This window comes from Xenopus laevis, chromosome 2L (genome assembly GCF_017654675.1).
Source record: "Xenopus laevis strain J_2021 chromosome 2L, Xenopus_laevis_v10.1, whole genome shotgun sequence".
Classification (NCBI taxonomy): Eukaryota; Metazoa; Chordata; class Amphibia; order Anura; family Pipidae; genus Xenopus; species Xenopus laevis.
This window is the reverse complement of record NC_054373.1, coordinates 182,534,083-182,603,551: the sequence shown is the minus strand read 5'-3', so window position 1 is coordinate 182,603,551 and position 69,469 is coordinate 182,534,083. Positions and strand designations below refer to the sequence as shown.

At 37.7% G+C, this 69,469-nt stretch overlaps 6 protein-coding genes across 6 annotated transcripts; all 6 read left to right on the top strand.

Moving 5' to 3' along the window:
* Positions 1-9,801: 9,801 nt before the first annotated feature.
* Positions 9,802-11,002, top strand: LOC108705493 (olfactory receptor 1). The gene has a single exon (XM_018242374.2). It carries the CDS (start codon positions 9,980-9,982, stop codon positions 10,922-10,924), a length of 945 nt encoding a protein of 314 aa, XP_018097863.2. The 5' UTR covers positions 9,802-9,979; the 3' UTR covers positions 10,925-11,002.
* A 13,083-nt stretch (positions 11,003-24,085) lies between these two features.
* LOC108705151 (olfactory receptor 1) lies at positions 24,086-25,215 on the top strand. Its single transcript, XM_018241951.2, has one exon. It carries the CDS (start codon positions 24,202-24,204, stop codon positions 25,174-25,176), a length of 975 nt encoding a protein of 324 aa, XP_018097440.1. The 5' UTR covers positions 24,086-24,201; the 3' UTR covers positions 25,177-25,215.
* An 8,622-nt stretch (positions 25,216-33,837) lies between these two features.
* LOC108705491 (olfactory receptor 52E8) lies at positions 33,838-35,008 on the top strand. Its single transcript, XM_018242372.2, has one exon. The coding sequence runs from the start codon at positions 34,004-34,006 to the stop codon at positions 34,973-34,975; it is 972 nt and encodes a 323-aa protein (XP_018097861.1). The 5' UTR covers positions 33,838-34,003; the 3' UTR covers positions 34,976-35,008.
* Positions 35,009-46,398: 11,390 nt separating this feature from the next.
* On the top strand, positions 46,399-47,367 carry or52d1.S (olfactory receptor family 52 subfamily D member 1 S homeolog). Its single transcript, NM_001172307.1, has one exon. It carries the CDS (start codon positions 46,399-46,401, stop codon positions 47,365-47,367), a length of 969 nt encoding a protein of 322 aa, NP_001165778.1.
* Positions 47,368-58,971: 11,604 nt separating this feature from the next.
* Positions 58,972-59,952, top strand: XB5900543.S (olfactory receptor 6B1-like S homeolog). Its single transcript, NM_001088267.1, is given in 1 exon segment — positions 58,972-59,952. A coding segment is annotated over 1 exon segment (981 nt).
* Positions 59,953-64,655: 4,703 nt separating this feature from the next.
* On the top strand, positions 64,656-65,633 carry LOC121399777 (olfactory receptor 1-like). The gene has a single exon (XM_041581345.1). The coding sequence runs from the start codon at positions 64,665-64,667 to the stop codon at positions 65,631-65,633; it is 969 nt and encodes a 322-aa protein (XP_041437279.1). The 5' UTR covers positions 64,656-64,664.
* The last annotated feature ends 3,836 nt before the right edge of the window (positions 65,634-69,469 follow it).

Sequence of the window (69,469 nt, the reverse complement as noted above, 5' to 3'; positions counted from 1 at the left end):
AACAATATGTACAGTACTTTGTACAGTAACACAATGCCAGTGCTTCTCCTACAGTCTGTCTTAGGTGTGAACAGGTGAAGAATGTGGGCGCTGACAGTTTTAAGGTGGCCATACACGGGCCGATAAAAGCTGCCTACAGACCAAGTCGGCAGATTATTGACACGTGAAAGTCGGCCAGATCTCGATCGAATGGGACTAAAAATCCCGTCGGATCGCGGCCGCATCTGTTCATTGATGCGGTCCCGCGATCCGACCGCCCATTCGTTAGGGCCCACGATTGGATCAGCCCGATATTGCCCACCTCAAGGTGGGCAAATCGGAGAGAGATCCGCTCATTTGGCAACATTGCCAAACGATTGGATCTCTCCGTGTATGGCCACCTTTAGATACAATGCAGGGTTTTATAGGTGCAGACAATACATGGGATTACAAGTGTGAACAATGCAGGACTTTAACAGTCTGGATCTGAGGTGTAAACAATACAGGGGCCAGTTTATCTCAGTTCTGATTCCTTTTTACGATTACACAAAGGTAAGCAATCAAGGTAACCAGACTTCAATGGAGAGACACACAAGGGGGGGCTGCAGGATGGAGAGGGCCTGCCAGTTGGACAGTACTGAGTAGAAGATGTCATGTTCTTCCCAATGATAACCACACGAATTGTGCATTGATAACTCCACCAAGAAGAAACAAATTAAAGTATAAATGATTTTGCCACCTGTGTACCTTTGAACTAAAGCCTCCCCTTTTGTTATCGACCTGCAATCGAATCAGACAACAAGGTACTCAACCAACCAGCAGAGAATGAATGATCAGCAAGATTCCTATCATAACGTTAGCTACACTCTTTATTTGTAATGAGGCTATTTCACTTTTTAACCTTACTACCTGTATTTTTATTTCCACTTGTTTTCTGATACAAAAGCCAAACCTACACACAAGCAACAGCTGATATGTCTAGTGAAGAAAGGGTTTTTACAGGTATGGGACCTGCTATCCAGAATGTTTGGGACCTGTTATCCAGAATGCATGATTTCCGTATATTAAGTCTACTAAAAAATCATTTAAATATTAATTAAACCCAACTGGATTTTTTTGCTTCCAATAAGGATTAATTATATCTTAGTTGGGATCAAGTACAAGCTACTGGTTTATTATTACACAGAAAAGGGAAATCATTTTTAAATATGTTGAATTATGGTTGATCCCCTTCCTGTATATATACAGTGTATTTACATTGATTGCTGCTAATGTGTTTGGTCCATCAGTGATTTATTCACTTGAGATACGAAATAACCATAAAGAATTAATGTTAAGGTTATCTTTTGTCATATGTCGGGAATATCGTTATGTTTATTTTACAGGGAAGCATAACAGAAACTTTCATTCCAAGATGCTCACACTTCTAATTCTGTAATTATTGCGAGAAAATGTTCAAAATGCAGTTTTTTGGTGTCATCAGAATATTCATAAATAAAGGAGTCAGTTAACTTTGTATCATTGGAGACAATCGGATTCTGGTTTATATAGAGGATATGTAAAGCCTCAGACCAAATGAACGTACAATTGCTTTTATTACTACTTTTGCCTTTTATTACTTTTTTCCCCTTTTCAAGACATTGGTAGTTTTTCTAATGCCAATAAAGTGTCATTGACACAACAGCACCGTCTGCTGCTCCGTTTTCAAGAGAAACTTTCAGAAGAAGACGAGGAAAGTCTTCAATTCAGCAGATGGTGGTTTTGTGTCAATTTCATTGAATTAAAGGTGTAAAATCTGCTAAAACCTTGACTATGGAAAACAAAAGTTGAATGCAAAAGTGCTTAGAAGAGCGATCTGAGCAACTTTATATGAATTTGTTTTGATGGTTTATATTTATATATGATAAGACTCATTCCCACTCTACTTAATTCTACTTTACTAAACATTAACTTTACTAATGAGACCAAGAACCAACTCATTTTCACCCATTTATTTTTACCTCCTGCCAGAGGGAGGGACAGCTAATTAAATATAAATAATGTGGGGATATAAAGAATATTAGCGGTAAGTGGTCTAAGAATTAGAATACTTTTCTAAAAATAAGTTTCACTGGATTTCTCTTTTAATGCTTTTCCTGCATTTCTCATATTTTCAAAGCAAAGACAATTGATATGTTCCCTCAGCAAATAGCTTTGAAACTGGTGCCAAAAACCAAAAGCCTCAAGGCTGAACTCATAAAGTCTTTGAACAGAAAATCTAAACTGATTATGGCTACTGTCAACTCCATAGTGAAGAGACACACACCAGGTCAGCATCGTGAATTAGATAGCTTTCTATTGTGAATCAACAGGCACTAATTGCTGCATCATATGGAAAAGAGATTAGTATGGCTTTAAAGGAGTTGTATGCCTTTAGATGAACTTTTTGTATGATGTAGATTGTGATATTCTGAGACAATTTGCAATTGGTTTTCATTTTTTATTATTCGCGGTTTTTGGGTTATTCAGCTTTTTATTCAGCAGCTCTCCAGTTTGCAGTTTCAGTGATGTGGTTGGTACGGTTGAACTTCCCTAGCAACCATGCACTGATTTGAATAAGAGACTGGAATATGAATAGGATAGACCAAAAAAGAAAGATGAGTAATAAAAAGTAGCCATAACAATACATTTGTAGCCTTACAGAGCATTTGTTTTTTAGATGGGGTTAGTGACCCCCATTTAAAGGAGAAGGAAACCTAGTCGGCGCAAAGACCCTCCCCCCCTCCCGTGTGTTGCCCACCCTCCCTCCTCCCCCCTGGCCTACCCGTCCCGCTGGGCAAATGCCCCTAACTTGTTACTTACCCTTCTGCGCAGGTTCAGTCCACAGAGTTCACAGGCACCATCTTCTTCCACGCGATCTTCTTCCTGTTTGAACGGCGTTTTGGCGCATGCGCAGTAGGAGCATTTTGCCGGTACGGATCTACTGCGCATGCGCCAAAAGTCACAAAGTTTTCCAATTTCACTTCGTGACTTTTGACGCATACGCAGTAGATCGTACCGGCGAATTGCTCCTACTGCGCATGCGCCGTTCAAAGCAGGAAGAAGATCGCTTGGAAGAAGATAGCGTCGATGAACTCCGTAGACTGGACCTGCGCAGAAGGGTAAGTAACAAGTTAGGGGCATTTGCCCAGCGGGATGGGTAGGCCAGGGAGGAGGAGGAGGGAGGGTGGGCAACACACGGGGGGGGGGGGGTTTGCGCCGACTAGGTTTCCTTCTCCTTTAAAAGCTGGAAAGAGTCAGAAGAAAAGCTGGGCCACTAAAATACAAGCCAGTTGGATTTATAAACCACCGTAGACCATAAAACTTCAAATTGACTTATACAGGACCGCAACAGGTCAGAGATGCCGGATTTTCAGATTCAACCTTTTTGCAGCATCCGGGTATAATAAATATAAAAAAATTATATATTTTTTTTCCGCAATGAGTTTTTGCCCCAAAAAGCCTGACCAGAACAATCTGAATGCCTATGAATAAGTGCCTGTGAGCACGAAACGCGTAAGGCGGAGCATCAATTGGTCTGTATGGCTACTTTTTAAATATTTATGCTGAGTAAATTTAATTATAAAGAGTACATTTTTTAACTTTGAGAGAATGTTTTGGAATATATTTTTTTGGACTTGACTTATGTGCCCCTTTTGAGCTGGGGGCTATATTCCAGCGTTTTTGGCCCTTTTTTGACAGGCCTTTATAGATTGCAGCAGTTGACAAATAATTTTCAGAACAATCTGAGGTTTAGTAAATAACCCCCTAAGTGTGAAAATCACGAAAACATCTAATAGAAAACTTTGCAAGGTAAAAGTTGTTGAGGTCCTATAGAAGTGAATGGGAGCTGCACTGATCCTATTGAACCATTTAAATCAATGTGAACTTTTGGACTTTTCACTGGTAATTGTCCAAAAAACTTTCATTAATAGAAGTTTTAGAGGTATTGTATTTTATTTTGGATTGTTCAGCTTACTTTTTTAATTTGGATCTTTTAATAAATGTCACGCCATTCGTGGTTTTAGAGAAAGTGAGGTTAGTCATGGTCTCAACAAAATTTGACCTTTAATAAATAGGCCTCCACACTCTTTTACAGGAAGTAATTGAAACATGAAGTAAAAGTGGGGATAGGGGGGTTTGACAGATAGGGAGAAAACGAAAAATTTTCTGGGGGCTGAATTAACGTTATCTTTCGAGCAATGGCACACGGTCATCTTTGTTGTCCATAGGAAATCAAGCTGAAGCTGGAGATACCTTTTCACTTTGAACTGCGGCTCCATATACTATTCTGTTGCGCAACATGTGCTGGATAATAAAGTAGAAAGACGCTTAAGCATTAGACCTTTGTACAAAAATTGGTTTGCTGGGATCAGAGTGAAAGAAGTTGATTGGCCTGCACAGAGCACTGAATTGGAACACTGACTATGAGCCAGGTCTAACATTCGTGCCCAACCTTTCTAATGCTCTTGTGGCTGAATAAAAGGAAATCCCACCAAACACTCTTCCAGTGTCTAGTGGAAGTCCTTCAAGAAAGGTAGTGGTTTATACAGCAGTAAATGAGCTTTGTATTAGTACCCTTGGTTTGGGAATGAGAGGCAAGCAGGTGGTCAGTTTGCATATACATTATAAATGTGTCACACACAAGGTTCCCACAGTAGCCTGAGAGCAAGGTGCATCCAGCACTCGCCAAAGACTGACATTAGGTATACCAGTCAAGCCTGAGTTGGCAGTTTTTTGTCTTGCATACAGGTCCTTCTTGATAGACTGCCCAACTGACTCTAAAGTGCCTCAATATTTGTCAGGCAGGTTAGAAACTCCCATTGGGCATTGACCCATCAATGTGGTTCTCATCTGATCTACATAGACCTGTATAATGATGGTCCCTATTTGGTCCAGTGCATGGGTGGCCAAAGTCAGGTCCGGGCTGAGAATTAAAATAGGCCCTGGCATTTCAGGTACACAGAGGCCCAATCAGCCCACAAAGAGGCCCAAACAGCCCCCACCAACCCACTAAATACTGACTTTCTATGGGACCTTATAGCAGCCCCTCTGGCATTTGCCAGAACCCACAGATTACCAGTCCAGGCCTGGCCAAAGTGGTCAAAGATCCAATTGTTTGGTGACTTCAACAAATGAACAGATCTTTATGCTTATGCCCAGCCTTACCCTCATCTAACTCTGCATTCCATTATGATATACTATAAGCTGCTACCACCAATTAAATGCAGCTCTGCTCCAATCCTCATTTTAGATTGCAAGCTCAAATGATCAGGGACCTCTTTACCTCCTGCATGTCTCAGATTCCATCTAAATACTTGTTAGGGCAGGTATAGGATTATTTATCCAGGAACCTGTTATCCGGATTGCTCCGAATTATGGGAGTGGCATCTCCCATAGACTCCATTTTAAGCAAATAATCAAAAATGATAACGCATATTTCTTTTCTCTCTGTAATAATAAAACAGTAGCTTGTACTTGATCCCAACTAAGATATAATCAACCCTTATTGGAAGCAAAACCAGCTTGTTGGTTTTAAATGATTTTGGAGTTGACTTAAAGTAGGGAGATCCAAATTACGTAAAGATAATAATATTTGTCATAACACTAATTACTCAGTAAAAGACTGTGTAGTTGCTGTTATGACTCATAGTTACAGTAATCTCCAGGGGAAGAGTCCCTCTTGAATATACATTAATTATGGCAACTGAACATTATTAAGCATGTCCCTTGTCTCCTGTAGATATACTGTATATATATAGGTTTTTCAAGTCTTTCCCCCGTCTATTCATACATAAAGCAAGAAAAATCATTAATTCACTCTACCCGGATCCACCACTGAAGGCTGACATTAACCCTGTAAGTATTTCTTTTCTATTGGAAATTTTTCCAGGTCTTAGTTTTTATCTATCTCAGCTTACCTTCCTCTCAGGGTCTCTGATTTAACAGATTCCCATATGCCAATGGGCAATACTGAGGGACAGATTTATTAAGGTTGGAGTTGTGTTTTTCCAGAAAAATTCGAATTTTCGCGTTGTATTTTTTGTCAAAACTCAAATTTTTGGGTTAAACAAAAATAGAATTTTTTTTTAAAAAAAGATCAAATAGCTTGAATCCAAAAATACAGCATCTACATCTTGTTGAGGTCTTGTAGGAGTCAATGGCAGAGGTCCCTGTAACCATTTGAAGATGTTAACAGCCTGCTCGATGTTCGACTTATTTTCAGAGGGTTTTGCCCAAAAAAACTCAGGCGATTCGAGTTTTCTTTCACCGAAAACTTGATCAATTCGAGTTTTCAGGTTGTGGGACTTTCGCAGAACTCACAGAATCAGGTTTTCACATTCAAGTTTTTTCTTAAATAAGATACCATCCGTGTTTCAAGTTTATTGGAGGTAAAAAAAAAACCTCTAACACTCGTCCTTTGATAAATAACCCCCTGAGTGTAGCAAATTTGATTTGTTTTTAAAATAATTCTTGATCATTGTCTAATAAGGAACAAATGCAATGCTAGTTTAATACAATTGCTCTGTTAATTCACAGCCCCATCTATAGCAAACCACTCAAATATACCTTATTGAATCGTTTCATGAACATCATTGTTGTAGATAAAGAATTATGATAAATATGATAGAATTACAAATTGTCAGGAATTAAATCACAAATAATTTGAATATGTCTTAAAATGTAATAAAATTTCACCCGATGTGGGGGAAAAAAAAGCATAAACAAGTCAGTTGCATCAGAGGGTTTGCTAAATACTGTATTTCTCTGCACATTAACACTAGTAAATCTCAAATTAATTATTTAAATTGATGTCTTCAGTCCTTCAAATGTTACGGCACCCTCCAGGTGCAAGCGATGAGAAACAATAAGGGGCCTACTGTATTTACTTACATTCAGATTTTTTTTTTTTTAGCACAAATCATATTTTTTCTCTACAAATGTGTTTTTTTTTATTTCTCTCAGACTCTAAAAAAAAATTAGATTAACAAAGAGGCAGATTTATCAAGGGTCGAATTTAGAAGTGATAAATACTTTGAAATTCGACCATCGAATGGCTTTTTTTCACCGAATTTGATCGTTTTGCAAGTAAAATGGTTCGATCGGACGATTAAATCCTTCACATCGAATGATTTGAAGGATTTCACCCATCGATCGAATGATTTTTCTTCGACTTCAAAAAAAGTAGAAAACTGCTCTATAAGGTCCCCATAGGTTTAATTTGGCGAAGTATTAAAGTCGAAGTTTTTTTAAAGAGACAGTACTTCGATTATCGAATGGTCAAATATTCAAACTATTTTACTTCAAAGTCGAAGTCGTAGTATCCTATTCAATGGTCGAAGTATCCAAAAAATTACTTTGAATTTTCAAATTTTTTAACTTCGAAAATTCCCTCGAATTGACTTCGGCCCTTGATAAACCTGCCCCTATTATAAAAACCACAAACAACTCTAATACAAAACTTCCCCAAGTCTATGTCCTATAGAATTCATGGGAGCTGCGCTGATCGCATTGGACATTTTTATTGCCATTCAGACTTTTAAAGGTTTTCAGACTTTTTTTTTTCAAAAAAACTGGAAGTTTCAAAGCTTTACATATTTTTTAGTGCATTGTTCAGTTTTTTTTTGTTCATGCTTTTTATATTAAAACAGCAATCGGGATTTAGAGAAAATTAGTTTATTTGTGGTTCCTCTGAAACCACAAAATGAGACCCTGAGTAGGATCAATGAAACTTTAATCAACTATTGATTTTGTAGTTTCCAAAGCTTAATTTATACTGTTTATAAAATCAGTTTCTTGGTGGTAAGTAACTGTAAATCAACCAAATCCCAAATCAATATTGTGACTGACTGATAAATGGCATCATTATTTGATATCCTCATTTTCTTTATATCCTTATATCATTATTTTCACATTTCACTGTTTTTAAAGTTCTTTGAAAGTGACCTTTCTATTAAAGCAGTGTCTGTCTGTTTTTATTTGCTGCATTCATGATTCTTATAGAAAAAAATAAAGAAAAACAGCTTTCAATAGCCATCATTTTAACAAATGTAAATTTTAAATTTGGGAATTTAAAAATAGTTCAATAGGAGTAATAATACCGTTATAGAATTTACAATATTTAAAGGGGTGGTTCATCTTTAAGGTAACTTTTATTATGTTATAGAACGGCCAATTCCGAGCAACTTTTCGGTTTGTATTATTTATTTTTTATAGTTTTATAGTTATTTGCAGCTTTTTGCAACTTTCAAATGGGCATCGCTAACCCCATCTAATTGGTCTGTACAATTGCTCTGTAAGGCTACAAATGTATTGTTATTGTTACTTTTTATTACTCGTCTTTCTATTCAGGCCTCTCCTATTCATATGCCAGTATCTTATTCAAATGTATGCATGGTTTGGACCCTAGTTACCAGATTGCTTAAAATGCAAATTGAAGAGCCGATGAATAAAAAGCTAAAAAAATCAAAAACCTTAAATAACAAAAAAATAAAAACCAATTGCAAATTGTCTCAGAATATCCCTCTCTACATCATACTAACAGTTAACTCAAAGGTAAACAACCCCTTTAATAGAGATTTTGAAGATGCTTAGAATTGCATTTTCTTTCATTGTGATTTTTGTATGAGGATCCTCTTTGAAGAAGACATCTATTATGTGTATAACATAGGGGCAGATTTATCAAGGGTCGAATTTCGAAGTAGAAAAAGCTTCGAAATTCGACCATCGAAGTAAAATAGTTCGATCGAACCATTAAATCCTTCAAATCAAACGATTCAAAGTATTTCATCCATCGATCTAAAGATTTTTCTTTGACTTAGAAAAATGCTCTACAAGGTCCCCATAGGCTAACATAGCACTTTGGCAGGTTTAATTTGTCAAAAAAAAGTCAAATTTTTTTAAAGAGACAGTACTTTGATTATCGAATAGTCGAAGTAATTTTACTTCTAATCGAATTTGAATTCAAAGTCGTAGTAGCCTATTCGATGGTCGAAGTATCCAAAAAATTACTTTGAATTTCGAATTTTTGTATTTCGAAAATTCCCTCGAATTCACTTCGACCCTTGATATATCTGCCCCATAATGTATGTAATTCTGTGATCCTTACACAATCATGATTCTGACATATTTTCACAATTTTTACTTTAGAATACTGTCATAAAATCAAACTATTTAGTATCTTTTCATAACAACTCGTGGAAGCTAACTGCCCATAACCACTGATAGGATTCGGCCAGGCAGAAGCATTCAGCCGAATCCTGCTGAAAAAGGCCGAATCCAGAACCGAATCGTGGATTCGGTGCATCCCTAGTTATTTATTTATAAACATATTAACATATTAAAGTTTGCATAAAAAAATCAACATTGAGGGGGGTTATTTATGAAGGTTTGGTTTGTGAAGTTTGTAAGATTTTTTCAACCTCAAATAAACTCAATTTAAACAAACTCGAATGTTTGCTTATTTATGAAAAAATCTGAATGTAAAAAACTCGATTGAATGCAATTGGGGAGAAAACTAGAATACTTCAAATTTATTGAGTTCTTGAGCGCAAACCAGCATAAAACTAATGATGAAAGCTTTACAATATGTTTTTGGTTGCTGGGGTCCACAAGAAGTAGAAGACTTTCCACTGGAGAACTTATTATTATATAAAAAAGATAGTTGGTCTCTTTTTGAGGAGGCTAAACCTTTTAAAATTTCTATTATTCTCTCCCTATACTGGGGCCAGTGACCCTGAAAACCAAACAACATTTTAATTCATAAAACTTTAAGAAGCAAGCTTATTGTTTAGTAACAATAACATGTTAATTAGAAAAATGTAATAATTGCACCAGGTCATGTTACTCATAGCAACAAATCAGCAATCAGTGTTTACTGGTCATTTGTAATAAAGCAGAATCATTTCCAGCATTATCGAGTTATCAAATTTCCCAATTTTTTGTATTTCAGATTAGTTTAGAAGAAGATCCAGATGAGTCAATGGCTAATCAATCTGAAGTTCTTGAGTTTGTGCTCATTGGGTTTCCAAGCCTCCCAAAGAATTTCCATATTGTGGTATCATTGGTGATGTTCCTCGTATATATAACTTCGCTTGTCGCGAACGGCACGGTGATCGGACTCATTGTGGTAAAAGAGCATCTCCACCAACCCATGTACATTGTCATCGGAAACCTGGCCCTCTCCGACCTCTTGTTTGATACAATCACCACCCCCAAAATCATTGCCAAGTATTGGTTTGGGGATGGGAATATCTCTTTCTCTGGGTGTTTGTTTCAGTTGTTCTGTGTCCATAGCTTGGGCTCAGTCGATTCTTTCATCCTCATGCTGATGGCCGCCGACCGCTACATTGCAATTCTCCAACCCCTCAGATATTTTGCAATAATAACTAAAAAACTGACCACAATATTCTGCAGTTGTTTTTGGGTCCTAAGTGTTGTGATTGTATCAGTGATGACTTACATGATCCTTAAATTGCCCTTTTGTGGTCCAAATAATATCACTGGCTGTTTTTGTTCTAGTTCAGTGATATTTCCTTTGGCTTGTACGGATGTCACGTATGTTCGGCAAGTAAGTTTAATCTTTGCGCTGAGTGTTCTCCTAATACCATTGGCTTTCATCATATTGTCCTATGCCCTCATAGTCCTCACCATCCACTCCATGTTACACTCGGACAACTGGCAAAAGCTCTTTTACACCTGTACCACCCACCTATTGGTCATCTGCTTGTATTACATCCCTAGGGTCTTTATGTATTTGGCCAATTATGTCCGCTTGCTTTTCAATGCTGATATAAATGTCTTAATTCTTTACATGTATACGTTTCTGCCACATTTAGCCAACCCCATCATCTACTGCCTCAGGAACAAGGAAATCAAAGTTATCCTTGAAAACATGATGAAAAGGAAGATTAGATTTAAAGTTTAACAGCTAATTGTAGAATGAGCCAGGCATGTTATTTAATTACTGTAATTATAGAATAAAGTTTGTGTAAAATGAACATCTCAGAACCTTTTTGTTATTTGTCCCCCAAAGGATTGACCACAAGTCCTAAGAGTCTTTGGGGCACATTTACGTAGCTCGAGTGAAGGATTAGAAGGAAAAATACTTAGAATTTCGAAGTATTTTTTGGCTACTTCAACCATCGAATTGGCTCCTTCGACTACGACTTCGATTCGAACTAAAAATCGTTCGACCATTCGATAGTCGAAGTACTGTCTCTTTAAAAAAACTTCGACCACCTACTTCGCCACCTAAAACCTACCGAGCACCAATGTTAGCCTATAGGGAAGGTCCCCATAGGCTTTCTAGCCAATTTGTGATCGAAGGAAAATCGTTTGATCAATGGATTAAAATCCTTAGAATCGTTCGATTCGAAGGATTTAATCTTTCGATCGAACGATTTTTCCTTCGATCGATCGAACGAACGAATTGCGGTAAATCCTTCAACTTCGATATTCGAAGTCGAAGGATTTCACTTTGATGGTCTTTTGATTTTCGACCCTTAGTAAATGTGCCCCTTTGTCACTGTAAAGGATTGAAAAAAGGTCCCAAAGTAAATTCACATAACTCACCAAATAGGCCCAGGTGCAACACCCTGAACCTTCACTTAGGGGAGCAGATAAAACCATATTGGTGTTTCACAAACAATCATAGAGCCTATGATTAAGGGGCTGATTTACTAAGCTCGAGTGAATTTTCGAAGTTAAAAAAGTTTGAATTTCGAAGTAATTTATTAATTTAATTTAGTAATTTAAGTAGTTTGAATACTTCGACCATCGAATAGGATACTATGACTTCGAATTTACTTTGACTTCGATTCGAAGTAAAAATCGTTCGAATATTCGACCATGCCATAATCGAAGTACTGTCTCTTTAAAAAAAACTTAGACTTCATACTTTGCTAAAGTAAAGCTACCGAAGTGCAATGTTATTCGATTGATTGTCGGGTGGTCCCTCACTCCAAAGGTATCAGGGCTCTATCCAACAGAGTCAGTGGCACTGTCCAAGCCACACAATATCCAAGGTAAAAGTAAAGTTAACTCTGGAGAGCCAAATGCGATTCAGTGTACTTATATAATAAAATACACTGAATCGAATTTGGCTCTCCAGAGTGAACTTTACTTTTACCTCGAAGTGCAATGTTAGCCTATGGGGACCTTCCACAGCTCTTTTCTAAGGTTTTTTTGATCGAATAGAAATCCTTCGATCGATCGCTAAAAATCGTTCGAATTGTTCGATTGAACGATTTCTATTCGATCGATTGAATATGCTAAAAATCCTTCGACTTCGATATTTGAAGTCGAAGGATTTCAATTCGAGGGTCGAATTTCAATGTTTTTTTAACTTCGAAATTCAACCCTTAGTAAATCTGCCCCTAAGGCTACCTCCATGTGTACCTAAAGAAACTTTTTAAATTTTACACGTTGTTTGGAAAGATTACTCATTGAGAGCCTGCTCTATCCTTGTCACTACTAACAATTTTGCAGAAGGAGACCATCATTAACCATGACCCCAACTCGAGTGCTAGGGCACTAAGGGGTGCCTGCTTGCACTCTGCGCACAACACCAGTTTGGAAATCCAGTCTAGGTGCAGAGTGTGGTCCCAGCAGTAGACCTGTCCTTTCCACCTGCCATAGGGCAGGGCATTAGTGCAGGACTTCATTGCAGTCTGTACCAACTGAATAATTAGGGGTCGGTTGTGGAGGACACCTATATGCTGTTTCCTTGCCCACCTTCATGAATCACAAAATACAGAAAAAATTATGATTTTGACTGGGTTTTTTTTTTCACTTTATACCCTGCCCTGAACATTGAAACTGACCTGGAGAGGCAAATTTACCAAAACGAATTTCCCAGTTTTTTCTAATTCAAAAAAACTTGAAAACCTGGAATTCTGGAATGTGTGCTTATTTATAAAAACTCTCATTTCAAACCCTATTGCATAAAAACATGATAAAACTGAATGCAGTGAAATCACATTCTCTACATGAGCTCTAGGTTTTAGGTGGCAAGTTTTTGTATTTCAGTTTTTAAGTTTTTGTGATTAATGGATTAAGTCTTGAAAACTTACATTTGCAATTTTTGCAGCAAAAACACTGTAGAAAGTTGAATTAAAGTGCCCCTTAGAGTATTTACTTGCAAACAGTTAGGGGCAGATTTATCAAGGGTCGAATTTCGAAGTGGAAAATACTTCGAAATTCGACCGAATATAGAATCGAATGGAATCCTGCGACATTCGAATTCGAAGTCAGAGGATTTTATACATCGTACGATCGTACGATTTTCCTTCGAATATAAAAAACTTAGAAAATTGCTCTGGAAGGTCCCCATAGGCTAACATAGCACGTCGGCAGGTTTAAGTTGGCGATGTATTGAAGTCTAAGTTTTTTTAGAGACAGTACTTAGATTATCGAATGGTCGAATATTCAAACGATTTTTACTTCGAATCGAAGTCGAAGTAAATTCGAAGTCGTAGTATCCTATTCTATGGTCGAAGTATTCAAAAAATTACTTCGAAATTCTAACTTTTTGTACTTCGAAAAGTCACTTGAACCTTAGTAAATCTGCCCCTTAGGGTCTGATTTATTAAAACTTGACAAAGGGACAAAACATCACGACCAAATTGAGCATCAAATCGAATCAAATAATTGATGCTCCGAAAACTTGATTTTATTGAGTTTTCTCTTGGAAAACTTGACCTTTTGTTAATATTGGAAGAAACCCCAGATTTTATTGGATAATCCAGAGCAGATTGCGATGTTAAGAAACAATTTCAGAGACATCTACCGTTGACTTCTACATGACCTCGACAGGTTTATGTATTTTCAGATTCTGATTTTTAGCAGCTTTGGGGTATGTTAAATCTCTAAAAAATTTTAGGTTTTTGTTTCCACAAAAAATTCAAGTTCTACCCCATAAAACCTCAACCAGAAGAAATTGAGGTGTTAGTTAATGGACCCCCTAATGCTACCGAATTATGACAGTACATACAGTATGGATATTGGTGCCTCTCTGTCTTTCTCTAGACCCTTTAGTTGAATGTATCACTCCCCTCTAAGACTCTCTAATTCATCAGGTTGTTTCATTCATGATGGATGCAAATGAATCCCTTTCACTATCACACACTACCACCAGTGCTGAACCCCTAGAATGCCTTGTTGGAGGTTAGGGTGCTCATCTTACACAGTTCTACCTATTACAGAACTTAATTCTGGTCCTCAGTCACTAGGACCCCTACTCTGTCTTAGTCTTTAGTGGGAGCTCTTAAACCAGAACTGACATCCCCACTTTTGATTGTGATAGATAGAAGTTACTGAACAAAGCCCCATCCTTACCTTTTATACTGTTATATTAGTCTCCTAATTTTTTCTGTTACATGAGCTGGTATTACCCAAAGGTATCCTCCAATCTCTACCCTAGAGAAACATCTTGTAGAGTAGAACCCTCACTGCGCCCTTTTCTTCTAGGGTGCAGCAGCCCACAGGGGATTCAAAAGATGCATCTCAAATTAAATGGCACTTATGCAGATCAGTTTCTATAAACATGATTAGAGGTGTAACTACAGAGGAAGCAGACCCTGTGGCTGCAGGGGGTCTAGGAGGTATAGAGGGCCCCATGAAGCCCTAATTAATTAACAATTTCAACATATAGTGGTAAAACAGGACAACCTCTGTATATGTTAGGGGCCTTAAAATCAATTTTCTGTGAAACCCAATAACATCTAGTTACTAGTTAAGGTTCTAGTTTGCCCACAGTATAAAATATGGTGATGATGATAGAAGACCAAAACTAGAAATCATAAGTCATTAATGTAGTGCCCTTCCTCTGACCAATGGACCGTCCTGTTGAAAGGAGAACTAAAGCCTAACTAAAGAAGTTGTTAGGAATATTGTACATGATGTTTTGTGCTTCTGTACCAGCCCAAGGCAACCACAGCCCTTTAGCAGTAAAGATCTGTGTCTCCAAAGATGCCCCAGTAGCTCCCCATCTTCTTTTCTGCTGATTCACTGCACATGCTCTGTGCTGCTGTCACTTACTGAGCTTAGGGACCCACTCACAATATACAGTACACATAGAATAGAAATATCACAATATAAGGCTGATTAGTAATTAATACACATAATTACTACATGGCAGCACAGAAACCAGTGCAATTAGCATCAGAATTGAATAATCAGCAAACCTGTAGCATCAGCTTATATTACAGCCAGGGAAGCTCATTTTCTGCTGGATAATTAGTGACGAGCCCTAAGCTTAGCTTCTCAACAGCCAATCAGAGCCCACTGAGCATGTGAGTGTCACAGACACTTTCCAAGATGGTGACCCCCTGTGACAAGTTTGAAGTCCTGGATCATTGCTGCTATTGACAAGCTCAAACTTTAGCCTCGTGCAATAAGTTCACTTTATAATATATGACATTTTTAGCCACATTCATTTTTAGGGTTTAGTTCTCCTTTAAGGTCTACATCCACCTTAAAGCCTCAACATCAGGATCTCTGCAAATGTGCCAGTATAGGACAATACCTTCATATATAACCAAACTATCATAGAGCATGACTTGCTTATGCCTTTGTGACTATGACTTGTAAATGAGGTTCAAGGCTCAGCTCATTTCTATGTGGAATAATATTTGAATCTGCCATTGATATCCAACATTCTTTTTGTGCTTATATTGGTGCAAAAACCCACAATTTAATTTTTAAATATTTTTACCCACACGCAAACCTTGGGTAATACTAAATCTTCCCTTACTCTGTGCGACTGTGGCTACTGATTGTTGTTGCACCCTGTTGCACAGTTATCACATCCCCAAGGAGAGCAATGTATTTATGACACCATTTTCCACCCTCATTAGTTTGTACTAATTACAGCAGAATTTATTGTCTATAAATACCTGTAAGAACAAGAGCAGAACACAGAGGAGCCCACGCAGGTGCCAGTGTATCTCATACAGTAAGTGGTTTTGTTTTCATATTGTAACACCTTCCGATTCTGATACATATTTCAAATAGACACAAAATCAATTACATTTAACGTAAAATTCAAATATTTTTTCCAATTTATACACAGATGACTTCAGGATTACATATAGCTACTTTTTAAAATTTCTAATTACTTTTTAAATTCTTCAGACAAATTGTAGCAGGATTCTCTATTTTTTTTAAAATTTTGGTTTAAAAAGTTGATTTTTTTTTTGCTTTGGGAGAAATGTTCTTGCAATGGCTAGGAAAGAATATTTAGGGGCCCATTTACTAAACCTTACATTTTTTTGACGTTTTTAAAGGTTAAGGGGCAGATTCACTAAGCTCGAGTGAAGGATTCGAATGAAAAATACTTCGAATTTCTAAGTATTTTTTGGGTACTTCGACCATCGAATTGGTTAAATTTGTTCGAATTCGATCGAAGTCGAACGAAATCGAACGAATTGAACGAAAAATCGTTCGACTATTCGACCATTCGATAGTCGAAGTACTTGCCCTTTAAAAAAAAATTCGACCCCCTACTTCGGCAGCTAAAAGCTACCGAAGTCAATGTTAGCCTATGGGGAAGGTCCCCATAGGCTTGCTAACCTTTTTTTGATCGAAGGATTTTCGTTCGATCGTTGGATTAAAATCCTTCGATCGTTCGATCGAAGGATTAGCGCTAAATCCTTCGACTTCGATATTCGAAGTCGAAGGATTTCAATTCGAGGGTCGAATTTCGAAGTATTTTTTACTTCGAAATTCGACCCTTAGTGAATCTGCCCCTAAATGTAAATTTTTAGAGGAAAAAAACTAAAATTTTTAGAGATTTATTATACCCCAAAGCTGCTAAAAATCGAAATTCAAAAATACTCCAGCTAAAACCTGTTGAGGTCATGTAGAAGCCGATGGCAGATAACGATCGTGATCTGCACTAGTTTTCATCTGATAATCCAATAAATTTGAAACGTTGCAGCGACAATTCCATAAAGCTGAGTTTTCAGAGCGTCAATTGTTCACTGTTTTTGTGCACTGACTTGTTTTTAAATAAAACTATTGGTAAATAAAGAGGATTCGAGTTTGAGAGTTTGGTTAAATATTTTTTTTATTAGAGTGAGAAAAAATTCAGTTTTAGTAGCTGATACCGCCGTTATTTTCATTTGTTTTACCATAGAAAAACAATTTTTCGGTGAAGTGGACCAGGCCGGTAGACGGTATTTCCAGAAGCCGAAACACCCCAAGAAAGTCAGAGGCACAATGATAAATGTATAGGCAGAAAGACACCCATGCTGTATTTTCTATATGTCTGTCTGTCACAAAGTATAATGAGATTTAAAAGAAATATAAAGCTATTTTTTAAAATTCAACCAAGTTTCCTAGCACTGTGATTTATATCTATTAAACATCCTGTAGCCGCTCGCAGGAATGCGCAATCAGTTCTGCAGCTCTTGTCTCCTCATGATCCCCCTTGAAGTTCAGCAAATTCCACCTCTTCTACTCGCTGGGGAACCACAGCTGAACCCATATGTGTGACTTTAAAGGAGTGGTTCACTTTTAGGGTAACTTTTAGTATGTTATAGAATTGCCAGATCTAAGCAACTTTTCAATTGGTCTTCATTATTTTTTTTAATTAATTGCCTTTTTTCTTCTGACCCTTTTCAAATGGGGTTCACTGACCCCATCTAAAAAACAAATGCTCTGTAAGGCTACACATTTATTGTTATTGTTACTTTTTATTACTATTACTTCCTATTCAGGACTCTTCTATTCATATTCCAGTCTCTTATTCAAATCAATGCATGGTTGCTAGGGGACTTAGGACCCTAGCAACCAGATGGCTGAAATTGCAAACTGGAGAGCCGCTGAATAAAAATAACCCAAAAACCACAAATAATAAAAAATGAAAACCAATTGCAAATTGTCTCAGAATATCCCTCTCTACATCATACTAACAGTTAATTTAAAGGTGAACAACCCATTTAACCTCCCTGGACATATATTGAAAAGAGGGGCAGCTCTGGTTTCCCCTCTGACCACCAACAACTAGCGGCTGCCAATTAAAAAGCTTTATTTTAGTGCAAGGAACCTTATCTTGAACAAGAAAAATGACTTTCCCATTTTTATTTCTTATTTTTCACATCTTTTTAATCATCTTGTGGGAAGTGGAGTCTTGCCTGGAGAAGAGTAGACTAATGCTACATTGTTTCAACTCTATGGGGCAGATTTATCAAGGGTTGAATTTCGAAGTTTTTTGAACTCCCACAACTTCCAAATTAGAATAAAAAAAGACCAACCGAAATGTATTTTAAAAAAAAGTTGTTTTTTTTGCGAGTGAATAGGTTGTATTAGATTGTTCAAATTTAATTAAGATGGAATTCAATCGAATTTGATTAAAAGCATTTTCGAAAAAAACATTGATTTTTCAAAGTCCACCGATTGACTCCAAATAGGTTCTAGGAGGTCCCCAATAGGCTAAAACAGCAATTCGGCAGGTTTTAGATGGCAAATGGTCGAAGTTGAATTTTTAAAGAGACAGTACATGATAAATTTCGATATTCGAATTTTCACATTTTTTGACTATTCCTTAGTCGAAGTACACAAATATTGCTTGAAATTCGAATTTTTTTACTTCAAATTTTCACTCTTGATAAACCTGCACCTATATGTAGTCTGGAGCAGCAGTGCAGAGAAGAGGAGGGCTGAGCGATATTGCCTTCAATAACAATTACATTAAATTTTAAGTTTATTTAATTATAGTTATTTTGCCGTTTATTATGAAAAATTATTTGTATTACCATAGCAAGTGTGGGCTGCAGGTTTTCACTCCTCTATCCTTATACAATTATTTGGGGGTAACATTATTTTCCCCTAAAAATGATGTCACACACATGTCAATAGTGGTGGATACGCACTGGGGGCAAAAAACACAGGCTCTTTTTGTATAATGTTTTAGCACATGCAAGTTTGTACCTGGTGTTGCACCCACTGTTAGTAACTGAGACACCTCATGACTAATCGTTTAGTCGAGACAAATGTAACTTCCTCTGTCTGAAACCTTATCTGTTTTGGTTGGGGCAGAGTACTTTGCTCCTATTGATGTCATCAAAACTTAGCAGAAGATTCTGTATCAGCTGGAAACCTTTGCCTTATATTCTTATAAATTTTGGCCGGTAGTATCTATGTGAGGCAGATTTATCAAATGCCGAATTCGAGTAATTTAATGTTTTGTTTCAGAAACATTGAAAATCTCAATTGGGTGCTTATTTACTTCAAAAAACTTTGTAACATGATAACTCAAAATTGTGTAAAAAATAAAACCTGATTTAGAAAAAACTCACATTTTAAAATTGCTTCAACTTGGAAAATACAACTCTTGTTGAATTCTACATAAACTCCCCAGCTGATTTTTTTTTCTGTTCAATTTTATAATTTTTTGCTCCTATTAAATCTTGAACATAGTCAACATAGTTAAGACTGCATTTATTTTGCTGCAAAAACTCAAATTGTGGTTAAGACTCAAATTCATGTGTTGATAAAAGATGATATGGGTTATATAAGGAATTTCACCTAAAGGGGTTGTTCACCTTAAGGGGCAGATTTATCAAGGGACGAATTGAAAATTTGAATTTTTAAATTCTAATTTTGAGCTTATTTTCATGTAATTTGATTAGGGAATAGTCCAAATTCGATTTGAATTAAAAAACAAAACAAATTGTCCCTTTAAGAATTCTAATTTGACTATTCACCATCTAAAACCTGCCAAATTGGTGTTTTAGCCTATGGGGGACCTCCTACAATCAATTTGGAGTTATTTGGTGGACTTTTGAAAAATAAAAAATTTAAGGTTTTTTTTGTGAAAAAATTTGAATCGAATTCGAATCAAATTCGAATCTGATTCAAATTTGTAGGTAAATCCTATTCAACCAAGTCTAAAAAATTCAAATTCTTTAATACAACTCAGTTGGTCTTTTTTTTCAAATTTCAAATTTATGGGAGTTTTTAAAAACTCCAATAAACTCGAAATTCGACCCTTGATAAATCTGCCCTATTAGTATGATGTAGAGAGTGATATTCTGAGACAATTTGCAATTGGTTTTCATTTTTTATTATTTATGGTTTTAGACTTATTTAGCTTTTTATTCAGCAGCTCTCCAGTTTGTCATTTCAGCAGTCTGGTTGCTAGGGGCCAAATTCCCCTAGCAACCATGCATTGATTTAAGAGACTGGAATATGAATAGGAGAGGCCTGAATAGAACGATGAGTAATAAAAGGTAGCGATAAAAATACATTTGTAGCCTTACAGAGCATTTGCTTTTAGATGGGGTCAGTGACCCCCACGTGAAAGCTGGAAATAGTCAGAAGAGGAAGGCACATAATTCAAAAACTATAATACAGAAAAAATGATGACCAATTGAAAAGTTGCTTAGAATTAGCCATTCTATTACATACTAAAGTTAACTTAAAGGTGAAGCACCCCTTTAAAGGGGATCTAATTACTGTTTCTCAGTGTAAACTTGTTGGACTATAAACCCCAGCATTCATCAATGTATTAACAAGGGAGCAGCACAGAAACATCAGTTGCTTTTCTCCAGCTTTTCATGGCCAGTAGCTTCATTTAAATGCATAATAATCCTCCAGTGAGAATTTCACCTAATGTGTAAATCTATTTCAACGTTTCCTCTTCTACTCCCATACTGGTTTCTTTAGATTCAAAAATTCTCTATATCCATGCTTTTTAGTTTAAATAAAGAATTTATTATATCATGTCAACCCTAACGCGTTTCATGCTTACCTAGCACTTAAAAATATGCCTCTAAATCACTCAGTTGTCTTAAAGCTTCATCTCTATAGGTATTTGTATCTAGCACAACCACCAATCCTCCCTTATGTGCATTTTTTATTATTATATTGTAATGATGGGCAAATTTATTCGGCAGGCGCAAATTTCCTCATTTCACCGCCGGCAAATACATTCACGAATTTGCCACGCAAATTCGTCCGCGTCAAAATTCTTCAAAGGTGACAGAATTGACGCTGGTGACAATTTGGACGCCGGTGACGATTAATGGACGCCCATTGACTTCAATGGGCACCGGCGACAACTTTGATGCCTGCGCCCATTTTGATGCCGGCGACAAAATTCCGAACCGTACCGAAACTGGACAAATTTGCCCATCACTATTATAGTGTCGTCCTCTTGTAATTCTTTTAGTGCAGCTCGTTCCAATCCTGTCAAATTAGAGGCCACCTGTGAATTAGTAGTTTCATAATATAATTGCCATAGTGCTTCTTCACCTTTGTGTTGGTATCTACCAGGAGACCTCTAAGTTGAGTGGGATAGAAGTTGCTGCGATTCTTAAATTTAGAAGTGTCTATACCAGCTTCAGTTCTAATTTCACCTGCTGTTGAACTATTTAAATTATCATTTTCCTCTTTTTGTGCAAAATATTTTTTCAAGACTAATTTTCTAATGAATTGATTTACATCCAACATAGTTTCAAAGATATCAAAGTTCCAACTAGGAGAAAATGACAAACCCTTACTTAGCACCTGCACACTTTTAAGCCTTTAAAGGCTGCTATAAGTGTGGCAGAAACAGATGCATTACATGTTCCTTCAGGTCTCTCAAGAATTTAGATCTACAGTCACAGATAAAATATATAGGGGCCGATTCATTAAAGGTCTAAAAAGTAAGTGTTATCTATAGCATGCCTTAAAAATTGTATCACTTCTTAGAATTAACGATCGATTCACTAAAAGTCCACTTGTCTAATTTAGGAAGTGATATTCTTACGTTCATTTTAGCTGAACTGTGTGCGGTATTTTATAGCATGCGTTATTTTGTCAATATTTTGTGCTGTATTCTATAGCATGCATTATTTTGTGCAATATTTTAAAGCATGCGTTATTTTGTGCGTTATTTTGTACTGTATTTTATAGCATGCGTTATTTTGTGCGTTATTTTGTATGGTATTTTATAGCATGCGTTATTTTGTGCTATATTTTATAGCATGCATTATTTTGTACTGTATTTTATAGCATGCATTATTTTGTGCTATATTTTATAGCATGCATTATTTTGTGCATGATTTTGTACGGTATTTTATAGCATGCGTTATTTTGTGCTATATTTTATAGCATGCATTATTTTGTACGGTATTTTATAGCATGCATTATTTTGTGCATTATTTTGTACGGTATTTTATAGCATGCGTTATTTTGTGCAATATTTTGTGCTGTTTTCTATAGCATGCATTATTTTGTGCAATATTTTAAAGCATGCGTTATTTTGTGCGTTATTTTGTACTGTATTTTATAGCATGCATTATTTTGTGCGTTATTTTGTATGGTATTTTATAGCATGCGTTATTTTGTGCTATATTTTCTAGCATGCATTATTTTGTACGGTATTTTATAGCATGCATTATTTTGTGCTATATTTTATAGCATGCATTATTTTGTGCATTATTTTGTACGGTATTTTATAGCATGCGTTATTTTGTGCTATATTTTATAGCATGCATTATTTTGTACGGTATTTTATAGCATGCATTATTTTGTGCATTATTTTGTACGGTATTTTATAGCATGCGTTATTTTGTGCGATATTTTATAGCATGCGTTATTTTGTGCGATATTTTAGGGCATTTGATATTGTCACATGTTATTAGTGCAATATATAGCACCTAAGACATTCGGGATGTCACTGGCAGAGTAGAAGTCTCTTTTTACAGTATTATATTCATTCCTTTCCCTGGGAAACTTAATATAATTCCATGACACAGAACGTAGTGCATTCTGGATCTGGCCAAGGTCTTTAATTGCTGCCCTACAGCTCCTCACTACATCTTCCTCTATGAATCCATATGATGTTGTTTAGTAAGTTGTAACACCTACTCCTGAGAGTTGTTAAATTTCACAATACTGCTGGGCAGAAATGTAGAATTAACGTTTGCGCTATGTCTATTAATGCATGCGAAAATACTTTGATGAATCATTCCTTAAATAACGCGTCTTAAATAATGCACAAAACTGTGCGTTAAGGAATATCGACCTTTTTTTTGTGAAGCTGAAACCTGTCGAAGTCATGTAGAAGTCAAAAGCAAATGTACCTAAAGTTGTTTCTTGACATGTGATCTGCACTGGATAATCAGATAAAGTCTGGGGTTTTGTCTGGGGTTTCTGGGGTTTTGTCCAATAATCTGAAAAAGTTGAGTTTATGCAGCGAAAACTTGAAAAACTTGAGTTTTTGGAGCATCAATCTTAAAATTCGAATTGATGATGATTGATAAAAAAAAATGAGATTAATTCAAGTTTAGTAAATGTGCCCCTGACATAATAGTATTTCTTACTGACTGTCAACTTGTGATTGATGTATCTTAATTATCTCCACAAATTATTTAATAGTACCCTCCAAAAAATTTAATTAATTAAAAGTTTTGAGTGGTCCTCTGATTTCTTTAGCAATTGACATTTAGGTGCCCATTTATGAAATCTCAGATTTTTCTGTTGGAGTTTTTAAAGAGAAAAACTCAAATTTTCTAGAGGAAAAAACTCTCAAATCCTTATCATACCCCACGGCTTCTAAAAATCCAAAAATACTCCATCTCAAACTTGTCGAGGTCATGTAGAAGTCAATGACAGATGTCCCTAAAGTTGCTTCTTGACATTGTGATCTGTGCTGATAAATCTGATGAAGTCAAGTTCTTGAGGTGACAATTTGAGTGGTTTCTGAGATATTGGCAGTTTTGTACAATTTTAGACTGATAGTAGAAAGCACTGCTCTTTGTGGATGTTTTAGTCTTTAAACTAGGGATGAAACAATGCCATTATTTTACTATTTGTTTAAAAAAAGATTACTAACATTAGATAAAAAATAATTAGAAGTTTTAAAATGTAATGATATCTCTTCCTCTCTAGGAATCCTCCAAGATTCCCCAGTGAGAGTTATATAAACATTCTCTGTCTTTGTATATCTATCCATCTAAACAAAAAAATTATATTTTCCTTTCCAGATTCACTTTTGCCTAGTTTCTCCAATCCCAAATAAGAACAGCTTTAAAGAGTCATAAGGAAGACTGCTCTAAAATATTTTTGAGTTGTGTGGTCTGAGTTGTGTGGTTTCCATCCCTGGGCAACACTGAAGAAGCCTGTTTACAGTAAACCATCATCTGTCTTGATCATAATTTCTATATCTACATCTACAGGCCATCTGTCCATATAGAAGACCTGACCATCTCCATGTCTAATCAATCCACTGTCATAGAGTTTGTCCTCCTCTGTTTTCCAGATCTCCAACAGGACTTTCATATTCCAGTCTCCATTACAATGTTTCTTGTCTACTGTGTATCATTGGTGGCAAATAGCATTGTTATCACACTGATCATTCATAGGCGTCAATTACACCAGCCAATGTATATCATCATCAAGAACCTCTCCATTTCTGATCTGCTCTTTGACACAATAACATTACCAAAAATGATTGCCAAATACTGGTTCGGTGCAGGATCTATCTCTTATTATCCATGTATGTTTCAGATGTTCTTTGTCCATTACCTTGGCAGTATTGACTCCCTCATCATTATGCTAATGGCTATTGATCGTTATGTTGCTATCTGCAGACCCCTGCGATATCACTCCATTATCAGCAATAAACTGGTGACTATTATCTGTAACTGCTTCTGGATGTTTGATGCCACTAGAGTATCAATAACTGCCGTCCTTGCTGCAAAACTTCTTTACTGTGGACCTAATAAAATCAAAAGCTGTTTCTGTTCCATTACATTTCTAATGCCTTTGGCCTGTGAGGACCATACATCAGTAAGAACACTGAGCTATATTTTTGCCATGGTGGCACTCCTCCTGCCATTGTCTATAATTATAGTCTCATATATTTTCATAATAAGAGCTGTACATTTAGCAGCCGGCAGTGAGAACTGGCAGAAGGCGTTTTACACTTGTGTAACTCACTTATTTGTTATTGGCTTGTATTATATCCCCAGGGTGTTTGTGTATAGTACAAGTCACATCTCTATGGTTGATGCTAATATAAATGTCTTAATTCTTTGTCTCTACACATATATTCCCCATGTAGCCAACCCTATTATATATTGTCTTAGAACCAAAGAAATCAGAACCATACTCGAACAAATATCCCAGAAAATATTAGACTCAAAAACAAAACACAAGGTGTCCACACTTCAGTTGTCTTCCTAGTATTGCCAGTACCTCATTCAATAGGTTTGTCCTGTTTAAATGTGTCTTCTACAGCCCCTGAAAACTATCTCTTGTTGCCTTTAAAATTGAACCCAAATGAAACATTTGATCCTGGAAGTTGATCAATCCAATCATTATCCTTATCTAGAAAAAGGCTCCACTGATTAGATGGTCTTGATAATAAAGAAAGACATTAAACTAAGCCAACAGGTGAAGTACAACATGGGTGCATCTATGAGGCAACACAAAAGTTGTTGAGTCAACAAAATCAGTTTAGAGCTGTTTGCATAATATTACTCTAAGTGATGTTCTATGTGATGTTTATAGGCTACTGAGGTACATAGGTGCATGGAATCGGGGCTTCTTTATTCAGTGATATCTTTTTTAGAAAACCCTAGGTCTCAAGCATTTTGCATAATATATCATGTACCTGCATTCATGAAATTAAGTTATTCTCTGAAATAAACATGAACAATAATTTTATTTGGCTCATTTGTACTTAAAGCAGGTATTGGGCATGAACATGGTACCTGCTTCCATGCAGTTAATTAATCAAATAATGAAAGTCAGAAAAAGTCAGATCATCTATGGCAAGGGCTTCCAGTTCAAGTTCAACAGTGGGGAATTATTGAAATAGGTTTCATATTTATATTGGAGGCTGGGCAGCCAATTTATAAGTTCATAGAATGTTTGTTTCTTAATTTTTTCATAGTTTATCAAGTGTAAAAACCATAAAATCTACAAACACAAAAGAAAGGCAAGTAAAACCTGTCTAGGTCATGTAGACGTCAGTGGAAGTTCCCTTTTTTTCTTGCAAAGATCAGCTGTTCATTTGTGGTTTAAGTGGTTTTCAGAGATCATTTTTGGATGAATTTTTCACTTGCTTACGAAAAATTTGTGAATTTTGGATTTTTGGATTTTTGTTCATACTTTTTGCATTTGAATATTTCTATCATTTTCATGGCATTTTTAGAGAAATAGTGTTTAATCATTGATTTAAAAACTAACCTAAACCTAAAGTTTGACCTTTGACAACCTTTGGGTTATGGTACAGTGGCCCTGAATGTATTGCAGTAACTGTGCTGTTAACCAGCAGTTCTGAATACATAGTTGACTAAAGAGGTGTGTCTTTGCCCCTAATCCTTAGATGTTTATTCTATTTTATGTAGTTTGTCCTACAGTGCTATGTGTAAAGTAGAGGGCAAGCCTGTTATGATTGGCACCCATGCACCTCTAGAGTAGGCTAGACCCCCATGCAGAAGAGGAGTATTAGTGCCTAGCCTTGTGCACAATTCTATGTAAATAACCCCTCATGAGAGTTGTACTAACTACCCCCTAAATGCTGTGTGGCTAAATCATAAGCTGCTCAACTACTCTGGGCCATCTTGTGGATTTACAGAAACAAACATGACTGTCAAGGCTGCCATCTTCTGCAACATCTTGGTGATGAGTGAAGTCTCAGCATATGACTGGTTTCTCTGCCATTGATTGTTAGGTTGGTTGATGGTTCCATGCTGTGATGAGCCTAAGCACCATTGCTCATTTTCAAACAAGTTTTGCTGCCCAATAAGTGGAGTTTTCCCATTCTCAAATGATATGAATACAGTATCAACTGATACATTGTTGTTCCACTATATCTAATATCTTCAGCACTGGCACTAAAATAAGCAAGACAACAAGACAAAACAAGCACAGTCCTATGTTAGCATATCAAGCCTTATGCACAAGCTACACCATCTCTAGCTTAAAGGGGTTATGTCATGATTCTTATGGTGTAGCTTTTATTCCTAAATTACACTCTTTACACTGCAAATAATTCACTCTCCCATATAAAATATAATTCCTAATCCAACAAGTGTATTTTTTAGTTGTAATATTGGTGTGTAGTTGCATCTCAGGTCATTTTGCCTGGTCATGTGCTTTCAGAAAGAGCCAACACTTTAGGAGAGAAATGCTTTCTGGCAGGCTGTTGTTTCTCCCACTCAATGTAACTGAATGTGTCTCAGTGGAACCTGGATTTTACTATTGAGTGCTGTTCTTAGATCTACCAGGCAGCTGTTATTTTATTTCAAATAAAAGAATGGGTGCGGCTCACCAAAAGTCTTTGTTGGTTTAATTCCATGGGTTATCCTGTGTTCGATATCCCAAATCAATGTATCAATAATGCAGTTAGTTGTGGAACAAACCCAAGGCAGCAAGTTGATTGCAATACTCTTTATTGGGAGGTAGAGTTACACAACATGTTTCGGGCGGAGCCCTTTGTCAAGTGTAAAGGAACATTTGAAAAAGCAAACATTTAAAACCTCATGTGACTCATCCAGTGCATCATGGGTAAACCATTAACCATTTAGTTAACCATTACATATTACATTCAATTAAGGTGCATTATGCTAAAGTGCAACGTGAATAAATACATTTATCTCAAATACATTAATAAGGATGCATCAAATAACCATTGCATCAATTATCATGACCTCAATCCATATATAATACATAATAATATTACGTGTAATTAATCCATTAAAATTCCAATTTATATAGTGAGTACTTATTAATAACCCAATAAATTCCATAAAGATACATTTAAAATCCAGGTAACTGCTTGATCCAGCCTAACATAGCTGTTATTTTATGTTAGGGAGCTGCTATCTGGTTACCTTCCCATTGTTCTGTTGTTAGGCTGCTGGGGGGGGAAGGGAGGGGGGTGATACCAATCCAACTTGCAGTACAGCAGTAAAGTGTGACTGAATTTTATCAAGAGCACAAATCACATGACTGCGGGCAGCTGGGAAACTGACAATATGTCTAGCCCCATGTCAGATTTCAAAATTATAAAAAAAATCAGTTTGCTCTTTTGAAAAACAGGTTTCAGTGCAGAAGTCTGCTGGAGTAGTTCTATTAACTGAGGCGTTATGAAAAAATCATGTTTTCTCATGACAGTATCACTTTAAGATTCTATCTAGCTTAAGTTGCTCTGTAAAGTCAAATAAAAATCAAAACAAGGTCTGGACCCAATGGAAACTGGTAGCAAGAAGTTCACACTACATCCCTCCCTTTAATTGTGGTCTCTAAAACTTTCAAAATGTGTTTTGGTCTGGTCTGTAAGTGGGATAGGAAGGAGTGAACCTGCAAAATCAATGTTTTGCTTTTGGAACCCTCTCATCTATAAAAGCTGATGGCATGGGATATGATCAAGCCCTATGAGGCCAGTGCCTTGGTCAGGAGACACTTATCCCAAGAAATGTACTATACAAGGAGGTGCCAATCTATGAAAAATATCATCAGAGACTAGGGACCACCATATGTAACTAAAAACTCCTGATTTTGAAAATACTCGCACTTGCATACATTACAAATTACTAGTGAAACTGGGGACCAGGGATGTGCATTGATCAATACCCTCTCTTTTTGTATGCTTGTAGTTAATCTGCCAGATCAGTAGCACTTCCATTGTATTTATATATTTTTATATATTGCTTATCGATTCGGGGGAGCCCTCTGCTACTCGGATTCCAAAAGGTCTTAATATGATCGGACCAAGGAGAGAGTTCTGGGCAGACAAGGGCATATATAAAAGGGACGGGGAGCAGGTAGAATAGTCTTGGAACAAGCGCAATACCAAACAGGCAGTACAAAATCAGGAAATGTTAGGGTAGTTGAGGTCACAGGCCATAGTCAATAGCTTGGTACAAAATCAAGATCTGAAGAATGGTCAGTAACAGACAGGGGTCAGTAGGTCAGTACAGGCAGTGGAACAACAAGGTCAAGGCAAGGGTCAAGGACAAAGATCAGACAATATAAGCACACCTATGCACTATGGAAATAGATCTACTGTACATTAGGCAAGGAACAATTGGCCCTTTAAATATTTGAATTTTGCACTGAGTGTGATGACGCCTAACCCTGTTCTGGTATTAAGCCTCATGGCAGTGATCTCCAACCAGAGAACCAACATGTTCCTCACCAACCCCTTGGATGTTGTTCCAAGTGGAATAAAAGCAGGTGCATATTTTTGAATTCCTGGCATCTAGGCACATTTTGTTTGCATAAACAGCAGATATACTGCGAAATAGAGCCTCCTGTAGGCTGCCAGTTCACATAGGGGCTACCAATAGCCAATCACTGCACAATATAGAATGAAAGGAGCTCACCACATCATTAGATCAGACCTGTCCACGGGTATCCTGTGTCCGATAACCCAAATCAATATGTAGAACTGTAGTATGGATGTGGAACAGATCCAAAGCGGCAGTCAAACTGCAAAAAATCCGTTTATTGGGGAGTGTACAACATGTTTCGGGACAAGCCCTTTATCAAGTGTGATAAAGGGCTTGTCCCGAAACATGTTGTACACTCCCCAATAAACGGATTTTTTGCAGTTTGACTGCCGCTTTGGATCTGTTCCACATCCATACTACAGTTCTACAATAGCCAATCACTGCCCATAGTTGTCACCCCCAGGAACATTGTTCATGCTTGTGTTGCTCTCCAACTATTTTCACATCTGAATGTGGCTCATGGGTAAAAAACGATTAGGGAACCTTGACCTACGAGGGACACTACAAACTTTACCACATATATCAGTATCTTCATTATAATTGGAAATAATTGGCTAAATGAAGATGAATCTTGTCCTCTTTATGACATTCTTGTTGTATGGTAATCATTTCATGTTTGGGATATAATAAGGATTCCTAACTACAAAAGCCAGGTTTCGAAACACCACCAAGCAATCAAATCCCGGTGGGATATGACTTATTAATGTAAAATAAATGAATGTGATTTTTTCAGGAGATTGTATTAATTACAGATGAATGAACATGAACAGTATAAATACAAGGGAACAGCACAAGAATACAGAGGAGTCTGTGCAGTTCCCAGTGACTGCGTAACCTGTAAGTGTTTTAATTTCAGTTATAACCTACCTCCTATTTATCATACATATTTCACATAGGGACAGATTTACTGAAACCAATAACCTTAAAATGTAATTTCCTTAAAGTCAAAGATTGTCTCAATTTATAAAAATTTGGTTTGAGGGCATTTTTATTCTGGTTTCCAATGTCGCTATTTATGAATTTTTTTTGTGTTTTTCTGCTTTTTAATAAGTGTTCTTCTAATTTTGGGGAATTTTTGTCAATTGCTCTGAGATGCTAGATTGGGCTAGATCCAATTCATAAAGTTATCTCCTGGTTTATCACGTGAAAACTCATGGACAAGATTCCATTCGAGAAAATCAATCTTTTCTCCAAATGCAATTTCAGTTTTCTCCCAAAGACTTCAAAAGAGTTTTCACGTGATAAACAGTGAGATAACCTTTTCTCAATTGAATTGCATCTCAAATTGAATCTTGACCATGACTTTTCTTGTGATAAACCTTTTTCTCTTTTACCCCGATCCAATTTTTTTTTATTAATTATTTATAGACTCTTGAAAGCCCAGCTTTAATTTTTTTATTATTAGTTATTTTAATGATAAATAAGGCAAAATTTGGGATGGGAGTTTGGTCAAGTTTTATTTTATTGAAACAATGAGATAAAATCAGATTTTAGTAAAATCACAATTTTTATTCAAATAGAGAAACATTTTCTTATAATGGTTGTATATGGCAAAGTCTTACTCAGGAAAGAAAATAATTTTCATTTGTTTTTTTATAGGAAAAAAGTGTCTGTAATAATAGTAAATTGTTGTGGGAAATTAATGTTTTTTTCCAGAATGAATGTTGAGACATTTTACAGATTATAAGATTCCAAAGCAGTAGTCCCAGTAACTGAATGAACAAAAGCACAAAGACAGGTAGATTTACCAAACTATTAGACAAACAAATTAAGGGGACAATGTATTAACATTTCCCTAAATAAAACGTTTTATTACTAATAATAGTGTATTAGATTAAATATTCAAAACCACAAAAAATGTGTTATGTATTAAGGGGCCGATTTACTAACACTAATGATTTACTAATTTTCCACAAATTCATGGTTTTTCTATTTTTTTTAAAAGCACTAAATAATTTAGATCTATTGAGTGTAAAAACCATGAAAAAAAGGTAAAAGTTGTCGAGGTCTTATAAAAGTTAGTCGGAGTTGAGCTGATCCTATTGGACTGTTTTTAATCAATTTGAACTTTTACAGGTTTTCAGATTTTTTTCCCCTAGGAATTGTCTGAATTCAAATTTTTTGAGACTATAGAGGTGTTCGTAAATTTTTTTTCAGGACGTTCAGCGTCAGCGTTCAATTTATTCCACAAATTCATGGTTTTTCTATTCTTTTTTAAAGTTCTAAAAAATTTATCTAGGGGCCCATTCACTAAGTTCAAGTGAAGGAATAGAAGAAAAAATACTTAGAATTTCGAAGTGTTTTTTGGCTACTTCGACCATCAAATGGGCTACTTCGACCTTCGACAATGACTTCGAATGGAAGGATTCGAACTAAAAATCGTTCGACTATTCGACCATTTGATAGTCGTAGTACTGTCTCTTTAAGAAAAAACTTCAACCCCCCAAGTTCGCCACCTAAAAGCTACCGAACTCAATGTTAGCCTATGGAGAAGGTCCCCATAGGCTTGGCTAACTTTTTTTGGTCGAAGGATAATCCTTTGATCGTTGGATTAAAATCCTTCGAATCGTTCGATCGAAGTATTTGCGCAAAATCCTTCGACTTTTCATTCCCCAGTCGAATATCGAGGGTTAATTAACCCTCAATATTCGACCCTTGATGAATTTGCCCCTAAGTGTAAAAACCATGAAAAACTTTAAGGTAAAAGCTGTCAAGGTCTTATACTGTAGAAGTTGGAGTTGAGCTGATCCTATTGGACTTTTTTTAATCAATTTGAACTTTTACAGGTTTTTTAGATTTTTTCCCCTAGGAATTGTTAAAATTTTAATTTTTTGAGACTTTAGAGGTGTTCGTAATTTTTTTTCAGAACGTTCAGCTTGAGGAAGGGGTTGTCCATGAAAGCTAGTACCATATTTCTGCTGTCATAAATGTTTTATAAGGCAGGAGCAAAGTATGGTTGTGTGCTTCATTTCCCTGTTGTAAAGAAATGATCCTGCTTGGCTTGGAAGCGTCCTGTGATTGAATGCACCCTATGAAAACAAGTAAGTGGTGTGCCGAAGATAAAATAATTCACTCGAGCTTAGTAAATTTGCCCCTAATACTTAAAACAATATTTAAAACAACAATAATAATCAATTAGTGACTGGCTAGTCTACTAATTAATAGCAAGTGCGTACAATTAAAAAGTTTCTTAATAAAAATATATTATGACCACGGGTATTGTTGTTTTAATATTTATAATTTGAAATTGGTAATTTTGAATTTCACTTATTTATCTATTTGGTTCACTGCAGGTCCTGACTTCATGTGCAGTAATTCTTCAAACAGTAGTCAGTCCTCCAGAACTCCAATCACCATAATGCCTTTCACACTTCTGTTATTTGAGTTTAAACACAGAACATGCAAGGCATTGTGGGAACTGGAGTTTTAGAAAGAGAAAAGTTCACTGGTGCTCAAGTGTTACAATGGTATGTGTAGTCAAGACCATCAGTGTAGTGCAGTGTAAACTAGAAATCCAGAATACACAATATATTATTTTCCCTTTCAGTGAACAATAACAGAACTATATTTTATATTTATTTAATCATTGTCACCCTGAATCAGTGGTTTTGTTTTTTTGGGTCTAACCCACTTTGGTCAGAGCCTGCGCCAAGGTTACAGAAACAGGTTCATCAGCTATTCAGCAAGTTCTCCAAGACCATATAGGACAAAGTAAATCTGTATATCAAATATCATCCTAACTAACCTCCAAGCTGGGCTTTCAGGTGTATATAACAAAGCAAATAAGCTTTCTCCCCACATATCACCCAAAAAAGTGTTTAACCATCACCCATGAAGTGCCCCAGGGGCTACTTTTCAAGTTCTAATATAGAAGGAAGATGCACAGACTACACAAAAAGTTATTTGCCCCTCTGTATGTCTAAATAGGTAGGTTAATATCTTAGATGTGTCATTACCATATTTTATATATGTATATAAATTAATTTAGTTGCACTTCTCTGTTGGTTCATCACACACAAGATCAACACTGATACTTTATCATCTCCCACTTTGTTGTCTATTGAATGCATCTACATAGCTGTATAATTCTGCTCTGTTGGCCCTGGTGGGATTCCAGATGCTTATAAACCTTAGATAGACCTTACATGGGTCAGTTGGCACCTGATGTCCACTTCATCACATTATAGGTATTGAACTTATTGATTCAGAGCAAGTGAAAGAATATAATCTTAGTGAAACCCTAAACATTATAACATTTTTGCTTTACCGCAGTTACTACAAAGCCCAGCATACAAAGTGGGTTAAAGTATGCTGGGAGCTGTTGTCCAGCAACATCATCTTCATTAAAGCAATAGTGCTCAATAAAACATTCCCAGGTGGCTGGGATATGCGAGACACCAAATTGAATACCTAATGTTCCATATATACAGATGAAGCAGGCTTCGATAATGAATTAGGTTGAGCATGGTCTAAGGTGCCACCACTGTGCCGATTGCCTACTTCATCTGAAAGGTTGGTTGTTGTTTACATGTCCCTGCAATTTAATGCTTGCTAAACATAATGACCTGCAAAATATTCAGCAACTGTTTAATTTTCCAGATTTTGGCAATATTCTTCAAACTGAAATGCAAAGAACCTTAAAGAATCCATCTCTGAAGTATCTAAGAGTTGTCCTTCTCAGCCACATTGACGTTACCCTGCAGATTGTTTCCCGGTGCCTATCTTATGCCAGTATTGCCTTACTTTGCCATTGGTGCTGCAAGTAAAAGATGGTGGACATACCAGTGACTAATCAGACTGCTGTCTCTGAGTTTATCCTGTTGGGTTTTCCAGGTCTCCAGCAGAATTTCCATACGCCGGTCTCCATTATGATGTTTATTGTCTACTGTGTTTCCCTGATTGCAAACAGCACAGTCATCATTCTGATCATTCTGAAAGAAAACCTACACCACCCTATGTATATTGTGATTGGAAACCTTTCTCTTTCTGACCTCCTCTTTGACACAATAACTCTACCCAAAATCATTGCCAAATATTGGTTTGGAGTAGGAACTATCTCCTTTTATGGATGTTTCTTTCAACTCTTCTGCGTCCATTATCTTGGAAGTCTTGACTCCTTCATCATTATGCTGATGGCTATTGATCGTTATGTTGCTATCTGCAAGCCTCTCAGGTATCACTCCATTATCAGCAATAAGCTGGTGACTCTGATCTGTTACTGTTTCTTGGCTCTTGATGCAATTCAGGAAATCATTCTGGTTGTTTATAATGCAAAACTTCCATACTGTGGACCTAATAAAATCAAGAACTGTTTCTGTTCCATTACATTTCTGACAGTTTTGGCCTGTGCTGACCATACATTTGAAATAACGTTAAGCTATAGTTTTGCTATGTTTGTATTACTCTTACCAATGTCTATTATTATACTGTCATACTTCCTTATTATCAGGGTCATACATTCATCAGCCGGCAGTGAGAACTGGCAGAAGGCATTTTCTACCTGTACAACTCACTTGTTTGTCATTGGCTTGTACTATATCCCCAGGGTGTTTGTATACACTACGAGCAAGATCTCTTTCATTCTTGATGCTGATGTAAATGTCTTACTTCTTTGTCTCTACACGTATATTCCCCATTTAGCCAACCCCATTATATACTGTCTTAGAACTGCAGAGATTAGAACCATAGTTGGACAGATGTTCCACAAGACATTTAGAGTGAAGGCACACAATAATAAATAAGGACATATTCTCTACTTTTTAAGAGAAATCCTACAGCAGGCTGAATAAGTTGCCATCTTTAATTATCTGTTGCTCTTCTAGTCTCCTGAAGCATTGCACTTGTTTTCTGTACAGTTTCACATTATAAAGCTGAAGATACATAATTGGCCTTGTTCGAAAGTTGATATAGATATTCAAAATATTATTGTATAAATATGAATGAATAAATCTGATATAAATATGAGTATATGTCTGTAAGAAGATATCGAACCTCTTTCTTTTTTATATCATATATGCATTATTTGTTATTATCAAACTTGTTGTATAAGGTTTTAAGCATCAAATATCATTCTATGGAAGTCATAATATAGGATCCACCTCATTCCAAACAATGGGAAATGGTGGGGAAAGAGAAAGAGAAAACAAGGGAGAGATAAAGGGGGACGATAGATACATTTAACCAGATATTATAATTCTATATATGGTATAGACAAAAGCCAAGCTCGATTACTTGTGAATGTACTTAAATCTGTATATAGTTATATCTTTAATCAAAGTAACAGGACACGTCGAAGTCTGAATTCATACCTTTGGGCAGCCTGGTGTCAAGGGTAAAAATCCAAAAGACTTCCCGTTTGAGTATTTTTTGTAAGATGTCCCCACCTCTATAGGGTACTATAATTCGCTCAATTCCTTGTATTTGGAAATAGTTGGTATTTCCATTTGTGCAGGACAAAAAATTTTTGAAACATTTGTGGGTTTTTTCTTCTGAATGTCAGAGATGTGTTCTCTGATTCTTTCTCTCAAACAATGAGAGGTCTGTCCCACATATTGTATGTTACAATTTTTGCATGTGATAAGGTATATTACATTTTTTGTGCTACAGTTAATGTATTGTCCTATTTTGTAGCTTTTTCTTGTGATGTTAGAGACCTATCACCGCAAAACATATAGGGACATACATTGCACCGTGTAGAGTCACACTTAAACATGCCCTGATAAGACAGCCAGATGGGAGTTTGATCTTTTCCATCACAAACCACACTAGGTGATAGACAACTAACATGGTTTTAAGTTTATCATCTGTCTGTAATATGGGCAGATGTTTGTTATTAATATTTGTAATAATGGAGAGTTGAGGACTGAAAGTAAGTATGCAAAGTGGTGTTCCTGGTTGTTTTGGTTGTGATTGATACACATTTTTTGAGGAATATTTCTGCAACAGGGAGGTTTCTTTGGGTTTCTAGAGCTTTCTCAAATGCTTTGGTGAGTATGGACAGGGGATAACCCCTCGAACGTAATCTGTCCCTCAGGTTGCAAGACTGTTTTACAAATTTCTGAAAATTGGTGCATAAATGTCTGAGGCGTAAAAATTGCCCTGTTGGAATATTTTTGATCAATTGTTTTGAATGGTATGAGGAGGCCTGCAGTGTGGTATTAGCAGCACAACTTTTATGATAAAGAGTGGCCATAACTCCATCATCCTGGCCTTTTAACATGATATCCAAAAAATGTATCTCCTTGGGATGGAATTCAGAGGTAAAACGAAGATTAAGGGCATTGTGATTCAGATATACCACTAAATTTTCGAAGTTCTGTTAATCTCCTGTCCAAATAAATATAAGATCATCTATATAGTGAGTATAGTAATTGTAATATTTTTTGTAAGGATTATCTTCGCTATATATGTGTCTATACTCCCACCAAGTCATATATAGATTCGCATATGATGGGACGAATTTTGCCCCCATAGCAGTGCCCTGTTTCTGAAGGTAACACTTATCGTTAAAGAGAAAGACATTATGTGTTATCAAGAACTCAATTGCCTCATATAAAAAGTTTTTTAGATTGGTATCATAGGTACTATACTTATCAAGATGGTAGAGATTGCCTCTAAGCTCAAATGATGTTGAATACAAGAATATAAAGCTGTGACATCAACAGTGGCCCATTTGAAGTGTGATTGCCAATGAATATGCATCATGGTATTGACTGTCCACTATCTTTAATATAAGATGGGGAATGTAACACTTAAGATTGTAGTTAAAAATCTACTAGTTCTGATAAAGGTTCACCAAGAGAGCCAATGCCTGATATTATAGGTCTTCCCAAGGGGGGTCTGGTTGGTTTGTGGACTTTTGGTAAGTGGTGGAATATTGCTACTGTCGGATGGGTAGTTTTTAAATATTCTTCAACTTGTTTGGTGATTACACCTATGTCAGTATGTTTATTCACCAAAGTGAACAGTAGATTTTGATACATTGTTAGTGGGTTGCTTTTAAGAGATTCATAAGTATCAGAATCACTCAATTGTCTTTCAGCTTCTGACATGTACATAGTCTTGTCCATTACCACAACCAGACCTTGTTAGCAGATTTGATGACAATATTCTTGTCTATTTTTAGATCTTTCAAGGCTTGTCTTTCCTTCATACTTAAATTAGATTTTTTTGAAACGGTAGTATTATGAAGTTCAATAAGGTCACGTTCTATCTGTTTCTGATAAGCATTAACATTCGTATCTCTGAGATAAGTGGGATAGAAGTTAGTTTTTTGCGAAACTTCTCTTTGCTTATGGTTGGTTCAACCCCAACTCTAATATCTGAGTCATCATTCTCGCGTTGGAGAGATTCCGGCATGAGAATAGTACATGTTTCATCAAAGTTTAAACCCTCAGTACCGCTGAATCTATTCATTTTCTAACTGTCTCCATTGTCAGCCCTCCTAGTTTCATTATCACAATCAAAGAAATGTTTCTTAATCAAGATTTTTCTAATGAATCTGTTAACATCCAATATCGTTTCGAATTTTTTGGAGGGACAAAAAGCAAAACCTTTTTAAAAAAGGCTAAGTTCATTATTGTTTAATGTCCTTGATGAAAGATTCAGAACCATTTGTTCTTTTTTCTCAGAGTATACGGCTGTGTTTGAACTGGATCCCCCTCTTCTGATCTTTCGTCTCGTCTCATGAGTGTCATATGTTGTTCCTCCTGGAAACGTGTTCCCATGTTTCTTCGAAAAGGATGTGGGGATTTGTTCCCTGAGAATTTACCAGAAAAAATCTCTAGAGCCATGTTTTCCCTTGAAGAAAAAGAAGAAGAGGGAGAGCCAGCAACAGAATCAAATTCATCAGTGAAGTCAATTTCTTCACCTGAAAAACTGACATGTTTTTGTGTGCCTTCTTTCTTTGAGATAGATTTGTTGGGAGTACTAGTAGACCTATAGTTATTCCTCTGAGCATAAGGGGTTCAAGTAATCTTAAAGGTATTAAAAACTCTATTTGATTCATAACCCCGTTTATCCCTTGTAAATTTTCCTACTTTGATTTCTATTATTTCTTTTTCCAAACCCTTTAGTTTGATCTGCAATTTCTTATTAAGGGAATCAAATTCTGGTTTGTCCATGGTTTCCAATAAATCAGATTTTACTATTTTTAAATTTGCCTCAAAGGAATCATGTGCTGATTTCTATAATTAATACGTTCATAAGTTTCAATGAACAACCTGTCAGGACTTGATTCCAACTTTCCATAAAAGTACTATTATCTGTTAAATATGTAGGAAATTTCTTAATATGCGAGCCACTAGGTATCATTTGTAATTGAATATATTTTTCAAAACTACAAATCTCCCACCAGGTACTCTATTCTTTAAGTGAAAGGTTTTCCAGTTTCTGAAAGAGGTTCTTAGAGTCAGAAGTTAAATTAATGCTAGAATCTGTAAATATGCTATCTAATTTATGTTTATGCTCAGAGTAGATAGTATCTTCACTAACAGTATGTGCCATGGTTATCATAGAAAATAGAATAATCAATATATGGACAAGTAGATCAAAATTTTAAATATAAGAAATTATTAGAAAAAACTATATGAATTACAATGTTTGAAAAGATTTGATAGTATCAATACTAATAGATATTTGAATCCTCCAAAAATTAATTGGTACTTTTTTCAGCCTAATAAATAGTGTTCTAAATATATTAATAGTAAGTCTGATCAATGATTAAAAATCCTTTATATATAAGGTAATTAATGCTCCTCAACTGTTCCCAAAACAATTATACGATAGAACATGCCAAATAATTAAAATACTAAATAGAAAAATAGGACAATAAATACTAAGTTCACGAAGTGATGCAAGTTAAATATTAGTATAATACCGATTAGATGATTATATTAGAAAGTGACAAGAAATTCATTAAGTATTATTTGATGAAATGTAAAGTCAAATGTGCAAAATGTGAAAAAAGTTGATTGGTCAAATATAAAAGGTATAAATAGATATACGTGTATGAGTAATACGTAAAAAAGTTGATAAATAGAATAGATCAATGCAACTAGGACATTTTTATCTTGATAAATATAGCTATAGCTTCATACGTTGTTAATAACCGTCTCATAAAGTGCAAGTGTGCAAAGGAAAAAGAGCTAAATATTGGATGAATATTTAGGAAAATATAGTAAGAAAAAAGAAATGTGCAGTCCTTAATATAAATAAAAAACAAAAAAATACCTAAGAAAACTCACATGGAGTATTCTGGACCCAGGTAGAAAAGTCCTGGGTCAGTCACATGAGGTGCCGATATCACGTGGCAAAGTGGTGGTTAACTGATGGCCTGCCCAACCAATGTGTGACCAAGGAATGGCCAGATACCTATTGGATAGAAAAATCATATTTGGTGAGGACAACATCAGCCTGTTGATACAGTCCAATCCAGATGGGTTTGCATAGGGTCCTATTATGGGCCAATCATTAGTCCAGATTCCAAACAATAAGACTAAACTCATCAAATCAATTCAGATTAGGCTCATAAGGTCCTATTATGGTCCAATCATTGGCCCAGAGGCCAAACAATTAGATTAGGCCCATCAAGTCCTATCCAGATTAAGCCTATCAAGTCAAATCTAGATGGGCCAAACAATTATATTAGACCCATTAAGTTTAAGGCCAACTTCTCTCTGTTGTTAACTTTGTTTGACCTAGAGGGCCAATGTTATGTCTCTACTTGCAAAGCCTCAGCTTTATGTCATTTTTCTGTTCAATTCAGTGATGACTGGAGGCAATTAAACATAGAAAAGATACATGAATTATCTTGTGTGCCCTTAAAGCCTGTACAAGTATGGGATCTCTCATTTGGAAACCTGATATCCAGGAAGCTCTGAAATACAGGAAGACCATTTCCCATAGAGTTACATTTTAAGCAAATAATAAACATTTTTAAAAATAATTTCCTTTTTTAGGTAATAATAACACAGTACCTTGTACTTGATCCTTAGTAAGCTAAGTTCATTTATGTTGGTGGCAAAACAATGGAAAACCCCAGGTTCCAAACATTCCAGATAATAGATCTTGTACCAGTACTGAGAGCATGAGCACTGGACATAATGATATAACTAATGTATTTGAGATGAGGCTGCTACTGTATATTATAATATTAAATAAATAAAATAAAATGTGCTAAATCTCTTGGTTTGATACATTAGGGCTCATTTCTGCTAAAAAGCTGCAGCTGTGGGCACTGGATTAGGAACTCCATGGGCTCCATGTTACTAATGTAACCCGATAATGTGAAAGGAGAATCTAAGAGGTGGTGTCACGGTCGGCACCCAACACCAGAACAAATGCCAAGCAACCTGGTCTCGGCTCGTGCTTCACCTGTAATGTGACCGCCTTTGGCCTCGGGAGGAGCCCTCAGCTACTTGGATGCCACCAGGACTTAAACGAGGTGCAAGGCTAGATGTTCTGGATAGGCAGAGGGGCACGACTGTTAGCGAGAGTCTTTGGGCAGAAGGTCGTAGCACAAGGCGTTTAGCCAATAGAGTAGTCAGATCAGACCGGGTCGGGGCAGGCAGAGAATAAACGTAGTCAGGCAGGCAAGGGTCAAACCAGGAAGTCAATCAGAAGGGTCAAGCAGAAGAGGTAGTCGGTATTCAGGCAAGGGTCAGGATCCAGAGGTCAGAATAGTCAAAAGACAGGCAGGGGTCACAACAGGAATCAAAACAGGTTCAAAACAGGATAGCAAACACTCAGAAAGCACCAGGAACAAACTCCTATAACGGGCAATGTGTAAAAAGAAAATGTACCTTTAAGTACTTTTAAATTTCGCGCCATTGTGCGCTGATGTCATACGTCAGCGCACCTGTGCCTTAAATCCAAAGGAGGCGCGCCGCGCGCTCCCTAAAGTACCGGTCCTGAAGCGCACAACATTTGTGCAGCGGGTGTCCCCGCCGAGGTGGCGGCAGGCGTCCCTGCCGTCCCACCACTAGACTACCAGGGTGAGTCTTTATTACAGGTGGGATCTAAAGAGGCTGAGCCTGTGTTGACTTTCCCTTTTCAAGACTAGACCTGAGACATCTACTGGCCAGTTTCTGAACTTCTTTGAGAATAACCCAGGATATGGAAACAGCTTCCCCTCCCAACTGTAAATTATGACCACACTTAGCTGTCCCAACTAAAGGGTACCCAAACCTACAGTACACTAGTATAGTCAATTATACCTTAGTTAAAGACATACAATGTTTTCACACAAACTATATAGTCAAAAGTATCTGCCCCCTCCTTCTAAATCTGCATTTTTTCAATTGAAAAATTTATATTAAAAACTCCCTGCCATAGTTTTGAGATGTTGTACCGTGTTAGCCATTGAAAAAATGCAGAAAATGTTAAGTTTGGTGATACCTTTTATTGTTCAGTTAGCCAAGGTATCACCAAGCTTTACAAACTCCCTGCTGACATCCAAACTGTCTCTTTTAGCAACATCTATGACATGTGAGGCTCCAGCAGAATGTTACTTGCCTGAATATGTAATGCTGGGGGAGGAATAATGATCTTTGTCTGTATTTATTGATCCAAACACTATTCCAAACTTGATTTAACATATTATCAGCAACATCAGGGTTATATTCTAGTAAACCCACATGCATAGTGCTGGCTCTACTAACCCAGAGGTATCTGATACTCTATTACAATGACCATTCCCTCAAAGATCTACAGCCATGTTCTTCCTTGTGAAATTACTCTTCCAAATTCTCCAGTAGAGTGAGCAGAACTGAGGGTGAAAGCCAACCTTATTAATGGGGCAGTACGAATCCTAGTTTCTAGATTTATACATGTAAAGGGGGTAACAGCCAGGTATTGACATTTACAGTGTTTGAGGCAAGTCCTGTTCTCCAGCAGAACATCCATATTACAGTCTCTATTGTAATAGTTCTTGTCTGCAGTGTTATCACGCTATTCATTAGGAAGGATACTTAAACTAGTCAATGGATATCATCACCATCATCAGAAACCTTATTTGTGCCATTATCATATTACCAAATGTAATTTTATAGCAGAAACAAATCACAATACAATTATACTGAACTATGTTGCCATCAGCAAGTCACTTGGCCTTTTATTAACACCATTACACTGGTGGTCCTTATCTCTTCCTCATTATGAAACCAGTAATCAGGCAACCATCAATGTCTAATATATTATAATTTCAAATACTCCCTTGTGTGAACCTAATGAAATACATTATTTTGTTCCAATGTATCTCTTGCATGTCTGGCTTGTTAATACCTTTATTTGTGGCATCATTAGGTTTAACTTTTGGCTACTAATCCCCTTTTATACAGTCATAAATAATATGAATTAACCTGCAGTGACAACTGAATGTAGATTGGCAGATGACCTTTCTCATGGTGGGGAGTCATAGAGGCCCATTTATCAACATTCTCATTTTACTGGTTTTACAGTGGAACCCCATCCATACTCCTTCTGTCGGTGTTGCACTCACACTTATCTGGTGACACAGGACAAACCTGATCCACTCTGCTGTGGTATTGAGATAGACCGGGTACCTGGTACTTGTTAGCACAGCGCCTCCACCTAGTTGGATCCAGGAATACACCTACGGGGGCCTCACTAGGAACAATAATAACGCACTCAGACTTTGGTAAACTAAATAACTCTTTATCTAAAATAAAAATAAATAAAGGGGAAACTAATACATACAACATTACTGACAAGTGGCAATGGGACCTCACTAACTAACTAGGGCCAGATCAAAATATCTCTTTACTCTTCCCAGAAAGACAGACTATGTAATCTTCCTGCAATCGTTTGCTATGGATAATGATACTACTCATCTCCCAGGCTCTTTAGATACTTTACAATGACTATTCAGGTCCAGTACTTATGGACACACAGATGGGAATCAGATGGGAATCCCCTGCAGGTTCCTTCAGGCATGACTCCTCTCAGGATTTCTATCCCTCCAGGCTTAGTAACTAGCTTCCATGTGCCAGCCTGATCCAAATGTCTGCCTCTGATGGGGCCCTCTAACTCACTGGGCCCAGCAGCTCTCAGGTCTCTGTTTTTCTTCACCTCAAGGCAAAAATATTTATGCTCACACTCTACGTTTGAGTTTTGCCAAGACTTTGGAGAAAAACATGTGCAATACAACCGTTTGCGAAAAATATGCTCTATGTGAACTTTATAAATAACACCACTGATTCCACTACAGGGGACTGCTGTAGGACGGTGGTACAATAAGTGCAGGGTTTTTGCACTACCTCCCTACATTAGGTTTTTGAAACCGAAATAAACCTATTTTTTTTTAAAACCACTAATGCCATGTAATTTATTTTAAGATCAGAATATAAAAAGCACGAGCAAAAAAAAAGGAATGTCAGACTGGTATACCAGGGGCCCACCAGCAAACCTTAGGCTTAGGGCCCACTTTCCAAACTATTATACTTCCTCCCCTCACTCAACCTCTTTATTCTCCTAGTCTCTTATCTCTACATACTATTCTTCCCATAAAGAAATAGTAAATGACGATAAGATAGGCTAAATGGTTAGACGCAAGAGGCCCACTGATACCTGGGCCCACCGGGAGTTTTCCTGGTATCCCGGTGGGCCATTCTGACACTGGACCGATGCACTAATACTTCTTCCCAACTTCTTGTTACTCCACCCTTTACACCACTTTATTGGAGTATTGAAGAACCCTCTTCGCAGTTTAATATTTGTAGACAAGCTTGATAAAGGGCCCTGCGAGGCCCAAAACTTTGTCTTTTGTCTACTGAAATAAGCCAATAAACATATGAAGCACAACAGAAGCTTATTGTCAGTGTGCTAGGGTCGCATGGATGGAATATAATATTTGTAGACATAGATATCTATTTCCACTGAATTAACAGGGACAATATTGTGTATATTGACAATATAATATTAAACAGTGCTGTTCAACTGGTGGGCCCCCACATGAAAGTCTGCCTGTTGTGACTGCTTACCTTGTTTAAGATTCAAAGGTATCAGTATTGAGATTAACTAACCCCTATGATCCCTGTGTGTGTTATACTCTGCCTGCCCAATGCTCCCCCGTGTGTCCCATACTCTGCCTTCCCTATGCTCCTTGTGTATGCCATACTTTACCTTCCCTTTTCTCCCCGTGTGTCCCAGACTTTGCCTTCTCTATGCTCCCTGTGTGTTCCATACTCTGTCTGCCCTATGCTCCTTGTGTGTGCCATATTCTGCCTGCCCTGTGCTCCCTGTGTGTGCCATACAATGCCTGCCCTATGTCCCCTGTGTACCATACTCTACATGCCCTATGCTCACTGTGTGTGCCATACTCTGCCTGCCCTATGCTTCCTGTGTGTGCCATACTCTGCCTGCCCTATGCTTCCTGTGTGTGCCATACTCTCTCTGTCCTATGCTCCCTGTGCGTGCCATACTCTGCCTGCCCTATGCTCCCTGTGTGTGCCATACTCTGCCTGCCCTATACTCCCTGTGTGTGTCATACTCTGCCTGCCCTATACTCCCTGTGTGTGCCATACTCCGCCTGCCCTATACTCCCTGTGTGTGCCATACGCTGCCTGCCCTATTCTTTCTGTGAGACGTGACCCTGGTAGGGTTTGTTCTGGGGGTTTGTTAACATTTGGAAATTGTTGTTAGTCATCCCCTAAGTTGTTTAATCATGTGTTGGGGCACTGTATTATCCACAGGGGAGGAGGAGTCATAGAGGTTATACTTTAATATGACTTGATTGATGAGTGATATAACTGCAGTGAGCACCAACCATTTGGTTATTTGGTGTGACCATTCAGATGTCAGACACATTTAAAATGTTATAGAAAACGGTTTGTAAATATGGTTGAAGTGCAGTAATATAAGATTTTTCTGAACGATCACATTGTGTAAATGACATCTAATTTCAGCAGAATGAGTTGCATTTAGCAATGAAGTGAATAGTCAAAGTGAAATCAATAGGGAAGAACTGCACTCTTCATACTTTGCTAAATGGGTCCTGGAATTCTCTGGTGCTTCTGCAGTCCCCGCATTTCAGACATGAGCTTCCACACCTGGATATGCATCTAAAGAAATAAGAATAAACAAAATCTATCCAGCCCCATGTGGAATACTTTGCTTAGCTAATTAATGAGCACATTTGCCAAGTCAGCCTTTTGATTTTTGCATGGCTGAATCCACTTCTATATAAACTCTTCTGAGCAGGTGCCATAATCCTCCCTGGATCAGAACCCAGAGATTTCACCCATATGCAGATTCCAGTTTATTGCCAACCTGTAAGTCCTTTGATTACATAGAGATTCAAAGGTGAATGCACAGAAACAGGAAGAATCAGGTAGATGAGTATGGATAGTAATGGATAGTAATGGATAGTTGGATAGAATGATATACAGATACATAAACAAGAGATACAAGGTGACAGTTGGAAAGACAGTTAAAGAGAGAAAGCAACAGAAATCATAAACAGATAGGACAGGTATGCTTTACCTTGGATCATGTGTCTTAACATCAAATTACAGGAATTCCATTTCAAAGAAAACATACTGTAATTTCCGAGAATGTGAAATCAGGGATATACTGTGGATGCGGTTAGATTTAAAATATTAAAGTAAAAAATAGTTTCTGAACTAGGAAAGAAGTAAGTGACTTTAATTTAGGTTTGAGCATTAGAGGAGGATCTTGTTTATTTTATTGGGTAAAACTTGGAATTAAACATAGAAACCACCCAAAGTAAAATCAGCTTCTAGATAATACTCGTTGGTTACAGACTGTATTGATAGCAACCCTTGAGGCCTTATTACAGCAAATGGTGCATATACTAAAAGGCCAAGTAAAAATTTGACCAAATTGCCAGATTGATTGCTAATCCACCAAAACAACCCCACTCCCCCAAAAATAACATATTAAATCTTATTACTCCTAGATACACTTCCTTTGCATTTGCCATATTTAAGAGAGACTGGGAGTGTTGTACTTTATGATTTACTGTATCTATATAAACACCTCTAACTCTGGTAAATTTTAAGAAACTCCCTTGTCCTTCATTAAATATTTGTCTTGGACTTTTTTTGCAGAAGGTCCATTTTCTTACCAGCTTCAGTCTACTTCCTGTCCATCCATCTCTCCATGTTAAAGCTCAGTAGAGAAGACCATGACCATCTCAATGTCTAATCAGACTGCTGTCACTGAGTTTATCCTCCTCGGTTTTCCAGGTCTACAGTTGAATTTCTTTCTTCCAGTCTCAATTACAATGTTTGTTGCCTATATTGTTTCACTGATTGCAAATAGCACAGTCATCATATTAATTATTCTGAGAGAACAACTCCACCACCCCATGTATATTATTATTGCTAACCTCGCTCTCTCTGACCTTCTCTTTGACACAATAACATTACCTAAAATCATTGCCAAATATTGGTTTGGAGCAGGGTCTATATCATTCAACTGGTGCTTCTTCCAGCTCTTCTGTGTCCATTCCCTTGGAAGTCTTGACTCCTTCATCATTATGCTGATGGCCGTTGATCGCTATGTTGCTATCTGCAAACCTCTCAGGTATCACTCCATTATCAACAATAGGCTGGTGACTCTTATCTGCTACTTTTGCTTGGTATGTGCTGCGCTAATTGGATTAGCTATTACTTTAATTGCTGGAATTCTTTCTTACTGTGGACCCAACCGTGTCAAGAACTGTTTCTGTGCCAGCCAATCTGTAATAGTTTTGGCATGTGTTGATGTTTCTTTGGAAAGAAAAAAAGGTTTTATAATTGGCATGTGTGTGCACCTCTTCCCATTTGCTTTTATTATTCTCTCATATATTCTCATAATCAGGGTTGTGCACTTATCAGCCAACAATGGAAACTGGCAGAAGGCATTTTATACCTGTACCACTCATTTAATTGTCATTGGCTTGTACTTTATCCCCAGGTTGTTTGTATATAGTATCACTCAGATTCCTCTGATTCTTGATGTTGATATCAACGTCTTAATTTTGTGTCTCTACACATTTATCCCCCATATAGCCAGTCCCATTATTTTTTGTCTTGGAACCAAAGAAATTAGAAATATATTGAGGCAAACGTTCAATAATATCTTCCACATGAAATCTAGAAGACTGAAGTGAAAAGGCATTTTACTAATATCATCCTACAGGGTCATTGTATATCTCCTTACTCTACTAGAGTTGTCTAGTCATTGTGTGCCTAGAAATTTAGGAACTTTTCACACCTAAAATTCAACCTGCACATAGGAAATGTGGGGTGTATTATAACCATGCCACACAACCAATGGTTTACCAGTATACAGGTATATAGAGGTGCAGGTGGGCAGCTGTTTAACCTATTTATACAATAACTGTGCACTGCCTTCAGAAAGCATCAAAGTACAATCTTCTTCAACTGCACTTCAGTTCCAGTGTTTCAGTTTCCTTCTAATGTCACATTCTTCTTGGAATTTAACCCTGTCATTTAGTTCTTAATATAGAACACTTTACAATTAACTCTTAGCATGAGGAGAACATTCATATTTTGAGAAAATCTACAACATTTCTGATTTGGATCCCTGTAACCCAGTAGATTCCAAACTGTTGGCCTGGCTGATCCCCTCCAGGGGTGGTTGGATTTGTAGCAAAATACCCATTATTATTATTATTTGTAAAACAAGGGTACATTTTATATTACACATAAATAATCAATAATTTTATATCCAAGGGAAATAACCTCTGCATAATTAGGGGGGAAAATGTATAAAAATAAAAATCTCCACTATTACAGAATCAAGAAAATACTTCCATATTCCTCTTATATCATCAAAATCAATGAAATCATTCTCAAAGTGGGTTGTGAGCAAATCTGTATTTAGGATAATTATTCTCGATGATATTAGGGCCTAAACTGTAGATTGTTAAGGGATGAGGGTAATTCACTCCTCTATAAAGCGCAGGTAATGTCCCAGTTAAACAGGTTCATTTTGATGTAAATTATGTATCAAGGTTACATTAACAGATGGATACATGTACTATGTACAATATTACCTTATATTAAATATAATATGGAGACGAAAATCACTTTGGTTGCTCAATATGTTAAGGGTCTAAACTTACCCACAAAATGGAACGTGACTGCCTTAAATCACATGCTGATACTGTAGTCCTACAGGTAGGCCCGGACTGGCAATCTGTGGGTTCGGGCAAATGCCCAATGGGCTGCTTGCTTTAAAATGTAAATGGGACGCTCACCTAAAAATGCAAATTAGGTCTGTCTAAGGTAGGTCTGTCTAGGTAGGTCTAAATGAGCCTCTCACTTTAGAAATATAGATGAACTGTTGCATGAGGCAGCCTAGTCTCTTCAGGTATGCCACACTTTGGCCCTATGACACACATGATAATTAAAGTCCTCTTATCTGCCAGGGTGCATGGTCTAGCTGCTGGCACACAAAGGAAAATTTAGAATATACTGTAAGTATAGGGCCACTAATCCATCTGAAAGAATAGATGTGATAGAAACTAGGGTGAGATATTTGTTGCAAGGGCCAGTTCCAGCACATAGGGTTTATACTATTGCTGGGGATTATATGATAATATTTATTAATAAACATTAGCTTCTTATAAAAAGAATACCTCAAACAAGTGTCAATGTTTGAAAAAATGCCTCTGATTTAGAACATCTACATAAACCAAATTCCAGTCCATATACCATGACAGCCCTGGTGGAAGCGCATCAAAAGTTGATAAATCCCTCTGATGAACTCAATTTCTATTGTTTTTACCCTTAATGTCCTAACTTAGACAAGGAGACCTCTTTAGCAGCTTAAATTGTCCAATAGAGAAAAATCTAATTTTAATGCCCCTATTACCAATGAAATAGAGAAAACCTACTGTCAGTTAAAGAATAGCTCTACTCATTGACTAGACAGTTTCCCTTCCTCTTATTATGAGAAAATTCATGGTCTACTATTTTCTCATTTGCACGAGCTATTAAAAAAATGCTTCAGGCCATTTCAACTGATCCATCCTGGTTTTGTTCCCGGTATGCAGACTATGGATGCCACTCGGAGGTTAAGTAACATTATAGAAGATGACAACATCAGTAAAACACCTTTGTTAGTCTTGTATTTTAAACATACATAAAGCTTTTAAATTCCTATTCTAGCCTTATTTTTTTTACATACTCTTCAAATACAACGTCACAGACTCTTTCTTAGATGCCCTTCGTGTATAATATAGGAATCCAATAGCTTACACAAAATCTTAGGCTATCAGTCATCTGCTATCCCCATTGCAAGGGGCACCCACAAAGGATGACCACTATCAACACTCCCATTTTCTCTACAATAGAGCCAATGGCTCATCTAATCTGTCATGATGTTAACATTTTGGGGTATGAGAAATTGCATCAAATTTATAAATTGAGTATGTATGGAGACAATATCACAGTTACTAATACGGTATATACAAAAGATGCTGCACCCCAAATGCAAATTTCCAAACTAACATTCACAATCAAGTGATCAAATTTCATGTGCCTTTACTCGTGCTCACCATATTATTAGGAAGGTTTGGGTGCTCAAGCTCTGGGAGTCCATGAAGTGCATGCCTTTATAACAGAAGAGTGCAGACAATATCAACCTAACCTTAACTTGTCTTCCTAATTTATTTAATGTCCTGGATAAATTCAACAAACATTCAGGCCTTTGAGTTGTTTCCAAAACCAAAGCTTTGCCCATCAACCTTCCTAAACCTTAAAGTTACTGGAATTGAATTTCAGTGGACTTTTTGGGAGTCAAGATAACAAAATTATTCAACGCTCTGTATTAGACCAATTCCTGCCCTTATAAACAGACTTCATAGATATTTGGAAGAATGGTCTAAATATTCCATCCCCTGGATAGGCTGTATTGCAGAAGTTCAAATGGTCCTTCTCCCTAAACTCCTATATGCTTTCCAGGCTCTACCCATCCATGTTACTACAGATACTACAATACTACCTTACAGACCTTACACCACTGTAAAGGAAAATTTTGAATTTTACTTGAAATAATAAATCTCATAGGATTAACAAAAACACATTGGGACATATTTATCAAAGAGTAAAGTTTGAGATCGCCACAGTTGGCTGGAGTGAAATTCCGCCACTTAATTTCTATGGCATTTTGAAAGGCCTATTTATCAAAAGGTGAACTTCATTTTCACTCATTGATAAATACACTTTTAAAAATCCCATAGAAATGAATGGAGAGTGGGGGAATTTCACTCTAGCAGACTGTAGTGATCTCTAGCTTCACTGGATGATAAATATACATCATGGTATCGCCTCTGTAAGCTAAGTAGGTTTGAAAGTCCCACACCATATATATTATTTTAAAACCACGAGAACCACACAATTAATGCAATAACATAACCCTCCAGGCCATCTCAGTGGGATGATTTAGCAAACTTACTTATCCATTGAGGCCATTCAGAAAGATAAAATTATTAATCCTATTGTCAAATTTCAATTATGTTTATGAGCCTCCTCGAAGCATAACTTGATCCCACATGCTAAGCAAAGCCAGATACAAACTTTCACTGGGAAATCAGACTTTACTCCGGGATTGACCTATTCTGCCTTCCAATGATGGTCAACCATATATAATTTATTAACACCTGGTGGTCTGATATCCATTTCCCAACTTCAAGAATCCCATGCCATTCCCAAGGCTAACTTTTTCCACTAAAACCAACCCTCTCATTTTTATGATTCTCAATCTCCACCTCAGGCACTGCGGGAAGGCTCAGTGTAGGAATTTTGCTACCATAATCCTTACAGATTAAAAAATACAATTTTGTTGATTTACTCCTAGTGTAGACTCACCAGTCTCTCCTGCTTACATGAAAGCATGGGACACTGACTTGGGCTCCTCCATTTTGTTAAAGACCTGGGAGAAAATTGGTCATCAATCCAGAAACTTTCCCTAAACATTGGGGTCAAAGAAACAGCATAGAAAGTAATATATGGACGGCACCTTACCCCAATTCGCAAACATGTGTTTGACCCCAATTTTCTACCGACTTGTTTTAAGAGTTGCTCTTAATAGGGGTGACAATCCTCAAGTATGGTAGCACTGCCCTATTGTTTTGGCCCTTTGTACAGAGGAATGGCTTCTCAGATTATAGTCTTACCTATTCAACCTACTACTGAATGAGCTTTACTATCTTTACCTTACCCAGGACTCGATTTAGGGCCACGTATCTTCCACATCTCTAGTCATACCTAACAACAACTGGTGATCTGAAGTGGACTTTCATTATACTAGTTCACCCTGACCAGTTTTACTATGATGGTTGTATCGTCTTTACTGTATATGTGATCAGAATTTTTGTTTTTTTTAATTTTTTCAAACTTATTTTGTGACAATTTATATTTACTTTGTGTGTGCAGGCTCTGTGCAGGTTTATTACCTCCTGCTATTTTATGTTTCTTTGCTGCAAGCAGCCCCTCTGTTTCCCCATCCCCCCAGGGGGTGTTAATGTATCCACCAGGGAGCCATCTTTTCTTTGTTCTCTGAGGACCGTGTGGGTTTTGGCCCAATTTCAGGCAGCAAAGGTAATTGGCTGATGGGCCAAGCTGTCCTGATAGCCAAGTATAGCCCCATCTGAGTGGCTCAGGGATTTGTCAATCATCCCTGGGAATGTGTCCCTGCTTTTGGGAAAACCTTTGAGCAGCCTCACCCAAGTTAGTTTATGCAGAGGAAGCAACCCAGTCAACAAGTTGTGCAAGGACTCCCTGGATCTCCAAAACCTGGATTAAACGAAACCATCGGAGGCAATTTGAAGTATCTTAAAATAGGGACGTAAGTGGTAGTTTTTGAATATTGTTCACCATTTCTTTACTGTGCTGTATACAGATGAAGCCACTTGGATTTGTGAGTTAAATGCGTCATGACTCAGAGTTAATTGAAGAAACTGTGTTATCTAAAGTTATCTTAACTCATTTAATGCATTTAACCTTTTCATTAGCATACCAAAGCACCATTGTTCACAATGGTGAATGCTTTAATTAGATGGGATGTTGTGTCACAGTTTTCTGTGTTAAATGAGATAAATGGGATATCTGTGTTTAGTTATTCTGTGTCAAACAGACAAACCAAAGTGGCTGCATCTGTATATATATATATATATATATATATATATATATATATATATATATAGATGCAATCAGAAGCACTCACGGTTGCAGTGATCAAAGTATCTCTTTTATTGGAGTGTCACAAACTACCCCACATCAACGCGTGTCGGTTCTCTCAGAACCGTCGTCAGGATGAGAGAACCGAACGCGTTGATGTGGGGTAGTTTGTGACACTCCAATAAAAGAGATACTTTGATCACTGCAACCGTGAGTGCTTCTGATTGCATCTATTTGTTCTCCTTTGAGGAGCACCCGGGACTTGATTCATTGAGGGTGAGTGCCGGTGAAGCATTTGATTATATATATATATATATATATATATATATATATATATATATATATATATATATATATATAAAATAAAAAGTGATGGCACTCACAGGATTTTAAGCAAAATACAGACAAAAGGTGTCAAAAAAAGAAAAAAGGTTTATTCATCCATTGTTTCGGTCCCACACAGGAACCTTTGTCAAGGAAACACAGTGCAGAGTGTGAGTTCAGCATAAATAGCCAAAGAGAGGCTACGTGATAATAGAGCCCGCCCACCTTGATGACATCAAAGTCATAGGGAACACACCTGTGAAGAAAAAATGGCCCTCTGGTTGGCTTCTCTATGTTTTATTCCTTGATTGGGCCAACTCCTATAGACCTGCCCAAACCCGTTGTGAGGACACGGGGTAGCATGTAAGTGGGGTAACAGGATACCCTGTCTCAGTATCTAATGCAGTAGAGGTGGAAAAGTGACCGTTAGGCACACATCAGACTAGAGCAACATGCACAAGAGCATCCGTCGTGTGTCGGGAGGCATTATAAAACAATTTTTGCCTAGTGACCAGCACAGCCTGTACATGCTAGTGTAATACACTAGTGGCGTGCCAAGAATAGGGTACCAATTACTATCCCGCATCTACTAGTGGAGGCAGCAGGTCACTGGGGAAAGTGCATTTGCCGTTTGTCTCGGCCCACATATCTGTGATCTGAATCAAGCAACATACTCTCAACTCCACAGCCTATATAAGGAGTGCTTAGGGCGACCATCACATACAGGAGTCACTTACATGTGTCCTAAACCTGTGGGTCAACTGAAATACTGGTGTGGATCAAAAAACATAAGCAAGGTGCGTTAAAAACAAGACAGCAAAGACTGGGTATTGCAAAACATTGGCAATTCACACAGAGTCAATCATAGTTTAGCAACTGTAGGAGTAGGATATCAAATTGTCCATGTAGTCATGCGCAATTATAATCCCACAGTAAAGGTGGCCAAACACGGGCCGATAAAAGCTGCAGACAGACCGAGGCGGCAGCTTATTGGCCCGTGTATGGGGGCTTCCCCGATCGAGATCTGGCCGAAAGTCGGCCAGATCTCGATCGGATGGGATTAAAAATCCCGTCGGATCGCGGCCGCATCTGTTCGTTGATGCGGTCCCGCGATCCGACCGCCCGTTTGCAAACGCTAGGATCAGATCGTTGGGCCTTAGGGCCCACGATCGGATCAGCCCGATATTGCCCACCTCAAGGTGGGCATATCGGAGGGAGATCCGCTCGTTTGGCGACATCGCGATTACCGATGCGTTCTCTCAGTGTAGTTCCAGTTACCACCACTCTTTTCGTACAGGAGGGGAAGGAATATAGGTTATTTAATTGCACCTAAGCCAAATTTTAAAACAGACGTTTACCATTCAGTAAAATCCAATGGTACGTTCCCCTGCAGAAATTGCGGACACTATAGTGGCATCATCCCAGGAGATGTAGTGATGCATCCATCACTGGGTACTAAGCATAAGATAAAGGATTGCTATACTTGTGATGCCTCGAATGTAATATACTGCATTAAATGCCCGTGTGGGATGGCCTATATAGGCGAAACCACAAGATCGATCAAAATACGTCTTAACGAATATAAATCAGTAATCAGAAATTACAAAGCAGCAACTACGATGCCGATAGCTACAGCCGAACATAAAAAAGGTGGTGAGATTAAAGAGAAAAAAGAGAAAAACGAAATACTTTTAGCAAGACACTTTATTTCGCATGGCCATCGGGTGGCACAATTGCGTTGATTGGAAATGGTGCTTAATAAATAAGGACAAGACATCAGCAAATTATTACATCAGAGAGAATGTTACTGGATTTGGCTGTTGCAGTCCAGGCAGCCTAAGGGACTAAATGAGGAGTACAATTTGGCTTGTTTCTTATAAGTTATAAAAAGTTTTTTATAAGTAAACTTTTTTCTCTTTTCTCTACAGATAATATGCCTCAATATAGGACAGGGACAGATTTTTTACGCCCTTGTCCATCATCGTGTAGGGTAAGATCTGCTAATTGTATTTTATTTTTGATTTGTGCATTTTCTTTTTTATATTGGATACTAGGTTTTTTGTACATTGTATATTTATTTTTTTACAACAAGGGTGCAGATTTATCAAGGGTCGAATTTCGAGGGTTAAAAAATCCTCAAATTCGACCCTCAAAGTATAATCCTTCCAATTTGAAGGATTTTAGCGCTAATGCTTCGATCGAACGGTCAAATAAAAATCGTTTGATCGAACGATTCAAACGATTTTAAGCGATGGATTGAAGGATTTTTATTCGATTAAAAAAAAACTTAGAAAAGTGCTGGGGAAGGTCCCCATAGGCTAACATTGCACCTCGGTAGGTTTAAAGTGGCGAAGTATGAATGTAATGTACAATATTTTACCAATCAATATAGTGATCACTTTATACAAGGTAGAACTTTGTTTTTTATTTTCTTTTTCTTTTTATGTTTATATGTTAATGTTTTAACATGTATGAGAATATCCAGAACGATCTTTGCTTGTAATACAGAATTGTGGCAATGTTTACATATAATGTATTGACTAATACCTAACTCCCCAATCTACACATGTGATATCACAAGCATGGAATGTTTTATTTTTATTTTATTTTCTGGAAAATTTTATTCTTAATAAAAAATTTAAGTCGAAGTATTTTTTAAAGAGACAGTACTTCGATTATCGAATGGTCGAATAGTTGAACGATTTTTACTTCAAATCGTTCGAATCATTTGAGCCGATCGAATTTGACCAATTCGATGGTCGAAGTACCCCAAAAAAACGTTGAAATTTGAATTTTTTTCCATTCAAATTATTCACTCGAGCTTAGTAAATCTGCCCCTAGGTGTCTTCATGGGGTTTTTTTTGATATCTCTTCAACAATTAAATTTTTTCGGAAATTTTTCAGACTTTTTCTTACCACTTAATTGTATTTAACCTTGTTAAATTTGCACCAATCATTGTAAGGGTATGGCTTTATATTTCTGTATTCACTAATCACTGCATGCTTGACAAAGGGGCGTGTCCCTGAAACATTGCATCTACCGCATTAAACGTGCAAGGTGTTCCTTGCTTGCAGCAGTCTGTGTGCCTCTGGATTGCTTTGCCTGAACTTTATAAATGACCCCACTGATTCCACTACAGAGGACTGCTGTAGGAGGGTGGTACAATAAGTGCAGGGGTTCTGCACTACCTTAGGAAACCAAAATAAACCTTTTTTTTTTAAAAAAAACCACAAATGCCATATAATTTATTTTAAGATCAGAATATAAAAAGCAGAAGCAAAAAAAAAGAATGTTGACCGATGCAGTGTTGGACTGGGTTACCAGGGGCCCACCAGAAAACCTTAGGCTGAGGGCCCACTTTCCAAACTATTATACCTCCTCTCCTCTCTCAACCTCTTTATTCTCCTAGTCTCTTATCTCTACATACTATTCTTCCCATAAAGAAATAGTAAATGATGATAAAATAGGCCAAATGATTAGACGCAAGAGGCCCACTGACACCTGGGCCCACGGGAGTTTTCCTGGTATCCCAATGGGCCAGTCTGACACTGGACCGATGCACTAATAATTTTTCCCAATTTCTTGTTACTCCACCCTTTACACCACTTTATTGGAGTATTGAAGAACCCTCTTCGCAGTTTAATATTTGTAGACATAGATATCTATTTCCACTTACATTTATTGCTTTTGGCAATGAATTAACAGGGACAATATTGTGTATATTGACAATATAATATACAACAGTGCTGTTCAACTGGTGGGCACCCCACATGAAAGTCTTCCTGTTGTGATTGTTTACCTTGTGTAAGATTTAAAAGGTATCAGTACTGAGATTAACTAACCCCTTTATTGTTTATACATGTGACACCTCTATTGTACACACTGCTAAGGTCCTGTACTGTTCACACATCAGACCCAGACTGAACATGCCCACATTGTTCACCTGTTCACAAATCATTATGTCACTGTATGTAGCACAGTATAACTGGTCCTGATTGGCGTTCCTGTTTCATGCACTATTCTTCCTTCCCTGAGTGTGTTGTTCCCTGAGTGTGTGTTATACTCTGCCTGCCCTATGCTCCCCTTGTGTCCCATACTCTGCCTTCCCCTATGCTCTCCTGATGTGCCACACTCTGCCTGCCCTATGCTCCTTGTGTGTGCCATATTTTACCTTCCCTTTTCTTCCCGTGTGTCCCATACTTTGCCTTCTCTATGCTCCCTGTGTTCCATACTCTGCCTGCCCTATGCTCCGTGTGTGTTCCATACTCTGCCTGCCCTATACTCACTGTGTGTGCCAAACTCTGCCTGCCCTATACTCACTGTGTGTGCCATACTCTGCCTGCCCTAGCCTTCCTGTGAGACGTGACCATGGTAGGGTTTGTTGTGGGGGTTTGTTAACATTTGGAAATTGTTGTTAGTCATCCCCTAAGTTGTTTAATCATGTGTTTGGGCACTGTATTATCCACAGGGGAGGAGGAGGCATAGGGATAAGGTTATATTTAATATGACTTGAGTGATGAGTGATATAACTGCAGTGAGCACCAACCATTTGGTTATTTGGTGTGACCATTTAAAATGTTATAGAAGATGGTTTGTAAATATGGTTGAAGTGCAGTAATATAAGATTTTTCTGAACGATCACATTATGTAAATGAAATCTAATTTTAGCTGAATGAGTTGCAAACTAATGGGGCCCTATACTTTTAAAAATGGGCGTTGGTTGGACAATGCCTCTCCCTTAAAAGCCGCATACTGGCGGGGGAGGATAGATCCTTTTCACTGAAACCAAGGTTCAACAGACACTGATTACACTGAATGCTACTATGCAGTAAGACTTTTTATACTATGGCCGAAAGGCAAACAAGTTAGGGACCGCCATGTGGGGTTTACCTTGACGTGGTATGGTGGCTTTTCAACTTTATGATCATAACTTTGTAACTAAAAACCCCTGTTTTGTAAACTTACTTTTGAGACAGGGGCCCAGGGAATGTGCATTAAAACTAGCACTTCCTTTATACTTAAATATACTATTACTTAGCCTTTAGAGTGCTTCCACACCCCTATTTTTATACATTGAGTTGCATTTAGCAATGAAGTGAATAGTCAAAGTGAAATCAATTGGGAAGAACTGCACTCTTCATACTTTGCTAAATGGGTCCTGGAATTCTCTGGTGCTTCTGCAGTCCCCGCATTTCAGACATGAGCTTCCACACCTGGATATGCATCTAAAGAAATAAGAATAAACAAAATCTATCCAGCCCCATGTGGAATACTTTGCTTAGCTAATTAATGAGCACATTTGCCAAGTCAGCCTTTTGATTTTTGCATGGCTGAATCCACTTCTATATAAACTCTTCTGAGCAGGTGCCATAATCCTCCCTGAAACAGAACCCAGAGATTTCACCCACATGGAGATTCAAGTTTATTGCCAACCTGTAAGTCCTTTGATTACCTAGAGATTCAAAGGTGAATGCACAGAAACATGAAGAATCAGGTAGATGAGTATGGATAGTAATGGATAGTTGGATAGAATGATATACAGAAACATAAACAAGAGATACAGTACAAGGTGACAGTTGGAAAGACAGATATAGAGAGAGAAAGCAACAGAAATCATAAACAGATAGGACAGGTATGCTTTACCTTGGATCATGTGTCTTAACATCAAATTACAGGAATTCCCTTTCAAGGAAAATACAGTAATTTCCGAGAATGTAAAATCAGGGTTATACTGTGGATGCGGTTAGATTTAAAATATTAAAGTAAAAAATAGGTTCTGAACTAGGAAAGAAGTAAGTGACTTTAATGTAGGTATGAGCATTAGAGGAGGATCTTGTTTATTTTATTGGGTAAAACTGGGACTTTAACATCGGAACCACCCAAAGTAAAATCGGCTTCTAGATAATACTCTTTGGTTACAGACTGTATTGATAGCAACCCTAGAGGCCTTATTACAGCAAATGGTGCATATACTAAAAGGTCATGTAAAAAGTTGACTCCTAGATACACTTCCTTTGCATTTGCCATATTTAAGAGAGGCTAGGAGTGTTGTACTTTATGATGTACTGTATCTATATAAACACCTCTAACTCTGGTATCTTGTTATTTTCTCTAAATTTTAAGAAGCTCCCTTGTCCTTAATTAAATATTTGTCTTGGACTTTTTTTTGCAGAAGGTCCATTTTCTTACCAGCTTCAGTCTACTTCCTGTCCATCCATGTTGAAGCTCAGTAGAGAAGACCATGACCATCTCAATGTCTAATCAGACTGCTGTCACTGAGTTTATCCTCCTCGGTTTTCCAGGTCTACAGCCGAATTTCTTTCTTCCAGTCTCAATTACAATGTTTTTTGCCTACATTGTTTCACTGATTGCAAATAGCACAGTCATCATATTAATTATCCTGAGAGAACAACTCCACCACCCCATGTATATTATTATTGCTAACCTCGCTCTCTCTGACCTTCTCTTTGACACAATAACGTTACCTAAAATCATTGCCAAATATTGGTTTGGAGCAGGGTCTATATCATTCAACTGGTGCTTCTTCCAGCTCTTCTGTGTCCATTCCCTTGGAAGTCTTGACTCCTTCATCATTATGCTGATGGCTATTGATCGTTATGTTGCTATCTGCAAACCTCTCAGGTATCACTCCATTATCAACAATAGGCTGGTGATTCTTATCTGCTACTTTTGCTCGGTTTGTGCTGCGCTAATTGGATTAGCTCTTACTTTAATTGCTGGAATTCTTCCTTACTGTGGACCCAACCGTGTCAAGAACTGTTTCTGTGCCACACAATCTGTAATAGTTTTGGCATGTGTTGATGTTTCTTTGGAAAGAAAAAAAGGTTTTATAATTGGCATGTGTGTGCACCTCTTCCCATTGTCTTTTATTATTCTCTCATATATTCTCATAATCAGGGTTGTGCACTTATCAGCCAACAATGGAAACTGGCAGAAGGCATTTTATACCTGTACCACCCATTTAATTGTCATTGGATTGTACTTTATCCCCAGGTTGTTTGTATATAGTATCACTCAGATTCCTCTGATTCTTGATGCTGATATCAACGTCTTAATTTTGTGTCTCTACACATTTATCCCCCATATAGCCAGTCCCATTATTTTTTGTCTTGGAACCAAAGAAATTAGAAATATTTTGAGGCAAATGTTGAATAATATCTTCCACATTAAATCTGATCACATAACTAGAAGACTGCAGTGAAAAGGCATTTTACTAATATCATCCTACAGGGTCATTGTATATCTCCTTACTAGAGTTGTCTAGTCATTGTGTGCCTAGAAATTTAGCAACTTTTCACACCTATAATTCAACCTGCACATAGGAAATGTAGGGTGTATTATAACCATGCCACACAACCAATGGTTTACCAGTATACAGGTAGATAGAGGTGCGGGTGGGCAGCTGTTTAACCTATTTATACAATAACTGTGCACTGCCTTCAGAAAGCATCAAAGTAAAATATTCTCCAACTGCACTTCAGTTTCAGTGTTTCAGTTTCCTTCTATTGTCACCTTCTCCTTGGAATTTAACCCCTGTCATTTAGTTCTTAATATAGAAAGAGCCGAATACTTTACAATTAACTCTTAGCACGAGGAGAACATTCATACTTTGAGAAAATCTACAACATTTCTGATTTGGACCCCTGTAACCCAGTAGATTCTACTGTTGGCTTGGCTGCTCCCCTCCAGGGGCGGTTGGATTTGCAGCAAAATAAACATTATTATTATTATTTGTAAAACAATGGTACATTTTATATTACACATAAATAATCAATAATTTTACATCCAAGGGAAATAACCTCTGTACTCCTAAAAAACTGATAAATAGGGGGGGGAAATGTATAAAAATCTCCACTTTTACAGAATCAAGAAAATACTTCCATATTCCTCTTATATCATCAAAAGCAATAAAAACATTCTCAAAGTGGGTTGTGTGATCTATTTTGGTCAAACCTATAACAATTATGAATGTATATGCACCCCCAGTTGGACTTCACCAATTTGTCTCAAAAGTATTTTCTATGTTACAGAAGCATGTACAAGGGATGGTGATTTTACTAGGAGATTTCAATCTAACAATGAATCCCAAAGTACATCACGAGGAATTTTAATTGATATTTGATATTTAATTGATAGGTGGAGATTTCGCTATCTTTTCATTTCTTATTGTATGTCCCAGATTGGCCTCCTGGCAAACGTCCATAGCACTGGAACTCACCTTGTATTATTCTACAGAAAAAAAATCTCTACTGATGAATCACTCTGTGCATTATAGATGATGATAATGGCTTATGAATGATGATGAATCTATAGATGATGATGATGAATCTATAGATTAATCACTCGTTCTACTTATTGACTAGTTTCCCTTCCTCTTATTATAAGAAAATTCATGGTCTACTACCTCCTCATTTGCATGAGCTATTAAAAAAATGCTTCAAGGCCATTTCAACTGATACATCCTGGTTTTGTTCCCGGTACACAGACTATGGATACCACTTTGAGGTTAAGTAACATTATAGAAGATGACAACATCAGTAAAACACCTTTGTTAGTCTTGTATATTATGTTAAACATACATAAAGCTTTTAAATTCCTATTCTAGCCTTATTTATTTTACATACCGTATATACTCAGCATCCAAAATGTGCTGAAAAAGTCTACCTCGGCTTATACTCGAGTCAGTGGGCAGTAGCTGAGATTGCAGTCACTTTTAATCATTCCTATACCAACAGTTCGCTTGGGGAGAGACTGCAATATCACACAGCGCCCTCTGTTGGTTATATGAAAGAATAACAGTGCACCCTCTGTTGGTTATATGAAAAAATAACAGTGACTGCAATATCACACAGCACCATCTGTTGGTTATCTGAAAGAATAACAGTGACTGCAATATCACACAGCACCCTCTGTTGGTTATATGAAAGAATAACAGTGCGCCCTCTGTTGGTTATATGAAAGAATAACAGTGACTGCAATATCACACAGCGCCATCTGTTGGTTATATGAAAGAATAACAGTGCGCCCTCTTTTGGTTATATGAAAGATTAACAGTGACTGCAATATCACACAGCGCCCTCTGTTGGTTATATGAAGGATTAACAGTGATGGCAATATCACACAGCGCCCTCTGTTGGTTATACGAAAGATTAACAGTGATGGCAATATCACACAGCACCCTCTGCACATGGTAGTGGGACAGTGGGACAATGCACACAGTAATCCGTTTGGCAATTCTCTGTCACCATCAACTTTGCAAAGAAGTCCGGTTGATCGCTGGGGGGGTCGCTTTGGCGGAATGTGTGCTGCTGGGAGACAGGGCTGTAGTTGTGTCTAGGCTTATACTCGAGTCAATACATTTTCCCAGTTTTCGTAGGTAATTGATTTGTGGTTGAATAATGTGTATGAGTATGTGTTAAAATTGTTGAGAGTGTTATTTGGGTAATTGGCCACCAGGTGTTGCTCAAGGGTAAAAAGGTGTAATTTATTCCCCCACCAGCAGGAGCCCAGAGTGCTAGAGGGTATAAAAGGAGGCCACACCCTAGAGTTGATGAGAAGGAAGCTCTGTCCTGAAGAAGATCTACAGCAGGAAGGAAAGAAAGGTAGAACCTAGCATAGCAGTTTGTAGTTAGCAGGCACTAGGTGTATGAGATAGGGAAGTTAGCACGGGTAGTTTCTTGCCCCACCTAGGAGTGTAGTGGAAATTAGTTTTCTGTGGACATCTTACAAGTCAGGGACCCAGAATATAGGGAAGACACAGGATAGGTTTAAGGAGGCCTGGGGCAAGAAGAAGGACTATTGGTGATCCTGGTCAGAATAGTAAAGGGGTGCTGGTCGAGCACTGGATTACTGAGACGGGAAGGCTTGGCGGTGTGGTAAAGGAGTGCTAATGTGCACCGGATTACCAAACCAAGCAGTGGAGGAGTCCGGAACAGCAAGAGTTAACCCTCTCTGAGACCTGGGATAGGCCCTAAGGAGACTGTGGTGGAAACTAAGGTCAGCTGTGGCAAGAAAGTTAATGTTGCATGAATGCTGCACGCGGGAATGTTTGAAAATTTTAAATAAACTAGTAATATTTTTATTTAAAATTATTCAGACTCGCAGTCTCTATTGTTCCTGTAAGGGGTTAACAGCTGGAGGTACACCCTACATACTGTTAGTGGAGCCCTAGGCTTTCTGGTACCTCAAAGACCTACAGGTTTTTGGGAGCTCAGTGGGCCCAGACAGGATTTGGGTTTTAAGTGAGTGGGCATATTAATTACCTGGAGGTCACATACTACCCAAGTGACGTGGCGCTTTCTAAAGTTTAGGGGTAACTCAGGGAGATCCAGTGAAGCGCCATCTGTGGGGTCAGAGGACCTGGGTGCATTCAGGCTGGTTTTGAGTTGTGCCTGTTGCAGAGGTAAAGCTAGAGTAAGCATCGTTGGATTAGCCTGGGAGTATTAGTATTTTTTATAGTCCCCTTTTTATTTTTGCCCACTTAGTACACCTAGTGGATGGAACTACCCCCCCAGTTTCGTCACAATATGTATATGGAGATTTGACACTATGTTATCTCAGACGGCTTCTTAAGCAATCCTGCACTGCTCTAATGTGTTTAAAATCAATGAGTAAAAATGATAAAGAGTTATTAAAAAAATTCATTCTGTCAGAGCAAAAATGAATCTTGGAAAAAAAATACTTTTGCAAGGCGAACATCTGAAAATTAGGTAAAGTAGGAAAGTTATTTGATTGCAATTAGTCATGTGCGAATAAATTTGGTAGGAATGAATTTGCGGCTAATTTCCACGTTTCGCTGCCAGCTTATGTTTTTGGGAAAATGCGCAGAAAAATCTGCAGCGGAAAAAAAATATTGATGGGCGTCAAAAATTATTCAGACGCCTAAAAATCTGGAACCAAACATATTTTTCCCAGATGCAGCTGATACCTCTAACTGTAAGTATTTAGATTTATGAACACAGGGAAAGTCCATGGATGGATAAATAAATAGATAGATTGATAAATATATTGACAGTATATTTTATGTATTTAAATACCTTTATTTACACCTGAATGATCCAATTAAAAAAAAAGTTATTCATAGGGAAAATAAAATTTGAATCAAATTGACATTTACATTTTTGTTTGATTTTTTTTCAAATTAATTTAACAATTATTATTATTATTGGGTGTTTTTTAAAATTTTACACAAATCTGCAATAATCCTAAATAGTGATAGGCAAATTTCTCTTAGCTGAAAAATTAGCGAATTTGCAAAACTCAAATTTTGTATATACATACAGTGCTTGCAATAGTATTCAGAACCTTTGACTTATTATTATAAATATAATAAAATACAATGACATTGATTTTATAGGGATATTGGCACCTCAAATTTGAAATAGCTCTCAGGTTCTCAGCTGGATTGAGATGAGGGCTTTAGCTGGGTTATTGTGGGACATTCACCTTTTAGTTCTTAAACCTCTGCAGTGTTAGTTCACTGTATTTTTAGGGTCAAGTTCTGACCAAAGAAGCCCAGTGCCTGCCAATGAAGAGCACCCCTATAGCTTGATGTTTCCATCATCATATCCTCTAAATCCTTGAAGATCTCTGTATAACACTGGTCTGCAAGAGAAGGTCGTACAAAAGAACAAAACTTCTAGAGCAGCCTGAAGATCCAACAAGGATTGTCAGTAAATGCTTTGTCCCATAAAGTAACCAAACCCCACTTAATAACATTAGACACAACCAATTTAATCTTGAGTGCTTTGAGGCATTTTCTCACTCCATTTATATTTGATTCCTTCAATATGTATATTTGCATTCACTATCATTAGTTTTTCTGGGATCTCTTTGCAGAAAAGAACTCTTTTCTACTTTATGTTGTTCCTATACCAATTTCAGAGCTCTATTTAGAAGATCCTCCCTATCACCATGTCTAATCAATCTGCCATCTCTGAGTTCATCCTCATTGGATTTCCAGGTCTCCAGCAGAAATTCCACATTCTGGTCTCCATTACAATGTTTCTTGTCTACTGTGTTTCGCTGTTGGCCAATAGCTCTGTTATCATATTGATCTTTCAGAAAGAGCAACTCCACCAACCAATGTACATTATAATAAGAAACCTTGCTCTCTCTGACCTTCTCTTTGACACAATAACATTACCGAAGATCATTGGCAAATACTGGTTCGGAGCAGGTTCTATATCCTTCTATGGTTGCATCTTCCAGCTCTTCTGTATCCATTCCCTTGGGAGTCTTGACTCCTTCATCATTATGCTGATGGCTATTGATCGTTATGTTGCTATCTGCAAACCTCTCAGGTATCACTCCATTATCAGCAATAGGCTGGTGACTCTCCTCTGCTACTTTCTCTGGTTCTTGGCTGCCCTGGTTGGATTGATTAGTGCAACCATAGCTGGACAACTGCCTTACTGTGGACCTAATCGTGTCAGGAACTGTTTCTGTGTCAACTCAGCAGTCACGGTGTTGGCGTGTGTAGATGTTACATTGGCAAGACGGACAGCCTTTATTATTGTTATGTGTGTGCTCCTCCTGCCACTGGCCTTTATAATACTCTCATATATTCACATTATCAGGGTTATACACTTACCAACTATCAATAAAAATTCATGGAAGGCATTTTACACCTGTACCACTCATTTAATGGTCATTGGCTTGTATTATATCCCCAGGGTGTTTGTATATAGTACAAGTCAGATCCCTTTGATTCTTGATGCTGATATCAATGTCTTACTCCTTTGTCTCTACACATTTGTTCCCCATTTAGCCAACCCCATTATATATTGTCTTAGAACCAAAGATATCAGAATTATTTTCGGACACATTTTCAAAAATACACTTACCATAAAATGTGTGAAAAGATCTACAATGCTGCAGTGAAAGTATAATGTATAGTTAATAATAATCATATTATTTTTCTTATAGGACTAAAGTGATACATCTCGTATCATGTTTTATAAGACTTAAAAGCAGGGGGCAAGAATATACCAAATATTTTGTGGGTTGACTTATTTTAAATTGAGTTTTTTGTACAAGACCATTCATTCCCCTTAATTTAAGAGGATACTGGTGAAATGTCTACAACATAATTCTTGCATATTCATTTGTTTTCCATTTGCACTTTAAGGGGTTATTTACATATAAACCAAACTCCCACGCCCGATTTATTAATAAAAAAACTCTATTTAATCGGATCGCTTATAAACTTGATAAAATTAAGAGAAAACCCTGAATCGCTAGAATGTTTTTGCCCAAAAACCCTGAAAAAGTCTCTTTTTGGGCTAAACCCAGCACAGACCATGACAACTTAAAATTGAGATAAGGTTTTTGTAGCATCTGGGTATAATAAATCTAGAAAAATTCTAGTTTTTTTTCCTCTAAAAAGTTTTCTAGTGAAAAAAACTAAATTTCTTTTAGAGATTTTAATAAATAACTCCCTGTATATTAAACAGATCTGGTTTGCATCCATGCATTTGTCTTCTGAGTTAATTCTATGGGGCACATGGTGAATTATCTCCTTTTTTACGCATCTCATTTTGGCAGGTGTATGCTCTTGTGCAATAGAAAGATTGATAACAGCTCCCTGACACCTGCATTGTTAAAACTGCTCCCATGCTCCCATGATCAACCTAGTGGTAGATATGACAACAGCACTCAATAGAAAAAAAAGTCATGACTCCTCCAGTTACATTGAGTAGGAGAAACAATAGTGTATCTGAAATCAGTTCCATTGTAAGATACTGACTCTTTTCAAAATATGGATTATTGGATCAAGAATAACATTTTAAATGGTAGAATTAATTTATTGCAATGTACACAGTGTAGTTTTAGTAATAAAAACTACACCATAAAAATCATGACAGAATCTCTTTAAGTACATCTTTTCAAGAGAAATGTGGCAAATCGTTTTCTGGTGTAAATTCTCTGTGAAAAATTTGCCAGTATATTTTTCCCATACAATAGTAGTTGGGAACATTCTCTAAAGCATTTTTGGCCGTGAAGAAATGACATATGTGGAAATTAGCCTTGATGTAGATAATGTAGATAATGAGATGAGATGTACAGTATATAATGAGATTGAAAAGTGGCTTCTCTATCTTTACAATGGTGGTTTGCCAGCCTGATCCTGGAGAAATTTCTCTGGGCAAAAATTCTTTCTTATGCTCTTAGTAAATATATTTATGACAGGACAGGGCAAACGGGGCCTGCTACGGATTTTTTAACCCAGACAGTTAACACACCGGCGCCACCAGCCCCCTCCCCATAGGCTTCGGTAGCAGTAGCTAATAGTACAATGGGGGTGCCCAGGGCAAAGTAGACGGCAGTGTTACAGAAGGTTTCTGATTTTGCTAAATGCTCTACTTATGTCTGCTTCGAAGGCCCCCTAGGGAAGGAAGAGGGAGAAAAAAGGAGGTACTGATTGATACCCCCTACCTTTAGTAACTGGTTATAGGCTTTTGTAATATTCGCCAGTGTGATAGGGGAAAAGTCCCCGCAGAGCTGCCCAGGATTATTCTGTTACCTAGATAGCATTTTTGAAGCTCACCGGGTGTTTGGGGGGAATGCCTGGTTAAAATATGCTGAGCAGTTCAGACAGAGAAAGGCGGTGCGCCCCTCAATCCAATGGGATAATAGGGATGTGGGACTCTGGCTTAAACTCATGTGCCCCAATAGGCCCAACAGCAATCCCTTCCCGGGAGGAGCTGGGGGAACGGGTAACTCCCCCCCCGGCAGGAGCCAAAAAGGGGTATTGTTTTAACTTTAACGAAAGAGTTTGCAAGTGGTCACCGAACTGTAGGTTCCAATACGAATGTTTGGGATGTGGTGGTCAACATCCAGTCACAAAGTGTTTCAAAAAGGGCAGAATCAGTAGTAGAACCTCAGACTTTGCTGGAAAAGGGGACATCGCCGGTTAGTGTGGCCACAATGCAACCTTTTCTAAAGCTATATAAAGACAGGCGGACGGCCGCACTTTTGGAGCGAGGCTTTTCAGAGGGATTCCGCATCCCTGCAAAAGGGGAAAACCCGCAGAATTTAAAATCAGCAGAATTTAAAATCAGCACATGCGTACCCCCAGGTGGTGAAGGAAGTGTAGCTGGGAAGAATAGCGGGCCATTTTGAGGACCCACCACTCGCCAATTTGATAATTTCCCCTTTAGGAGTGGTCCCAAAGAAATAAAAAGGAAAATTTTGACCGATTCACCATCTGTCGCATCCAAGGGGGGAATCAGTGAACGATGAAATCGATAAAGATCTTTGTTCGGTCACTTATACCTCTTTTGATAAGGCAATTGAGTTGGTAAGGGAAGCAGGACAGGGAGCGCTAATGGTGAAGACGGACATAGAGTCCGCTTTTCATTTATTACCGGTTCACCCCGAATCATTCCACCTATTATGTTGTTATTGGGATGGTCAAGTGTTTGTGGACAAATGCCTCCCTTCCATTTCCTACGCCTATTTTGAGGAGTTCAGCGCTTTTCTGGAATGGGTAGTATAGGAGGAGACTAGATCTCAGGCAGTCATCCATTACTTGGATGACTTCTAATTTGTAGGCCCAAAGGAATCCCCTCAGTGCGACTTCCTGTTGAGTACGATGGGAAGCATGGCCACGAGTTTTGGGGTTCCTTTAGCACCCGATAAGGCGGAAAGGCCGAGAACCACCATTGAATTCCTGGGCATAGAGATTGACACAGTAGAGATGGTATGTCGCCTGCCACAGGATAAGCTGACAGACCTAAGGCAGGAGGTGGAAAGGGCAAGGGTCAGAAAGAAGAGGCAACTCCAACAGGTCCAATCCCTGGTAGGCAAAGTAAATTTTGCCTGTAGAATGTCCATGGGGAAAGTATTTTCCAGGCGCCTAGCAATGGCAACGACGGGAGTGAAATACCCACATCATTTTGTTTGTTTGAGAAAGGCAGTAAAAGAAGATTTGGACGTATGGGATGTTTTCCTTGGGACATACAATGGCCAGTCATGCTGGCCAAAAGAGGCAGCAGCCAATAGTCAGTTAGATCTGTATACTGATGCGGCAGGTTCAGTAGGTTACAGGGCTTTCTTCAGAGGGTAATGTAGCGTGGGGTCTTGGCCAGACAGTTGGAGGCAGGATGGTTTGACCTTCCTTGAGCTTTTCCCCATAGTGGTGGCAGTAGTTCTGTGGGGGGGGGGGTTTTGCTAAAGAACAGGCAGGTAATTTTTTGGTTAGACAACATGGCTGTGGTTCAGGCAATCAATAACCTTACTGCTTCGTCTGAACCGGTCTTGTGGTTACTTTGATTTCTCGTGCTGAGTTGTTTGAAAAAAAATATGTGGGTCAGGGCCAGGCATGTGCCAGGTATTGAAAATAACATTGCGGACGCTCTTTCTCGTTTGCAATGGGAGGGGTTCAGGAATCTGGTGCCAGAGGCGGATCCAGCAGGAGAGGCCTATCCAGCTCGATTGTGGGCTCTGGGTTCGGGAACATGGCGCGGTTGGTGAAAGAATCTCTGGCCCCTGGTACGTGGTCAAACTATTGTGCTGCGTGGGATGAATGGGCTAGTTTTCAGTTTCAATTTGGTTCAAGAGATGGGTATGAAGGGGCCCATGCTATGCTTGCATGGAGAGAGAGCTTATGTGTACGAGGTTGCTCAGCAGCTGGGGTGTCCAGCAAACTGGCTGGAGTTTCTTTTGGCCTGAGAATGCGAGGAGAAAGAGATTGGACTAAACAGGGCTTCATAAAA

Excerpts from the sequence above, each read along its gene's own strand:
- LOC108705491 (XM_018242372.2), top strand. The coding sequence starts at position 34,004 with ATGGTGGACATACCAGTGACTAATCAGACTGCTGTCTCTGAGTTTATC.
- or52d1.S (NM_001172307.1), top strand. The coding sequence starts at position 46,399 with ATGACCATCTCAATGTCTAATCAGACTGCTGTCACTGAGTTTATCCTC.
- LOC108705151 (XM_018241951.2), top strand. The coding sequence starts at position 24,202 with ATGTCTAATCAATCCACTGTCATAGAGTTTGTCCTCCTCTGTTTTCCA.
- LOC108705493 (XM_018242374.2), top strand. The coding sequence starts at position 9,980 with ATGGCTAATCAATCTGAAGTTCTTGAGTTTGTGCTCATTGGGTTTCCA.
- LOC121399777 (XM_041581345.1), top strand. The coding sequence starts at position 64,665 with ATGTCTAATCAATCTGCCATCTCTGAGTTCATCCTCATTGGATTTCCA.